This window comes from Varanus komodoensis, unplaced genomic scaffold (assembly GCF_004798865.1).
Source record: "Varanus komodoensis strain SLA01 unplaced genomic scaffold, ASM479886v1 scaffold37, whole genome shotgun sequence".
Taxonomy (NCBI): domain Eukaryota; kingdom Metazoa; phylum Chordata; class Lepidosauria; order Squamata; family Varanidae; genus Varanus; species Varanus komodoensis.
This window is the reverse complement of record NW_025335889.1, coordinates 3,610,479-3,682,567: the sequence shown is the minus strand read 5'-3', so window position 1 is coordinate 3,682,567 and position 72,089 is coordinate 3,610,479. Positions and strand designations below refer to the sequence as shown.

The 72,089-nt window shown below is 44.1% G+C and overlaps 2 protein-coding genes across 2 annotated transcripts; one reads left to right on the top strand and one right to left on the bottom strand.

Moving 5' to 3' along the window:
- The first annotated feature begins 6,640 nt into the window (after positions 1-6,640).
- On the top strand, positions 6,641-13,177 carry FITM2 (fat storage inducing transmembrane protein 2). The gene is made up of 2 exons (XM_044440304.1): positions 6,641-6,895; positions 9,677-13,177. The coding sequence occupies exons 1-2, from the start codon at positions 6,723-6,725 to the stop codon at positions 10,284-10,286; spliced, it is 783 nt and encodes a 260-aa protein (XP_044296239.1). The 5' UTR covers positions 6,641-6,722; the 3' UTR covers positions 10,287-13,177.
- An 18,780-nt stretch (positions 13,178-31,957) lies between these two features.
- Positions 31,958-71,290, bottom strand: GDAP1L1 (ganglioside induced differentiation associated protein 1 like 1). The gene is made up of 6 exons (XM_044440267.1): positions 71,111-71,290; positions 57,056-57,248; positions 50,686-50,859; positions 41,234-41,331; positions 39,695-39,809; positions 31,958-32,330 (listed from the first exon to the last, which is right to left on the bottom strand). Exons 1-6 carry the CDS (start codon positions 71,288-71,290, stop codon positions 31,987-31,989), a joined length of 1,104 nt encoding a protein of 367 aa, XP_044296202.1. The 3' UTR covers positions 31,958-31,986.
- Between the last annotated feature and the right edge of the window lie 799 nt (positions 71,291-72,089).

The following is a 72,089-nucleotide window of genomic DNA, read 5'->3' as shown; positions in this document are numbered from 1 at the left end:
AAGGATACATTTAACAATGCTCTCCTTTGCTTTCAGAGAACCTTAGCCAGGTAGTTGGGAGCTTTTAAGCTATGTCATTACCTTCACTTCCCTGGAAACATAATGCAATTTCAAGATGCATAAGCTTTCAGGAAAAGAATAAGTTGATTATGTACACAAAGCCAGTTTACCTGCTTCTGTTGTTTTGTGTTCCTGAAACTTTTCCTTGTACTAATGCAATCCTAAAGATTAAAAAATCTAGAAGGCTGATTTCTAGAATCTAAGGAGCTAGCATAAAATTAGGAAATAAGTTGTTGCTAGGTAGATATGCTTATCCTGATTTAATTTTATCTCTACTTACACCACTGGAAGAATAGCTTGCTGTTATTGTTTTAAAGTATCAACCCGTATTTTGGCAATGTAGTAACAACTCTCCTTTTGTCTGCAAAACCCACTGCTGCAGGTTACAGAGAAAATCTGTTTTTACCCAACATGTGCTACCACTCTGTGGAAACTAGCATATATATGCACCTTATAGCATTCTATGATACGTACCAGAGAATGCACTCTGCTTTACTCCTTTTCTAGGTTAACTCTGATCATTTTGAAACATGGAGGAAAGAATGGATTCCTAACTTATTCATAATACCTGATGGTGTATTTGCCTTTTGGGTCCCTTGTTGAGTGAATGTTTTGAGGAAACCATATGCCAAGGCCCAGGATCAGTGTCCAATACTCTCATGTTTTCTAGTTGTTCAGTCATCAAAAAGCTCTATAACTGCTTTCTCATTGAAAGTCCAATCACATGCACATTTCCTGGGGTACTAGAATGAAACTTATTTCCATGTAGGTGTGCACAGCCTATGTTTGAGAAATGGTCATTCAGTTATATTTCTCCCCACCTTTTGGGCCAATGGCTTTTGAAAGCAGCTTATAAAACAAGTCTATGATTGTGCCCTCAGTGTGCACAGGTCCCTAAATATGGAGACTTCTGAGCATCCTATGCAGGGCAAGAAGAGTGGCAGAGGTGATCTTTGTGTCTTCACATCCTGCATTTTCACTAGAAGTGCTTTTTTGACTGCCCGGTGAAAACATTTCAGAGGTAGGGAGAAGGAAACTGGACAGACCTCAGAACAGCTCTCCAGTCTCCTTCCTTCCCTGGCCACCGAAATACCGTTTACCTCTCCCCAAAATACAGTTCCCAGTCTGAGAGACACGAGTGGTCTGGTTCTTTCTATGCTGGCTAAAAGAGGGAGGAGGGTCAGAACTCTGATTCCCAGGTGTTTGTTTGGAGCACTGCTTAAGCATCTGAGGGGGGCATAGGATATTTTGGATTTGTTGTTGTTGTTAGTCGCGAAGTCGTGTCTAACCCATCGCAACCCCATGAACATTCCTCCAGGCCTTCCTGTCCTCCACCATCCCCCAGAGTCCACTTAAGCTCACACCAACTGCTTCAGTGACTCCATCTAGCCACCTCATTCTCTGTCATCCCCTTCTTCTTTTGCCTTCAATTGTTCCCAGCATTAGGCTCTTCTCCAGGGAGTCCTTCCTTCTCATTAGGTGGCCAAAGTATTTGAGTTTCATCTTCAGTTTCTGGCCTTCTAAAGAGCAGTCAGGGTTGATCTCCTTTAGGACTGGTTTGATGGCCTTGCAGTTCAAGGGACTCACAGGAGTCTCCTCCAGCACCACAATTCAAAGGCCTCAATTCTTTGGTGCTCAGCCTTCCTTATGGTCCAGCTTTCACTGTCATATATTGCAACTGGGAAAACCATAGCCTCAACTATACGCACTTTTGTCGGCAGGGTGATGTCTCTGCTTTTTAGTATGCTGTCTAGATTTGCCATAGCTTTCCTCCCCAGGAGCAAGCATCTTTTAATTTCTTGGCTGCAGTCCTCATCTGTGGTGATTTTGGAGCCCAGGAAAATAAAATCTGTCACTACCTCCATTTCTTCCCCATCTATTTGCCAGGAAATGAGAGGACGAGATGCCATGATCTTAGTTTTCTTAATGTTGAGGATTCCTCCCAAATTTTAAACAAAAACAAAAACAAATTAAAACTACCATAAAATACAACAGTACAGATGGGTAATAACAGTCCAACCCAAAGTAAACAGTTCCCTGAAAAGAAACAAAGGTCTAAAGGCCCTCTGAAAGAAGAGTCCTTTCTTTCTTCTTTCAGAGAAGAAAGGGAGAACAGGCCCCTCTGGGAGGAAGTTCCCCAACCTTGGTGCCATTGCCCAAAAGACCCTGCCCTGGTCTATCAAATACCATCAGATGGTAGAAGAACCTCTAAGAAGGATCTTAAAGTACGAACAAGTACATATGGGAGGTATATGGAATGTGCTCCCCAGAGAGGTCCGCCTGGCGCCGTCATTATTTGTTTTTCAGCGCCAGGTGAAGACCTTTTTATTTAAACGTCATTTTAATTGTTAACAATATTCACTTATTCATCTGGCCAAGACGACTTCTTTTCTTTCTTTTCTTCTTTTCTTCTTTTCTTTTATAACTTTTCTTTTATATCGTTTATATTTTTCTTTTATATTTATTTATTTTATATTATTAATTTTAATTTTATATTGTTATTTTTGTATTGTATTGTATTTTATTGTGTTGTAAGCTGCCCCGAGGCTTCGGCAAGGGGCGGCATGGAAATGTTCTAATAATAATAATAATAATATTCCATAAAATGAGGATGTGACCCTGAAGGATACCTTGCCCCTTCCTATACTATCATCTATTCTTTGGCACCAAAATATAGGAATATACAGTTTTGAAATTCTCAATGTAATACTATTGGGAACATTTCTATATTTTACAAAAGTATGGCAGCAAAATAGCTTTATATTTTACAACTGCAATCTTATGTGCATTTCTTAGGCATAAATGCTATTAAATCACTGTGGAGCATTTCAAAATAAACACAAATTGGACTAAACAGAAGGTCGCCAAAGTGCTTGGTAAAGCTTATTTGCCTTAGAACTGATGCAAGTCATTGTGCAGTGCATACTATTAACATGCATACTTTTTTTTTTTTTTGCTTATTAACTATTAAACTCTGCATCCTTGGCTTCATGCAGGATTTAAAACCTTCTGAATGTCAGGAATGCATATAACTATTAACAATAAAAAATAACAATAGAAATGTAATGTTTGGTGACCTTCTTATCATCAGTAAGTAACAGTCTTCACATATCTGAGATTAAGAATACTTCCAGCTAGGAAGCTCCTAAAACTACTATTTGCAGGGCCTTGCAGTACTTCCATCTTTTCTTCCTTACCATATTTTCTGTGATAAGATAAAAGATGGGAAGCACAAATGCAGTGCAGCAACATCTGGATCTCCTGCAAAATTCCATAAATGAGTCAGAGTGGCTGCATCAGAAAAGTTTCATCTGGTGGAAGCATCCTAAGGGGCAGGGTTTAGACACTGGAAAATATAACTTCATATATAAGACTGAGGTCTTTCTTTAGAAATTACATGTACTATTCCTTATACTTGATGGCTGCATGTGTTTGGGTTATTATTTTCTATTTATTCCACCAAGCTGCTGTGGATTCAATAGTGAAACAACTAGTGCTGCTGGCCAAGCAGCCTGCAATAATATCCATTATTACCAACCAGCTGCAGGGAAAATTCTATAATTCAGGCTCAGGTTGTGTGGCTCAAATCAACAGACCTGAATAGTATCTAATATCTGCTACAGCAAACATTCATTGAGATAGGGAGAGTTTTTTTAGGAAACAAATTGACCTGATACAATGTTTATAAGATTTATTAACTGTGTTTCCACTTTCAAGATCATGAGTACACATTTAAAATACAGTGGTACCTTGGCTCACAAACTTAATCTGTTCCACGACTCTGGTTGTAACCCATATTGGTTGTTACCCAAGTCAAATTTTCCCATAAGATTCAATGTAAATAAAGTTAATTCATCCTGGCCCCTCTGAATGTGGTTGTGAGCCTATTTTTGGTCAGGAGCCAAGTCAAATTTCCCCATAAGGTTCAATGTAAATAAGGTTAATCTGTTCTGTAACTATTTTTTTAAAATCAGAAAAATTTGAAACAAAGTGACAAAGAACAACAAAGTAACAAAGTACAGTACAGTACAGTGGAGAACACTAACCTGGGGTGTGGGGGGGGAGGTTATTGTTTTGAGGGAGAGTCCCCCTCCATAAGGACACTGGGGAGATCTCCTTCAGGGGTTTCCTCTCTTCTTTGTCTCTTAGCTACAGGGTCAATTTTGGTGAAAACTCGTCTACAGTCACTTGTTTTTTCCTGTGCTGCATAACCCTTTGGAAATGAGAGACCACATTATCGTTCATCAGATTCAACACTCGGTTCGTTACAGTTATGTTGGGGTGGTGCTTCTCAAAGAAATCCTGGCGCTCATTCCATTTTCACATAATGGATTGTATCACATCACTGCTAACCTCCTCCCCGTCTTCCTCTTCCTCAGTGGAATCCTCCTCAGCAAGTGCCTTCCGCTGCTCACTCTGGAGTTCAGCAAGTTCTTCTGTCGTCAGCTCCTCTCTGTCTTCTGCACGAACGCAACTGCGATCGTGGCCATCTCCTTGCTTGAGGGTGGTGGGTTGGGGAAATGGCCAAGATTGTGCCCGTCTTTCCTGAAAGAGTAAACCTGTGATCACACACGCCTTCCCTGCACAAACGCAACTGTGATCGTGGCCATCTACCCACTCAGGGTGGGGGGTGGGGAGATGATTGCGATCATGCTGGTTGCGGGTGGGAGATGGCCAAGATTGCGCCCGTCTTTCCTGCACGAGTGCGCCCGTGATCACGCATGTCTTCCTTGCACGAATGCAACTGCGATCGTGGCCATCTTTCAACTCGGGGGGGGGGGGGGGGAGATGGCCGTAATCTTGGTTGCCACCCAATGTGGAGTTCATGACCCAAGTCAAAATTTTCATGAAATTTTTGTTTGTGACTCGATTTGGTTGTGAACCAAGGCGTTCGTGAGCTAAGGCACCACTGTGTATTTCATGCTTTAGAGAACAGGAGAGCAGGAAGGGTTTAACAACTGAACAGCAATAACAACAAAAATTGCACAGATGCACCTTCTCACCACAGCAGCAGTGCACATTGTCTCTCCAAACCCTCTCTCTTGAATCTGGACATCCCTGTGTGCTCTAAGCAAAGGTCTTGCTGAGATCATCTTTGGGAATCCAGCACAACTCTGCATGGGCTAGTTGAAGCTTCCTGAATATTATACTCGTTGAGTCAAATGCCTAGAAATTCCACTGAACATGAATAAACAAGGAACCATAAGTCTCTTCTCCTTAAGCCTTTTCTGAACAACTTTGAACAAATAGGTATGTGGTTTGTTAGTTATATATTGTTCATTATTTCGATTTGATTTGTATTGATTACGTAGTAATTAAGTTCTATGCAACAGCTAGAAAATACATTTGAAGCATAAAATAAAAATAAAATAAAACTTAGTGCCAAGTAATTGTTATATCTCAATTCAGTGTAGTAAATAGGTCACTATTTGATGCAAAGGACTGCTGCAGTGTTCAAACAGGGAATCTCAGAAGGTGCAGATTTCAGAAACTTGTATTCTAGGCAGGACTGAAACATAGCATGAGAAAACTGCATTCATCAAAACTCCCTTATGAATGTGACTGATCACTATGTGCATGATTTCCCTCCCTCTGGACCAAGAGTTCTTAGAAATATATCTTTTTTGTATAGGTTGGGTACTATATACAGTGAGACAATGCTTATTAAGCAAAGGTAGGCAATCCTGTAGCTTCAGACTAAAATTCTCATCAGTCTTAGCCAGCATGGGCAATGGGAGGGAAGTATGAAAGCCAAAGTTCAAAACTTCTAGAGGAAATAGGGTTGCCTCCCTGCCTTAAATAAGGGGTAGAAGGCAGATCTTTAGGCTATAAAAGCAATATAAAATCAGAGAAAATATTTAAAAGTTTAAAACAACTAAAAAAAGCTAATAAAAAGAGACAGTAACAAGGAATAACGAAGAATGAAAGAATGCAAAACACTTCACCCTCTGAGTAAATGTTGTGCGCTCTCTGAACCCAAAGAGTGCAGAGGCTTGCTGAAATTCTCCATGTTAAGGAATGCATGCCTGCAGGGGCCCTCATCCTGCAAATGTAGTAAGACTATACAGATGAACCAATGCACGCAGGCAGCACTGCGCCATACAAAGCGTTGGATCCCGACTGGCGTCCCTTTATGCAGCAGAGCTTTCATGCAGGACTCCTAAGCACAGTGGGCAAACATGCCGGCCGTAGGAGTGAGGTGCACTGGGCCATTCCACCCTTTCCACGGGTGACGGATGTTTGATTCTAGAGGCAAACTGCGCAACAAGGCTCGCATGGCATCTCCCATCCAGCGACAACAGTCTGAACTGCCCCCTTGAAGAAGCCGGCCCCTCTAATGCTCAACGGGGCCTCGGCCAGAGCACTGACACGGAAGCGCGTGTCACAGCATTCGCCAGGCCGCGAGGTGCGCAAGCGCAGCCGGGCGCCTCCAGGGACCGTTGCTGACTCACCAAACGGCCGGGCACGAGCGCGCTCCACCGCCCCCACCGCCGCGAGGTGGCGCCTGCGCCTTGCGAGCCGAGCCGAGCCGAACGCGCGCGATGCGGCCGAGCGACGTCAGCGCGCTGACGCACTACGGCGGCCGGGAATTCGCTGGCCGGCTGTCCCCGCTTCTGGACGCTCGGCCGGCGCGCGCTTGGTGCGCTGTCAACGTCCCCGGGATGGCAAGCATCGATCGGAGCGTGCGCTTCTTGCTGCCCTACCTGGTGCGCAGCTCGGTGCGGCAGACGATGCCTTGGGGGCTGCTGGGCCTCACGCTGGGTGGATCCCTCGTCAAGGAGTTCGCGCCGCTTCCTGACTCTTACTTGAATAACAAGCGCAACCTGCTGAACATGTGAGCGGCTGGGGCAGGGGCTCGCGTTGGCTCGGAGGGGCAGGCGGCGCTGACGGACACGTCTCGGGTGTGGACGAGGAGGGCTCTGGTTGGAAGGGGCTGGCTTGTGGGGGGGTTATTCTTGCCTCTCTCTCTGGAGAGAGTAGGAGACTTGCCGAAAGGACGGAGGCAGTATATGAGGAGAGAGCCAGTACTTTGGGGACGCGCCAATTAACCGGGAAGGACTTGCCCTTGGGATGCGAGGAACAGAAGTGGTGTTGCAGGCAGCCCTGCTCGGAAGCCATCTGCCCCACCGCTCTGCTTCCCATGGGCACTTGCCAGACTAAAGATTCAGAGGCTCTGATGATCTATCTTGTGCCTGATCCCCCGCTGGATCTCAACTCCTGCTGACTCACTCAGTTGAATCATTCTGCCTGAGGTTTTCATGTCCTTCTCTTCTCACAAAGTCGAATACTTCTCTCTCTTGGCCATACATCTCTTTTTACAAGTTGAGGTGCCCCTTGGAGACGCATCCTTTAAACACACGCACACAGAGATGTTGACCGAATGGACCGTGTCCTGGAGTGTGCTTGCCCAAAATACACAACGGGAAGGTTTTCTTCTAAAGGATTTATTCTCAAGAATAACCGGCAACGAACGGACGAACCGTTCCAGACGGCGCACCTGAGCGGTCCTCAGTTGGCCTTTTTGTACATTGATCATGAAAGAGTTACATGTAACACAGTTAACACTTTCTAATAGGTTAAAGAACTTAAAAGCTACATGATCTTTTGGCCTGCATTCCAAAGAGAAAGAAGATTCTTCCAAGGAGGGGAAGAGGGTGGGGTGTTATTCTAAAGAAGAGGATGAGGAGGAGATAGAGTGGTGTCAGTTCCCTTTGTTTGGGCTGTTATTTGTTAAGTGTCAGCTAGCTGTCGCTGGAATAGGTCCTGGTTAGTATCAGCTACATTTCAAGGATGCACACATGCTGATGTCTAAAGAAAAAGGATTCTTTTTCTGGTCGAACCTTATTTTGATATTCCCATGATTATATCTGTGTAGGTTATACCTGTTGATTTGCACATCACATACACAGAGACTTCAGAGTATATGTAAATAAGTGTATGCCTTTTGGGGGGTGGGGTCCTGTGGGCCTGAACCCTGGATCTTTTTGGTATCCTCTGGTGAGGAAGATTGGATATATTTCTTTATTGGAACACTTTATATTCTATGCCATCAACAGCAAAACAATTTGAATAATAAAATACCTCCTTTCAACCTAATGCCCTTCAGATGTGTTGAACTACAGTTCTCAGCATCTCAGACTAGCTCAGAAACGCCAGGAGATATAGTTCTGCAGATCTGAAGGTCACCAGGTTGGGGAAAATGTAGTGAATTAACTGACCCTAACCATTTGGTCAAGGTGCTAGAAACAGTCAAAAGAAATGAGTTATCTTGCAGGTGTGACAGAAGTACTAGTTTCAGTAATTTTTCAGTAGTGGTAGTGGCTTCTGCCCTGGGCACATGCTCGTGACATTAGGAGACTGCCTTATATTGAGTCCAACAGCCTTCCTCTACAGTAATGGCAGTATTTGTCTTGATATTCTACGGTCACAGTGGTCTCTTGCATTAACTATTTCAAAAGTACTTCTGTCCATCTGTTCTCTGTTGTGTGATCCCAATCCAGATAAGATTGCATGCATCTACAAAACAGATAGAGAAAGGTACAACAGAATAGTTCAAGAATGGACTCGGGAGTATGCAATGTAATTAAAGAAATTATTGGATAACCACTACAAATAAAGATAGGGGAACTCTGAAAGAGAAAGTGCTTTTGATTTCCATTTGACTGCTTTCTATGAGCCCACATCTCATCTTCCCCTGTGCAGATGTTTACCTGATACAATTTCTACCACCATACCTGGGGTGATGGTAGTTGTGGTCCAGTGTTGGGGAAGGGTGATCCATACTAGTTTGCAGCACCTTTCCAGGTTTCAGTAAGATTTTTCCCCTTTCCTGCATGCAGATACCAGAGTTGAACTTTAAACCTCTTCCACAGCTCCCCTGCCCCAACTGAGGAGTATTAGCTAGATATTTGGAGCCTATGACATTCTAGTATGTGCTATCATCAGTTCGACCCTCCTAGTTACTGTTCAGCCTTCTTTATAATTACATCTCATTTTTGAGAAATAGATCCTTTTGAACTTAGAAATATAATTGGATTAATAGGTTTTCTGGACAGTTTTCAACATATTTAATGTAATATATTTAATGTATAATGTAAATGTATAATATATGTGTACATTTCTATATTATATAAATGTATAATATATTTAATGTATAATTATTACATATATTTAATGTAATAATTTTGTGGCCACCCAAGCTTAAAAAAAATCAGTCTAGACACTGATTTAGAGTAAGTCATGTCCTGTCCTTCCCATGATAGGATCCATGAGTAGCTGATACAGCACTTGCCCAAAAATTTGGGAAGCTGTAGAATATTAACTAGGGTGAATTTATACATGCACATGAGAGCCAGTGTAGTGGTAGAGTGTTGGATTAGGATCCAGGAGATCTGGGTTCTAGTCCACACTCAGCCACAAAGCTTTGGGCCTGTCACTGAGTCTCAATCTAAGCTACTACACAGGGTTGTTATGAGAATAAGATTGAGAGGAGGAATATAAAAGCCTCCTTGAGTTCCATGAAAAAAGAAAGGCAAAATATGATGCTGTAATTCTTTTGGACAACATCTAACTCTAACTAGAATTTTGTATATTTCTCTTCCATTCTTTTTGGCAGTTGTTTTGTGAAATTTGCTTGGGCCTGGACGTTTATTCTACTACTGCCTTTCATCAGCATCACCAACTACCTTGTCACCCGGAATATTCTAGTGGTGTTTCAACGCCTCACTACTCTGATGGTTGGAACTGCTGTTTGGTATGCATGTACATGTGTGTTTCTGTACATTGAGGACCTCACAGGCACCTGCTACAAATCACCAGCCTTGGATATACAGCTGCTGGAACATCTCAACAAGCTACAGTGCCAAAAAGCTGGACACTTCTGGCATGGCTTTGACATCTCAGGGCATTCCTTCCTCCTTTCGTACTGTGCTCTAATGATTGTGGAGGAGATGGCTGTGATGCACAGTGTAACAACCTCTCAGGGATCCAGACTGCACAGAGCAGTCAGCATTTTATTTCTCGCACTGAGTTGCTTGACCCTGATCTGGCTGTTGATGTTTCTTACCACTGCCATATATTTCCATGACTTCTTCCAAAAATTCTTTGGCACTTTGGTGGGCCTGTTTGCTTGGTATGGAACATACAGGTTCTGGTACCTGAAGCCTGTTTCTCCTGGACTTCCTCCCCAAAGAACTAGTTTCCAAAAGTCTAATCATAGCTTATAAAAAGAATATATGGATCAGAATATTCCTTATTCGATAAATTAGGAATATTATTTATTGGGTAATTAATTTTAAGAACACTAAATATTTACAAGCATATTTAAAGTGAAGGGCAAAGGAACTTTTTCTTGGAGAGTGGCATTCTGACCAGAGTTTATCAAGCTCCATATCAGAGGGTGCTGCTGCTAGAATCATACTAATTCCAAGGTGAGGGGTTTCCATTTTGGCTAACTGAATGAAAATTCTGATGACTGCATGAGCAGTCAAATCTAAATTCTAGTAACTTGAGTGGAAAATCCTTAATGTCAGCTCCAGTCTCATTCTCTATAAAATAAGCTAATTTCATACAAACACCCCCCCCCCAAATGGGGAAAAGGGTACTTGGTACAAAAATGTAGTGTCCTAAAAGAGGGAGAACCATTGTTGGTTTAGGTAGATGCACTCATCAAGAGAATTCTCTAGCAAACCATTCAGGTAATGCATCAACATTTTATATCATGTTATCTCTCTGCTTCACTAAAATGTCAGGGATGGAGCTTGGTGTACATTGAAGTTTCCTGTTAGGTAATTACCTGAGCTAATATGTTTGGGTAAAGGAGGGCTACCTGGTAAATTGATAGTAGTGCCAGGTGTGGATTAACAGCAGAGAAATGTGGACATGAAACACTCTTCATTTGTGGATAAACTGCATTTTAGCTTATTAGATATTTTCAGTCTCCATAGTTCTTACCAATTGACGCATCATAGTCTTGCAAAATGTTTTTCCAAAGCATTTTCATCCAACTCTGTGCTAGAATTTTATTTCTGCATATGATTAGAATCATTGATATATTTTGCCATTTCTTATCTGTGTGAATAACACCCCCTGATAATTGTGACATACTTGATACTGACAAGCAGAGACTTGTGTTGGTTACATAACTGCAGTGTTTGTTGCCTTCATCTTTTAATTAAATACCATAGCTGGCTTCAGCAGAAAGACCCTTGCTTCTTTATAAATTGATCCCTGAACACAGCATTCAGCTCTGGAAACAATCCAATTAAATTTGACTGAGTGAAGAGTAGGGTGCTTGTCTTTCCCTCCACCATGACACTAACTTGAACACATGTAATTTTAATGTAATTTTATTATGCAGTCTGCTCTGCACTGTGACTTGGCTGGCTGCAGCAAACAAGAAAGATTTTTTTAAAAAAAAATCTAATATGTTTTCAAGATTTTTACTTGAATGATGGTGCTGCTTTGTCCGTTGTATACAGAGGCCTAGCCTACCACACATGCTAAAATGTGCTGCGGTTAAACCACAAAGCTTGCAGGCACTAAGCTCTCTGTTCCAGAGTAGTCATGAAATTGTTAACCCAGCTTCAGAGATATGGGGATGTGGGATTGGTCAAAGACTGCCACATTTGACCCCAGACTGATGGGAATATTTCAACACATAGTTGGAATATTTCAAGTTAAGTCTGTAACCCACAAACCACTTGAGATAGGTTATGTATTTAATTCTACAAGCAGTTGAGTCCTAAATGTATTTGCTTATACAAAAGTGCCTTCAGATTTCATAGCACTCCAACCTAGTTTACATGGAAGTTACTTACAAAGTGTTTCACTGATATGTGTGTGGCACATTCATTTATCTAATGGATTTTTTGTGGCCCAAATCCCTTCAGCAGTTCCCCTAGTCGAACCTCCCAAGTTGCTTTCTAAATTTCCTGCAACTTAAAATGTGACTTCCAGGAAAGAATATATAAATTGTAGTTCTACATTACAGGTACATAAAGCACTGGCAGAGTCCAGCCTCAGTATTTAGGATTATGCTTCTTTGTCTGTCTGACTTCTGTGGGATTAAGATATCTTGTGTAAATATGCCAAATATTAATCATTTCTATATCATAGACAAGGAGTGGTTCACACAGTGCTATATTCCCTCTATGAACCATTCTTAGCCCTGCATTTAAACTAGGAACAAAGAGCAGCTAGACCACTGACTGTCCATCTGCCAGCAGCTGGAGGAAAGAGATGACATGAAAAAGGGTGGGGAGAACTACAAGGCCAAATGAGAATTTCAGATTTGCAGGATTGGCCATCCCATTCCAATAATACATGTCAGTAGAGATGGAAGTAGCCTCACCTTGACTTCCCTAAGTTTATTTAGGGATCCTTCTAGAATAAAAATCAGGGTAGGAATCAAATATGAATAAACTGAGCTATATTTGTACGTGGGGACAATTTATGTGACTAGCAGTACAGAGATCTCTGAGGCTGTAACCCTTGGGCAGCCTAGGTCACTGAATCTGTGCGAATTAGTCCCTGAAGTTGCCTCTGCAGCTTGCAGGTAGTAAAAAGAGAATGATACCTGTGTCCAAGTATTGTATCTTTCATTTGGCTGGCATCTTGCACAATGGTACTTGGTATAAGTTCTCATTTATTTTTGCTTTATATTAATTTTTAATATTGTGCCTTGGATTTTTTTCAAAAAAACCATGTAGTGACATCCCTTATTATTTATGTGCATGTATTTTATGATTGCATATATCGTGTTGTCTACATATTCAGTATTGTAAAACCTGTGGTTAGGATTACTTCTATATGATGTATCAGAGCTGATTGTGAACAAAACACTTTCATGGTACATAAAAAGATTTTTTTTTCTTGTCCTTCATGTGATACCATTATTTGGTATTGACTTCATGTCAGTTGCTTTGTCTTGTTATCCATGATCGAATAAATCAACTTCCTCTTCAATAGGTATGAATTCAAGCATCTAATAGTCTTGTGCATTTTTACAATATTTGCTGAACTGCTTGTTTCCTGATCTTAAACATACATTTTTAAAAATTGTATCCATTTATCACAGTAGAATTTCCTACCAATTAAAGGATCAGATGCATTTACAGGCATTTTGTTTTTGGTTTTTTTTTTTTTCCAAACAATTGTTCTGTTCTGGATCAGTAAGAACCGCAATGCTTTCTCCAGTTGTTTTATGCTTTTAGTGGAGAGCTAAATTAGTCCTACTGCTAGCAGACAGCTAACTGGTCCTGTTGTTAATTTCAGTAGGACTAGTAATCTCCATAATGTTCTCAAGATCTCATAATTGAATTCTTCCAGAGCAGGTTCATGAAAGTAAATCTAAAGAAATAAGTATTCTTGTGTCAAAAACTTTTTAAAGGTCCTTTTAATGAATAGGATCTCAACTGTGTTAATGAAGCTTGTTTGCTTTTTCAAAGCATATTAAGAACTTTTATTATGCTGTGTATTTAATTTCCCAGGATGTGGGAACAATTCATTTTGGTATATATTGTGTACTTAAAATGTAGGGTATGCTGCATTACTAGTTTTCAGAAGCGTGGAGGTGACTGCTTAAAATGCTAATCTATACAGGAAAGAATTTCAAAATACTATCGTAATCTTAGTTAATAAGCTCAATGAGACTTGTTGGGAATGCATTGAGCTGACTTCCACTGCAAAACCTGTAAAGAATAATTTGGGTCTTCAGTTTGCCACATTTGCTTCAATAGGAATTGCAGCTGATCCTAACAATTGGAAGCAAGTCCAATTAACTTTCCTGAGATTTACTGGCATGTGTGCAGTTTTCATCTTACCATTAACTGAATTATTCCATTGGGTAAGGTGGATCACATAGTTAGTATTTAGGGTGAGTGTACTGATCCAAATTGAAGGGCTATATGTGCAATTTTGTTTCTTCAGTGGAGAACGAAATACTTTATATATTCTATTTTTGTTATGTTAATATCCTGACTTTTTCCTTCAAGGAGCCCAAGGCAGCTTATATAACCCTTGCTTTTCCCCATGTAGGTAAGTTAAGCTGAGCAACAGAGACTGTCCCAAAATCAGCCTGTGAACTTAATGGCTGAATGGAGACCAGAAATCAGATCAGAAATGTTCATTACACTACACTGAGTCTCAGACTAGGAAATTGATTATCTATTTGCCAGTGTAATGCAAATAAATTCACTGAAAGAATGGAAGGGTTTGAGCTAGAGCACAAAGCAAAAATGCTGGATTTTAAAGGCCTTTGTTTAAACTTAAAGCAGCTAGATGATTTTTGTCCTTGGAAAAAAAAGGATTTTAAAAGGCAGAATGCACTTGTAGGAATGGTTGCTAGTAGGAAGCACAATCATGATGATATTGGACAGATTTTCATAGCTTTTTCCCATTAAAATTATTTCAATACAACTCTGCCTCATTTGCATTTGTACAGAATTACAGGTATGGGGCAACCTGTGTGGAATTGAAAAGATTTAAATTTGCAGTTGTAGTGCCTGGAGTGTTGGACTCATACTTGGGATATCTGGGTTCTAGTCCCAATTTGCCATGAAGTGCACTGGGTGAGTTTGGACCTCCAAACTCACCCAGTGCACTTCATGGCAAATTGGGACTAGACTTTCAGCCTAACTCATCCACAGGGTTGATGTGAGGATAAAATGGGAGGGCAGGGGAAGAGAAGGGTTTTGTGAACTGCCTGGAGTTTCTTGCTGGAGAAAAGGTGAAATTTAAAAAAAAGCTTGTATACTAATACAGATTCTCCATGTACTGATCCTATCTATCTAAAATGGCACCACCCACAGGGAGTTGTTTGTAGAAAAGGAGGAAAATCAAGGTCTGAAGATGTGCAGGAAAAAAATAGAGCGGGGAAAGCAACCCAAGTGAGGACTGAACATGCTCAGTGGATATGGCTGACTACTGGAAGTGGGAAGAGCAAAAGGATGGTGGTGGAATATTTCGGAGGCATGACTGGCTGGAACCCTGAGCAGAATCGGTGCACATTGCAACTAGTAATGTAGCTTTTCTGGAAAAAATTTGATTGGAAAAAATGTCTTATTTAAATTAGGCTGACTTGCATAGAGTAATTGGCTTCAGAAAATGTTCTAATGCCCATAACATGTTATGCAGATAATGTGTTTATTTTATTTCTAATTGGCAAACAACGAAATAGTAATCCCCCTTTTGTCTCATATCCGAACAGGAGGCAGGATTAAAGCACACTGTGATTCAAATGATACGTAGAAATCTTTACTGGAATACTGAATCATCTGAAATACTTTAATTAGAAGTTAGGCAAGCTTGCTGAATATTTTATTTGCATTTGACATCCATTCATTGTTATTAGTGAACTTACAAAATGGAAACTTTTCTACAGAAAAATAAAGCACGGGGAAAAAAAATCTGTTCCACAAAACAGATTGCAATAATTTGGTGTTGTAGGCCCTGTTTTTTCCCCCTAATGCTGTTTTGTTAACTTGATCTTGTGGAATATGCTGAAGATGTCTCTATGCTGCAATAGTAAAATCACCTACCATCAGAACAGTCCTGTGGCTCTCCAGACATTGTCTAGAAGCCATGGGATATTTTGGATTCAGTCAAAAAACAGCTTCAGTCTAGGGATCTGCACTCATATTCTCCCCTCACAGCCTGTGTGGAAAGAACTGTGCTGGGTACTTCTGTGTAGTGGTAACAGCAACCTTAGAGAAGGCTTTGAGGGAGGGTTCTGCAGGGAGGAGAGACCAGCATTGCCAAGATAAGATGTATCCTGGTGGCACCTCAGCCGCTTTTCTCCAGCTCCAATGTGCTGGAGTAAGATAACTGAAATTGACTGTCCAGCTGCTTTGCACAGTGGGAGGAGTGTGGTGGGAACCTTAGCTTCTGTTCCCCTCCTGCTTTTTGCATGATGCCCATCATATAGTTGGCTGGAGAATCCCACTCATCCAGACTACCAATTCCATCTTACCTAGATCCAAGAGATGAAAACCTTCCTCTGCAATCAGTTGCAAGTCTCTGCTTAAGTGAAAGGCCAAGTCACTTGACATTGGTATTACCATGCAGATAACCCAGGGGAGGTTATCGGCAGGCCATGCGTCACCAGTTAGCCAATCCATTCAGTAGTAAGCTAGTCGGGTGCCTGAACAACTGGACTCTTCTAGAATTCATTTCAGAGCTGGGGATGAGACGCAAACACACAGGAGAGTCCTCTGAAATCCCCACTCAGCAAGTGGGAAGGGAGCAGGGGAAGTTTACTCCACCAAGCATGGAAGAGGGGAGAGCTTTATCAGCACAGGAGTCAGGAGCAAATCTTTCTGGGAGTATGGGAGTTGGAGGGAAACCCAAGAAAGATTGTCCAAAGTTTCTGGTACAAGCAATCAGGTGTGTTTTTTTCCTCAACCAAAGCGGATGAAGACCTGATGCAAGCAGCAGGAGAATTTGGCCACAGACATGGTGAGTCATCAAACCAGGTAGGCACCTTAATGCAAGTAGACAGTATTTTCTTTTTTGTTCTTTGGCATTGATTTTCTGCTTTGTTGCTTGTACGCTGAAACTGATTTGCCTTTTTAAATGGAATATTGTGTACTCAGACCCTCACCCCCCCCCCGCATTTTGTACTTTTTCTGAATCCTTAGTAATCTATTACCCTGTTTTCATCAAAATGCAGTTTATGTGCTTTGGGGCGAAGTGGGGGAAGTACCCAAGAGGTGCACCATGTGTCTGGGTCTCGGCACAGGTGGGCTGCAAAGAAGCCCAATACAAAGGACCCCAGTGGGAGCCTTGGTCATCCCCAAGGAAGCAAGAGCACTTGGGCCTGAAGAGAGTGGGCTTGTCTTATTCTTGGTGGCAGCAGCTGGTCCTAGTTGGGTCCTACTTGCGCCCTCAGATGGGGCAGCCTACAGGAATCTGGTCACCACTGCCCACAATCCTATTGGATTTGGAGGGTTAAGGGCATCCCCAATGGATTGCAACCTGAGAGGTAAATCCTGTTGAAAACTGGAACTTACTTTTGAGTAAACATGATTTTTGTGTCTACATTTTGGGTGGCTTGCTTAATTAGGTAAAATCAAAAGATCCTTCCAGTCAGAGTAAGTATTTAATTCTTATTTGAATCATTACAAAATGGACTACTTTCCCTATTTCGTCCAAGAAGTGTGGAAATGGCCTTGAAAATGTAGACAAGTGAAGACACTATTATCAAGAAGCAGAGCACTTACTTGCTGCCCAGAAGGCCCCAATTATGATTCTAGTAATTTCAATTAAAAGATATCAGCATATACTTTGGAGAGCCACTGCCAGCTGCAGTACACAATAGTGGGCTATTTAAGGCGCATCTCCCCCATGAGGAAAAGATAGAACATTTGGAGCCATTTAAAGTTGGGTTAAGGGGGCACACAATAACAGTGCCTAAAATGATGCGTGTAATAGGCAAACGTAAAAGATGTTTCTCTCTAGTGCTCAAACCCAGAGGTTATTGCATGAAACTAAATGATGGAAAATTCAGCACTGTGAAAGTACTGTGCACCATGCACAAACCAGAGAATTTGCTACCACAAGAAAGAATGAACGCTACCCACATGAATGCCCTTAAAAGGACATTAGATAAGTTCGTTGAAAATAGGGCTATCTGTAATGGCCACTAGATCTGAGGCTGTAATCTCCAGTGTCAGAAGCAATGTGCCTCTTTGTCAGTCGCTGCAAAACATGATTGCAAGGAGCTGTTGTCCTCATGCCCTGTTTGTGGGCTTCCAGCAAACATCCTCGACTGCTACCTCCAGCAGTCATTCCATCAGGTGCTACTGAAGGAAGGAGGAAATTGGGGCCATTCTAACCAGCCCTCCTAAACTAACTTTCCCCGTGTCCCCTCCCTGTTTTTTCCCACTTGCCTATTGTTCCTTTTTGACAGCAAGTCTGCAGGCAGGAACTGTCTTGTCGATGCTCTGTAAGTCACTGCTAGCCTGCTCGGCTGGGGAATAGCATAAGATTACTTCAGACAAGCAAACAAGTGGGTTGGCCATTGTGTGAACAGGGTGACGGACTAGGGTAGGCCTTTCTTCTGATCTGGCACAACTCTTGTTCCTGTGGACTGATCGGTAGGGTAATCTCAAATGTCCTGACGGGAGACTGTCATGGGAAAGGGAATGGGGAGGGAAGAGGAAAGAATTGTAATCTTCCAGCAGATCTGGTGGAATGACCCTGTTTTGCTCCTGTGTGCTCTTTCAGTCCATGCTGCTTGGGTGTGCAGTGGTGGTAAAGGCTGAGGGCGGAGGGGCCTTCCTCAGGGTGGTCTTCAGGGCTGGTGGAATGGCCCTGCTCCCCCCATTCACCTCTGTTCTGCCTGCTGGAAAGCCTGCTTCCTTGCCCTGCTTATTGGACATGCCAATTCCTTGTGAAATGCTCCAGTACCATAGCTGCACAGCCGAACTTCCTGAGAATAGGAATCTGTTCCTGTGTTCTTTTGAAGGAAGCTGCTGGCTGAGTATTTTGGATTGTGTGTATTGTACCATCTGCTTTTCTATTGTATTCTGGCAGAATAAAGAGTTAGCATTGTTCTTATTGATCCTCTGAATAGGAGAAGGCTGCCAGAAAACTGGAATAGGGTGCATCTAGAATGCATAATGGACTGGAATGGCTCGAGAATGCTCATGAGAGCGCACCAATTGAATCCTTCCTCCAAGGCAATGTGCAGTTAATGTTAAGGCATGGGGCCACAATGAGAAAAGTCATGTCTCCAAAGAATTCTGTAACAATCAAAGGCTGGTATGACCAAGAATCCAAAAAATTATACATGGATGAACATACACTTCAGCTAATCCCTCATGATAGAAACAAGGCAGAATACCTAAAATGCTGCCAAGATTCAAATTCTGAGTTAATGGAAGAACTGACAAAAGCAGCCAAATGCATAAGAATGATTGCTTGGAGCCCAAGATATATTAACATAGAAGTTCTTTGGCCTCTGTGCATCACACATATGGGTTCTGCACCTGCGCAGTGCCTAGGCCGGAAAGATTGAAAGCTAACGGTTTTGGCAGGAAAACTCCGCTCCCCTCCCCGCTCGGTAGTATATATAGAGCGGAGTGTCCGCCATTTTCTCCAGTCTTTTGCAACCGCCGTTCGCTGTGCCTCGTGCCTGTTCGTCTCTCGCTCGACTCAGTATTTGCTCGTTATTTCTATTGTTCTAATATTCTTGTTGTTCTTGCTGTTATTCCAAGTTATTATCCCCTTGTTATAGCTTTATCTCTCTTTTCTTCGTTCCTATTTAAAAAAAAATATTACCTTTTCCCTCTTTCCTATATTCTAATTCTTCTTTTTCTGCGATGGCGCAGTGGGCAGCCTTCCACAAATGTGCGGAATGTGGGTCCTCACGACTTGTGCCTCCTTTGCCTTGGCGAGGGGCACAGGACGGATAAATGCCGTCATTGCCTTGCTTTTACTAAGCAAGCATGAAAAAATAGGGAGAATCGCTTGCGAAAACTCCTATGGGACCAAGCGCTGATGCAATTGGATCAGCCTGCAGTAAAGCCCGGGCCAGCGCATGCTCCATCTGCTAAGCGCAAGGCCGTAGCCTCGACTGCATCGGCTCAATGCCCAGCCTCTGCCTCGGGCATGCCTGGACAACGCCCTTCGCCCACACCGCCCATGCCTCAGCCGCGTCCATCGGATGATGGAAATTCCCCCTCCAGGGCTCAGCAATCTCTTTCTCTCCCGCATAAACAAAGGGAAAAGAGGAAGCACGGAGGGTCATATCACTCTTCAGCCCATAAGAAGGCGAAGAAAGACAAGGCGGCAAAACCGCCCCATAAGAAGAGGCATAGGGATTCGGGTTCGACAGCACCATCGATCCCGGCGGCTGCTTCGGTACCAACACCATTGGTACCAATGCTTCAAGTGGCGATGCAGGTTACCCCACCAGGGTCTCCAGTACAACCTGCTCCACAACAGGGCCTACCTGCTCAGTTGCCTGAGGAGTTGCATCGCGAGTCAATCTCCAATGGGGAGATTAAAGACTCCCCCACCAGGGCTCGTTCTCTGACTCCTATGCCCATGGCGAGAGCTTGAGACCAATCTTCAACCTCACCACCACCTCGGTCCCGGATGGATGAAAGGCAGGAAGAAGGATAGTTCCAGCCCTACTATAGTTACCCGTCAGGCTGGGAGGACTACCGCTCCTTTGGATTTCGTCCTCACCCACGGGACCGTTCCTCGCCGTCCGCCCATGAGGACATGCCATCTACCTTGAGGCGGGTCGAACCCAAATGTCCCACTTCACCAGGGACTTCCTCGTCGGAGCCATATCACCTCGGGCCTGACTCTGACTCGGATGCAGACTCCACCTCCCCGGATGTCCTTATTATATCTCAAGGACCATCATCACGTGAAGAGCCCCACATCTCATTCGGGGAGCTCATGTCTAGACCTGTTCGGTTGCTCGAGATCGAGGCACAACACCAGCCAGATCCAAGCACCGACAAGTTCTATGACATTGTCAGGGGAGAGCAATCACCTGCAATTGTCTTGCCGCTTATTACAACCTTGTGGCAAGCGATGACTCAGCCTTGGGACTTGCCTTTGAAGACTCACCCACAGTGAGAAGATACGAATCCATGTATCAGGTCTGGGAGAGCAACATACCCTTTCTACTCCATCACGCTAAGCTGAATTCCGTGGTGGTTGAATCATCTCAGGGCAGGGAAACCAGGGGACATACCACACCCCGAGACAAGGAGGGCCACAAGATTGATACCCTCTTGCGCAGGGTCTATGTGGCTGCAGGACTTGGGCTTCGCATGTCTAACTATGAAGCCACCCTGGCCAGGTATCAATTCTTTATTATGCAGAGGCTGAATAACATCGTCGCTTCCCTGCCTGAGCAACAACGGGATTTGGCTAGGACTTTTATCAAAGAGGGTATGCAAGTCGTTATACAACAATTATCCACAGCATGTAACCATGTGGATACAGATTCAAGGGCTCTCATTGGAGCCGTCTCACTGCAAAGGCATGCCTGGTTGTGGAATTGCAATTTTCCTAATGAGATGAAGCGGCGAATAGAAGAAATGTCCTTTGACGGCTCTGGGCTCTTTCATTCGCGCACCGACCATAAGCTCAAGTCCATCCATGTGTCACACATGATGGCAAGATGGATGGAATTGCCCGGACAACAAAAACATGGTCATGGTCGTGCCCAACTTACCACTACCAGCTGCCGCAGAGACAGTACCAACAACGGCCACAATGCAGAAGGCAACAACCCCATCAGCGTTTCCCACAGAACCGCCGGCGTTTCGATACGGAGAAGCATCAACGCTGATGGGACGGGTGAACCTCTCCTCCACCTCCACACCCCCTTTCCCCCTCCCTTTTGGGGAACGGCTGCAAGGCCAACTCCCCATTTGGGGGTCCAACACATCTGATCGGAGGGTCTTGTCTATTATTCAGCTTGGATACAGAATAGAATTCAATACCGTTCCTTCGTCAAGCCCGATTCGATTTACACTGCACTCTCCAGTACTAGTGGACAAAGTATACCAACTGCTTCGTAAGGGCACGATTCGACAGATTTCTAGCTCCGAAGAGCTTCACAGATTCTATTCCAGGTATTTTACGGTCCTGAAATGGGATGGTGGTCTTCGTCCAATCTTGGACCTCCAAAATATCAACAGATTTATCAAACCAAAGAAATTTTGGATGACTACCCTTCAAAATATTCTTCCGCTGCTGAGGAGAGAGGATTGGTTCACCTCACTTGATCTAAAAGATGCCTACTTCCATATTTCGATCCATCCAAGTCATAGGCATCTTCTGCGTTTCACCATCGGGATCGACATATACGAATTCAATGTCCTCCCGTTCGGTTTGGCCACGGCTCCGAGGGTCTTCACGAAATGTATGGCACCATTGTGTGCTCATCTATGGCTTCAAGGCATCCAAGTGTACCCTTACCTGGATGACTGGCTTATAGTTTCCCAGACCCATGAAAGCCTACTGTCAGCCATCGAGGTTACTTGTGCACTGTTGGACAATCTTAGACTTTGTATTAACTGTGCAAAATCATCCCTTGTCCCTACACAGGTGATAGACTTCATTGGAGCTCGTCTCGATTCCACGGTAGCGAGGGCATTCCTCCCTCCAGTTCGTCAGGACAGCCTCCACTCCTGTATTTCTCGGATCCGACAGAACAACGTAGTTACAGCGCTCTCAATCCAAAGACTTCTGGGTCATATGGCTGCCACAGTCGCCATTGTCCCACATGCCAGGTTGAAGTTCCGCCCTCTTCAACTCTGGTTCAACAAGAACTTTCATCCACAACGAGATTTGCCCGACAAACCACTTCGTATGCCCCACGCTGTTATACAGACATTGACTTGGTGGACGACCCCAACCTATTTAGACGTGGGGACTCCGTTCGTCACCCCTCACCCGATGCTGACTATATATACCGATGCTTCGCTGGTCGGGTGGGGTCCAGTATGTGCAGGGCTTCAATCCCAAGGCATGTGGAACCAGCAAGAGTCATTGAGTCACATAAATTACCTCGAACTTCTAGTGATCTTCAAGGCGCTACGATCCTTTGAGGAAGTTGTCCGCCGCCAAGTGATACAGCTCACGTCCAACAGCATAGTGGCGGTATTCTATATCAACAAACAGGGCGGAACAAGGTCCACTGCCCTGGCCCGCCTGTCCATGGACATTTGGGAATGGTGCATCCCGAGAGGTATAACCCTTTTGGCGGTCCATCTTGCCGGGACTGACAACGAGGAAGCAGACACCCTGAGCAGACACATGTCGTTCATCCACAGATGGGAACTGAATCAGCAAGTCTGCCTACAGTTATTCCAACTTTGGGGACATTCGGACATAGACCTATTTGCTACCCACAAGAACAGGGTGTGCAAAAGATTTTGCTCCAGGGCGGGAATAGGACCGGGATCAATGGGAGGCGCCCTTATGATCCCCTAGACAAATCTCAGGTTTTACGCGTTCCCGCCTATTCCTCTACTGACAAAAGTTGTATCGAAGATTGTGCACGACGATGCCACAGGAATACTCATAACACCTTAGTGGCCTCGTCAAGCATGGTTTTCCACCCTCCTTCAGATCTCGAACAGCAATTTCCTTCGTCTTCCGTCCAGACAAGATCTACTAACTCAACAAAAAGGCGTTGTCCATCACCCGGACCTGTCCTCATTGAACCTCACTGCATGGAGAATTCATTAACTCATGTTAATGAATTCATGTTTCCCATCTTCTCCTATCCTCTGCAGCTAGCTGAGGTCCCCTCCCCAGAAGCCACTCTGGAGGGCCGGAGCTGTTTTGAACAATATTCAATAGGAGGGAAATTGGTCTGACTCCTCCCTTCCAGCACATGCCCCCGCCCCCCAAACATCCAATCCCAAAATGATGGTGAGGGTTCCTAAATCTCCACAGGAGCTTTTCAGGGAAAGCAGCATGTGGAAAAATTCCCTTTCATGAGCTTTGGTTTATATATCTCATGAACTGGATCCAAGACAAGTTGAGCATGGTAGAGAAGGATAACTTTCATTCAGATAATGGGAGCATTTCAATAACGGGAAATACAAATATATAATTGAGATGGAAGATAGTTTCCTTTGTTGGAGGAAATGAGTTTTCCAGCACAATTTATAGCTTATATTTATAGCTATACAGTTTATAGCACAATTTGTAGCACTGAGTTCTTGCAGTACAGAGTCTGGTGCTGCAGCAGAAAAAGACAAATCTTGGTATGTTCACTGATAACTATATTGTAAAATTATCATGCACATGTTTTTACATTCCTCTGCTTAGTCTCAGCCACCTTAAAAACAGAGGTGTCACTCATTGAAGGTCTGCATGTGCAAAATTGTTTCCTATTACATGGTGCAATGCATTTAGAAGGGGGATAAATGCCCCCAGGATTTTTTGGCAATGAGTCTCAAGATACCAACATGAAATCTCCTTTGCAGGGCACTCAGATGAAAGCTGATGACAACATTAGAAAAGCCATGCTGGGTCAGACCAAAGGTCCTTCTAGTCAGCTGCTCACAGGATCCCTCAGGCAGGAGGGGTGCAAGACCTCCTCCTGCCCAACTTCCTCAGCAACAGCTGTATGCAAGCATGCCCCCTCTGATGAAGGAGGTAGCACCTAGCCAGTAAGGCTAGGAGCCACCGATAGCCTCTTTGTCCTTGAAACTGTCCAATTTCCTTTTGAAGCCATCCAAATTGGTGTCCATCACCATTTCCTGCAGCATTGAATTCCATAGTTCAACTTCACATTGTGTGAAAAAGTATTTCCTCTTGTCTGTCCTAAACCGATCAGTTTCATGGAACAACTTTGGGTTCAAGTGTTATGAGAGAGGAAGAAAAATATGCCCCTCCCCATTTTCTCTACTCCTTGCATAATTTTGAACACCTCTATCATGTCTTCCCTTCCTCACATTTTTCTAAGCCAAACAGTCCCTTTGCTTGTAGATGCTCCAATCCCCTGGTCATTTTTGATGCACTTTTCTGGACTTCTTCCAATTCAATCATATCCTTATTCAGGTGAGGTGACCAGAACTGGACACCATATTGCAAGTGCAGTTGTATCAAGGATTAGTACAAGGGAAGTAAGAGCTTGACAGTTTTATTTTCTGCTCTGTTCGTCATCATGCCCAGCATGGAGTTTGCCTATTGCACAGCCTCTGTGCCTTGGGCTGCCATTTCCATCGGGCTGTCCAGCTCTACCCCAAGATCCCTCTCCTGCGCAGATGCTCACAGCTCCAGTGCTGTCTGCATATACTTGAAGTTGGTTCTTTTGCCCCAACATGCTGCACTCTGTGCTTGCTTATGTTGAACTGTAGTTGCCATTTCAATGCCCATTCTCCCCACATGGAGAGACCCCTTTGAAGCTCCTCGCAATCCTTTATGGTTTTGACCATGCTAGATAATTTGGTTTCATCAGCAAACCTGGCCACTTCACTCAATTCTACACATGTAAATCTGTGACACATTTTTGTCATTTCCCCAACCTTACTGCAAACCTACATTCCAAGCCTCGTCTTGGACATCTATGCTGTTTCCCCTCCATCTACCTTTAGTTCTATTTATATACAGTGTGATGTACACTAAATTCTGTGTGACTCCTATGCATTCATATTTTGTTTGCAGTTTCTATTTCTGGATCTCTGCAGTGAAACACCTGTTGTTCCTCCATGTTTTGAATCTGTTCAAAGGTTATTTGCAGTTTGGGTTTTTAGATAATTGTGCTCAATTGTCTCCTCCACTGCTTTAGTGCATGATTGTTGCTTTCTGGTTAGGGTAAGTTCAACTGCATTTATTTGTGGAAGGACTTCCTCGGACCCCAAATACCAAGACATCTCAGGAGAGACAATGTTGTTGGATGCAACCCATCAGACCTTTATTAGAAATCTACAACACTGAAGGGAAAGTGCCTCTCTGAGCAAATGCAGAAAGGTTGTCACCCTTTCCAAATAGGACAGAAGCTTTTATATGAACATGAACATCACTTGGAAAAATAAAATAGCAGAAAAATAAGAAATATAAATATGGAACAAGAAGTTCAAAAGAATCATGGATCTAATACTTATGTATCCCTAAGGGAGAAAAGCATCCTACAATTGCCAGCATTATCCAACCAGTCATGAAGGCTGGGGAATGCTAAGAGTTGTAGGACTTTTCTTTTTCTTTGGTCTAAACACTCGCAGGATTGACTCTTTAATTGGTCTTAAATAAACTGAATTAGTAGTATCAGAAAATGGCTGTCTGTAACAGATTCTTGAATCAGAAGAATGGGATTGCTCCTTACATGCAACAACAGAGAAATTTGGCTGCAGTTCTCAGCTCTCCCTTATGACTCTCATATTCTTTTGGATATGTTACTTAATAGCTTCTTATTGTCTGGGCAAGTTCTATAATTCTTTTGTTTGCTAAAAGTGGTATGGCCGAGCCAAAGCATCTTTGGTTAGACCCACTGAATGCAATGAAACCTTATCCCAGTGAAGGGTGCATATGCTCAATTCCTGTGAATAGGCTCATTGAACTCAATTGTTCTTTTAATGGCCCTTAATATCATGTGTTAAAATACCATTTGTCTTAGCAGAGATGTTGTTGCCCATGTAGTGTTCCTGTAATGCAGGAGAGGGCAATTGGTGGCTCTCTAGATGTTTTGGCCTACAATTCCCATCATCCCTCAGTATGGACAATGCTGACCAAGGAGGCTAAAACATCTGGAGGGTGATAAGTTGCCCATCTCCGGACTGCCACATCTAGCCTTATGTAACGGATGGCTTGGCAGGTTGCTCTTATATTTATCCAAACACATAAAAGCCACAGGGGCTACATGTGACTAAGAACATATGTATCTTAATATTTATATTCTGCCCCATGCCTAGCACAAGGCGTTTATTGTGTGCTTTGATTCTTTAGTCATGGCTGTTTAGGGGCTCCTTAACTAATGACATGAACCTCCAGCTTCCCTTCTGTTTTGTTCAGAGCACTTTCTTGGTTTGTTTTAAAATGAGGAAAAATGATCTGGTATTAGAATGGCAAAGGTTCCTGTGATGCATTTGCTCTATTCAGCTGTAGAATAGCTCCACCTAGAGGTTATGTCTTGGAATAGTAGGAAAGAAGGAGCTCTTTGTGTAGAGCTCAGATGAAGGAAAGAAGATAGAGCAATTAATTGTTTCATGTAGAAAAAGCCTAAGACTCTCTGGATGCAACTTCCCAGTTGCTTCCAGGCTCGAACTAGGAACTAACTGGCACTGAAGGAGTTCATAGTAAATCAAGCAATCCTTCAGAGAGAACAGGAAATTCATTGTTGCTGTTATACATTTCTGTATCGCCATAGCCAAAGCTTTCTGGGTGGTTCACAACATTTAAGTCACCCCTCCAGATTTCAACCAGGCCAACCCTGTTTAGCTTCCAAGATTAGGCAGGATCAGTGGTTGCTCCCAGTGAGATTGTCTAAGGGCAATAAAGTTACAAATGGAAACTGAAAAGGGCTGGATGAACAGACCTGGCTGAAGGTTGGAAATTAAGCTGAGATATGTTTGTATGATGCTGAAATACTGAGGATCAAGTAGAGTCTGCTGCAGGTATTGCACAAAAGCTGAAGGGCAGAATGAAAAGGCATTCAAAGTACTGGAAAAGGTGAAAGCAGTTGGCATCGCAGCTGTCTTACACCATATGGGACGTTGTTCCCTGCCACTTCACTGAGGCTTTTGGATTCTTTGTGGGATGCAGACTGGTTCCTTTACACATTTTTATTTGTGGGAGGGAGTCATCTTTCCTCTCCTTTCTGTATGTTGCATTACACAGCCACTGAATGGCACTAGGTGGTATATCAGAATTACGCTACAAGACTAGGGGTTTATACTACCAGGGGTATACCAGAGCTTTACTGTACGAGGCATTTATCGGGCACTCATGGTTCCTTGCAGTTGTTTACTGGCTCTTTAGGCAACATCATGATCCTTCTGTTTCACTTCAGTTTTTCAGGGCACTTCCCCACAATACAATACAGACCTGCCACAACCTAAACAACTGCCGTTTATGTTGAACAAGCCAATCAACGTGCCCGCAAACTTTGTAGTTGATGATGTTTCACTTTGGGAAGATAGGAACAAACTTGCTTAGGTTTTTAGAAATGCAGTTAATATCAGTTGTCACTGGAGAGAAAAATCACAGGGAGGGCAACCATGAGCAAAATTATTCAAAGTGCATAATTCAAAGTGAATAATTTTGCTATGGCTTTAATTCTTGTATAATAGGTTCCCATAAACATATCTGGAAGAAAATGAGGTTTATGAAAGACCTGGCCCTGGTGGAAATGCAAACCACAAGAGCAAGTTTATTGATAAAGTTTCTTGTAGTTTTTAAGTCATCCCTAGATTCATACTTAGGAACACTACCAGCCTGTCTTTCTACTTTGACCACTGCCAAGGTAAAAGTGGTGCCCCCTCCCAGTCCACATACCAAAGCTGCCTGGATTAGCTGTTGAAATTTACTTCAACACAGGCAAGGGGGGGATATCCTCCCACCCCTGATAGAAATGAGTATGGAGGGTACAAGGCGTGTCACATGGCACATACTCTCTTTTCCACCAGCATCGGCTGCCTGCAGAAACTGCCTCACTCTGCAGGCTGACTCTGCCTATGGGAATGACTTGCAGCAGGACCCAGGAGGTACCCGGAGGCCTTATGAGGCAGCTCCCTGCTCTCAGAAGGTGCCTTGCACAGAGGAATGAAGCTTTGCAGCTGTTATCCGCTGCTATTTTAGGATGGCAGTCGAAGGAGAAGGGAGTTTGACAAACCAGTGCCAACTCAGGAGAAGAGGAATTATGCATTAGCAAATGGTATGCTTTAAGGAGGATAATTCAGGATATGTGCATCTACATGAATACCCTAGACTTCTCCCTGCAGTGTGTTTTGATTCTGCTTGGGCTTCCTAACATTCTCTACAGTTGTCATTTCTCTCCATAGAAACATAGAAACAAAGTGAGTCAGAAGGGGTCTCCTGGGCCATCTAGTCTGACCCCGGCTCCAGCCGGCTCTGCTCACGACATGCCCACCATGTGCATGTACAGCCTATCCTTGAACACCCGCACCAATGGGGCCTCAACGACCTCTCGTGGAAGCCCATTCCACACCCTCGGGGTCCTGACTGTCAGGAAGTGCCTCCTGGCATCCAAACGAAACCTTGGCTCCCTGAGCTTTGCTCCGTTGGGAGCGCATCCTGCCTTCCTCTGCAGGGGAGAACAGGTCTCTACCCATCTCCATGTGACATCCTCTCACATACTTGTATGTCGCCAACATATCCCCTCTGAGTCTCCTCTTCTCCAGGCTGAAGAGACCCAGTTGCCTCAGTCTCGCCTCATACCCCAGCCCCTGCAAACCGGCCACCAACCTTGTGGGCCTACGCTGCACTGACTCTAACCTGGCTATATCCTTTCTGTAATGAGGGGCCCACAACTGAGCACAATACTCCAGTTGCTGGCACACCAGAGTCGTATAAAGTGGTAGTAATACCTCTCTCAATCTAGAAGCCACACTTCTGGCTATGCAACCAAGGGTGGCGTTCGCCCTCTTGACCACCACATCACACTGCTGACTCATGTTTAGCCTGCAGTCAACCAGTACCCCGAGGTCCCATTCACAAGTGCTGCTCTCCAGCTCCTTGTCACCTAACCTGTACTTATGACAGCTATTCCTATGCCCCAAGTGCAAGACCTTGCCCTTATCCACATCGAACGCCATCCTGTTGTCTCCTGCCCACTCTCCATGGGATATAGCACAGCTTCTCCTGTGCCCAGGTACCCGGGAAGGTCTAAAATATATGGAGAGCATCAGGTTCAAGAAGTCTGGGATACTGCTTCCAGGTGATTAAGCTTAGTGAAGCATGCATTGTGAAATTTGACAGAACTCAGGAAAACCAAAAGATTGGATACCTCTTGACTGACTTCTGAAATACTTTTTGACACCATGCATGAAAATAATGGACTGGTGAATTTGCTGCTTAATACTTCCACACGTGTGCAAAATTCCTTCCCTATTTTTGTAGGGGAGGGATCTGAGCAAATTTCAGCTTATTTGACTCGGCAGCACTTTGATGTAAGAAATTGCATCCATCACAAATGGCAGCCTTTACCTGTTCTGTGCAGGCACTGCTTCGGGTTGCCTGATTTTGGCAAATACTACTGCAGCCAGCAGAGATAATCCTTTCAGAATACATCCCACACAAGCCTGATGGGCTTCAATTTGCCCTACTACTGAAATTTAAAAATATGGGAACCCTGCGGCATCGGACCAAAGTCCTGCCTTGGCCCTTACCTGTTTCCCAAGAGGGCCAAAGAGATGCATGTGGGAAGCTCACCAGCAGGAGACGCAGGCCATTGCCCTCTCCCCGTGTTTCCCAGCAACAGTTCTAATGCTGCACATAGCATAGAGCCATCCTGACTCACGGCCAGTAGCCCACAGTAGGCCTCACCTCTGCTGAAACAACTCAGGAGGTGCTTGGACAATATTACCATCTTCTGTTAGACATTTACTGTATTAGACTTACAGAAACTGTCCTGGCAGAGTACATTGGTGAAGTTTGTCTTTTGTGGTGACTATGTTTTGCCTCAAAAGACAACCATGATGATAGAGTAAGGTGTTGGATTCAGAATTGCTTCCCCACAAGCTCTACTGAGAAACCTGGAAGGTCTGCTGAGCAATGGTATTCATAGAGCTCAGTGGCCTTACCGGGTATCTAGGTTTTCAGATTTTCACTACCCCCTTAAAGTGTCTCTCTCCATATATAGGCTGTTGGACCACTACCGTCTCGAGAGGAGGTCTTGTCGCATTCTGCAGAGACCTCTGGGGTGGTGGCACCCTCCCTCTAGTGCGCCCTCACCTCTGTGACACATCAGGCACTGACTGAGTGCTTGCAAACATTATTAAAATCATCATTTTGGACCATGGCGTTTTCTATCCATCAATTTGTCTAAAGGTTGTTTTCTTGTATACTAATACATTGTTTCATAATTTGTTGTAAACAGCTTTTGGATTTTTTAAAATCCAGGTATATACTCCTTTTAAATTTTAAAAATCCTTCAGAGTGATTACTTTCCAGTATGAGAGGCACCTGGACACCAGTGTGCCTTACAATCAAATGCTCGACAGTGTTCCTCACTCAAGTATTTAAGATAGTGTAGCTTCTTATAATAGAGGAGCACTCTGCATGTACTCAGAGGCATTCTTGTCTTTGTTATCAGTTACTGTGTTGGTGCTCACCTGGAAAAATGCACATGTGTCTATGAATACATAATTCACTTTTGGAATGAGTCAGCTGGTGCTACCCACATGTAGAAAGGTAAAGCCAAAACTCCTCTCACATATGGTTTATTTAGGTTCTCAGAGGTTCTTAAAGCATGAGTTGCAGTGATGCTCATTACTCTTTCCAACATGCAAAAGGCACAAGAAAGTGAGAAATGTGATTTTCTGTGCAAAGTGTTTCTAAGAAAAATACACAGCGAGAAAGTGACCGGAAAAAGAAAAGACTCCTCAAAGAAGGGTGAGGGGGAAACCCAGAATGAAATCCTTTAGAAATGGCTTGTAACTTCTGAAAACAATCATATCGTTAAGAGTCCAGAAAGGCTCCATTGGTGAATGATGCTTGGCAAATTCATGAAAGCAGCTTGAGGCAACTACCCCAGTAAGACAGAAATCCAGCTGTGAAATTAAGGTTACAGTCAGAAAAAACCATCTGCTGCTGGCTGTAAAATACAATAAAAAAAATTAAAAAATTGGAGTAGAAAGTGGATACATTCTACACAAAGATCAATAAAAATACTTGATCCAATGGAAATAATGATACAAAGAGAGACACAGGTGCACAAATGAATTATTTCCACCGTAAGCTAGAACTCCACAAACTACTGTAGTTTAACTGACTATACCCACCCTATTTCTGTTTTGCTTTTGCCTCTGCCTTCTCACAACACCATGACAACTCTTCGGAAAGAAGTCTCTCTTATTTGCACTCATGAAAAAATGTGCTATGTGGCCAACAAACATTGGAAGAAATGAAAAGGTACAGAAGAGAACCCCACCTTTCAGTTTTGTGTTCTCGGGGTTGCCATCTCTCTTCTGGTGGTGCTGTCCTGTGCTAGAGGGCAGTTTTGCTCTACGGAGGTTGTGTAAAGCATGAAACACACCCGCTGCTTACAGTATTAGCATACATTAACCTAAAAAAGGCATTGTACAAGTTGACTATTTTCATTGATTTGCTTCCTTGCAGTATAAGTTTCTACTTCTAAACTATGGAATGTTACATTAACAGTATATTCATATTGGCTTCAATTTTCATTATAGTTACTGAAGATTCGTCATGTTTTTCACACAGCACACAGAAACACCAAACTAAACACCAGAACAGCCAGCATTAGATGTATTTTTTCTTCAGATACCAATAGGCAAAGTACCCCATCCCTCCTAGAGATCCCATGAGGAAGGAGGCTCCAAAGAAGGATGGAGGTTTCCGTTTGACCAGCCTGAAGGCATTAGGTACCACTGCCGAGAGGAGGGTGGTATGTATGTCTCCCAAAACTTTCCTGAAGGCAAAGCGTTTCTGTATCCTTTCAAAGAAGTTCTGTACGTTGGGCCTGCTGCCATCTTCCCAGTATTTCTTAGAAAGTCCTAGAAACTTGAGGCGGTGCAGCGTGGCTCCGAGCAAGATGTCAGCCAGGGTGAAAACACACCCACAAAGCCAGAGTTCACACTTCTGCCCTGGAAAACAAAGCCACAATAGAAGCCATGCATTAAATATGCCTTGCAGAAGCTCGGGAGCGGATACCAACAGGAGCCAAAAGTTGATCCTCCGTTGGCTTTCATTCATTTATTTCATTTATTTATTCAAAACGTTTTTACGCCGCCCCCATCGCAACGAGGCCTTGGGGTGGCTCACAACAGAAACAAAATACCTAAATAAATAACAATATAACAATAAAAAAATTATTTAAAAACCTCCGGTGCATCTCTGCTAAAAAATTAAAATCCTATAAATACAAATAATTTAACAATTAAAATAAGTTAATTTAAGCAGCATTTTAAATGTTAATTTTATTGAATTTTATTTGGCCAGGGCGGCTTATTTTATTCTACTGTATGTATTTTAATTGTTACTGTTTTAATTTATTGTGTATTTTATTCAATGTTGTGAGCCGCCCCGAGGCTTCGGCAAGGGGCGGCATAGAAATGTTTTAATAAAAATAAATAAATAAATAAATAAATAAATAAATAAAGTTTTAAATAAAAAGGTCTTAGCCTGGCGCCGAAAAACAAATAACAAATAACGACGGCGCCAGGCAGACCTCTCTGGGGAGCGCATTCCATAGGTGGGGCGCCACTGCAGAGAAGGCCCTCCTCCGAGTACTCACCCTCCTAATATCATTCACAGAGGGTTCCCGGAGAAGGGCATCTGTTGCTGATCTCAAGGGGCGGGAGGGTATATATGGATGCAAGCGTTCCTTTAGATATTTGTGGTTGAGTAGGTGGTCTACCTGAGAATTCACTGCATTCCCTTTTGGGTTGATTACATGATTCTCTAGGAATAGGGTGTCAGTGGTAACTTGGTCACCGTTGCCCAGTTTGACAACTGTAAACCACCAAAGACTTGTGGGAAAAGGAAGAAGGAAGTCAGTGCTTCAGTCTCAGGCTGACAAAGGATGGAGGATTGGAACCTTAACCTGCAATTAAAGTTATCTTCCAATATGTTTCAGGTGAGACCAATATGGTGTCCTTGTGTGAGAATCGCATTAGCTAATGTTAGAACAAGAATACAAAGTCTTGATAAGAATACCTTTCCCTATTGCTCAGCCTCTTCCCCTGCTGATCTCAGCAGAATCTGACAAATCTACTGTGAATGATCAGCCCATGGCTGCAATTTCCAGGGGAGACTTTAAATACTGTGAAGTCACCCACAGTTAAAATTTTGGTGGCATTTTGGTGCAGTTCCAACAGGATGGGATAACCTTATGATTAGCCTTCCCTAATCAAATGTGCTGGTGGTAGTGAGAGACAGTCAAAAATGACTGCACCCATTTGCTTAGCTTTGGCAGGCTAATCTTCAGATCAGAATCACACTTGTGATTACGTAACAGGGCAAGGAGCTCACAGACCAAGTAGAATTGCTCCATCTTTCTTCACAATCAAGCAAAACCAGCCTTCTGAACTGGTGCCTTCCAGATGTTTTGCAGGACAACTCCCATCATTCCTAACTGTTGGCCATTCTACCTGGGGCTGATGAAGGCTGAAGGCTGAAACATCAGGTGGGCACAAGATTGGCTAAGGCTGAGCTAAAGAGACACAAAGACGTGGGCCCTGCTCTGCTGATGGGTTTTGTTGGGTTCTCCCCTCTGAGCTGAAGATCTGAAACTAGGATTCTGGCTTTCTACTGGTTGCTAGTCAGATTTTCCTCTTCTCCGTCACCATGCAAAGGCAAGCACTTCTGGACTGGGAGAAAACATCTTAATTTGGTCAGGCATCTCCTATGCAGTTGTTCAGGTGTGATCCTAGTGAGACAGCTTATCAGTGTTATTTTATTGTGTTGCAATGTTAATGTTTTGTGATTCTAAGGATATTTATTTTTACTTTATCATTGCTTTGGTGTTTTGTGGTAGTTGCCCTCTGTTCCACAACTGGAAGACAGGCAGGACACAAAATGGTTGAAAAATATAGATCGAAAGATACATATGGAGAGGCACCCATTGCCATTTCTGCTTTAGTTGTACAGAGGAAGTGAAAAGCTCCCTTTTTCACACCACGTAGCCACTGAAGCTGCAATTTGAAGTGGAAGACCAGCAATGAGGGGGAGAGGCTTTTCAATCCATGCACCTTGCACATTATTTCCCTGCTAACTTTCGCCACCTCTATCCAGCCCTAGCTGCTTTGGAAAAGCATACAGGTAATCTGTCCTTAGAGAATCTGCAAATGTAGGTGAGCCAAATACGCCTCTGCTCACTGAGGAGAGACATTTTCCAGAAGAGGCCGTGGCGATTCAAGATTACAAGCATGACATTTCAAATAATCATGCCTGTCAGTGCTTTCAAGATTTGGCCTGCACAAGGGCTTTCTCTGCGGCTCTGAAAGTCATCTCGGTTGGTATAGCTTGAGCCGCTTCTGTTCAGATCAGCAATGCAGAGCTGAAGTTTGGCTGTGACTTGTCTGGCTCCACTCCAAAGCAAAGAGCAGCAGCCGGTGTTGTCTTATCATGCAGACTCCCCACTTCTTGAGCCTTAACGTCGTATCAGGGCTAACCTCTCGGCCTAACTGATTTTTTTGGATCCTGCTGCCCTGCTTTGTGTTGCATAGCTGTTTTTCCAGAGCCTTACTTCCAGTTAAATTATGCAAAATATTGAACTCTTTTTCCCAATTTAATTTATAAATCTTTTGTTATTTAAATGGATGTCTTTGGGATGGATCATAGCAGCATGCATAGAGTATTTTGCTTTTCTGTGTGTGCGCCTTTCTGCTGCCAGTATTTTTTTTTTAAGAAAAATGGATGAGTATGGGGTAGGTATGGCTCTCTCACACACAGCTATGCAGAAGAGATTATACACATTTGCATGGCATTTTACACTGCATGATTTATCCTGCAATTACTGCTGTTCTGAATAATGGCTTTTGCTAGTTATAGGAAGAAGCTTGACAGAGCATGGAGTCCTTTGGGAGACTGCAGCCACTCAAAAAGGCTGAAAACGTGGTTTGGCTTCTGAGATTTCATTAGGCAATGATCACATAATTTCAAGCATGTTCTTTATCAGTTCTTTTATTATTTTTCTTTAAAGCTCAACCATTTCTTCGGATTAACAAACTCTGCAGCTTTGCTGTGCTTCTCTATATAACCCTGCCTGCAATTGTAGGGAGAGCTTCCAAAAAGAGTAATACAACCTAAGATCTTCACAACACGGATCTCTGAGGAACTTATCCATTCTTGTGAGTATCTTTTGTACACAATATATTGTAACCCAAAATGCATTTGAGATCACGATAGATATTCTCTCTCTTGCCACCCCACCCCTTTGCTTACTACATTGCAACATATCACACCCATAATTAATTACTGGTTGCTTCTTCCCATGATGTCTGCCACCTTGGCACTCTTGTAACTCTCCTCCAAGGATTTTTACATCACCGGGTGAGAAGAGAAGCAGTTCAAGCTGTACAAGCTCAGCTGACTTTCAAACCACAGAGAAAGACCTTGTGCAGGCCAAACCTTGAAAGCATTGAGAGGTGTTGTTATTAGCAATGTCATGTTTGTAATCTTGAATAGCCAATGGCTTTTTCTGGAAAATGTCTGTCGCATCTGAAGAATTCCCTACAGTGGGAACAGAGGCCTATTTGGCTCATCTTCATTTGGAGTTTCTTTAAGGGCAGAACTACCCATATCTTTACTCAAACCAGCTGGAGGGGCCGGGGCCGGGGCCAGGGGAGTGGGAAATCTTCAGCAGAAAAGAAAGTATGCAAGGAGCAAGGATCAAATAGTTTCTCCCCAACTAAAGTGGGAAGGGTAACTGGTGGCCTTCCAAATGCATCTATGTTTCTTTATTCAGTAGTTGTATCCTGTCTTTCTTCCAGTTCTGGAACACAGATCACCAAAGCAGTTATAGCAAACATAGAAGCAACCTTCACAACAGAACACATTAACATCACAATATAATAAAGCAACACTAATGCACTCTCACTAGGATCACACCTGGGCAACTATACATGTGAGTCCAAATGCCCGACCAAAATTAAATGCCTTTGATCTTTGTTTTAACAACTGGATTGTGGGGCAAACCTAATTTCACCATATATTGAATGCAGCTACCAAGAATACCTCGCTCCATTTTCCAACTTTTCTAGCTTTTGTTGACAGAACAATGAGCAAACTATTCCCTGCTGATCATGAGGCATGGGTTGGTTGATAATAGGAGAGGCACTCCCTAAAGTCTCTGTCCAAGCAGCTTAAATCTTTATATGTCAAATGTAAGACCATGAATTGGACTCTCCAGTTCAAGGGCAACCAGCCCAATTTCAGAATCAGGTTGATATGATCCCTTCTAGCTGTCCCTGCCAATAGTTGCAGCAATCGGAACCAGCTGCAGCTTCCAGACTGTCTTCAAGGGTAGCCCCACATAAAGCACATTGCAGTAATCTATCCAGTATGTTAGTGCAGCATGAGTTAGGGAGGCTAGGCTATCCTAGTCCAGGAATGGTCCCTTGCCACTTGGGCTTCTACTAGTGACCATGTATTGTATGTACTGTATGTATGTATGTATTTTTCCTTGAAATCAAGGAGCAGCCTGAGGATGTGAACAGCAGACTTGCATGATTTAGACTGGGATGGAAACTCTCAGAGCCACGTTCCAGTGGTGGGTAGGGCCAGAGGAAAAATGGGATGGGCTGGAAATCCAAAGCTCTGATTCCAATTTATAGTGGGAAGCATGCCTATTCACAAGTAAGCATGAGCTGTGTGGATACTTGCAACGAAGCAAGGCAAGCTTCTGCGTATCTCCTGAAACTACTGCTGAAGGCCTTAAAGGCCTCTTATCTGCTAACCTGGACTTTCCCTGCCAAGTAATCACCCTGATCTGGTTTTATTGTTTTTTCTTGAAACAGTGTTGATGTCCTTATAACATGCTTGCACTGGCTTTGCATTCAATTAAATGTATTTTAGGGAAATGGTTTAGACACCTTAGGATATCATGCATTATACCAGTAGTTTTAATAAATAAAAATAACAATAAATAGAAGCAGGACAAGCCTCTGAAAGACATGGTTCTGAAAGAAGCAGGACTGAATCAGTCAGCAGCACTTCCAAATAACATTCCTCAGAAGTTGGCATGATCATCATGTCCACATACCAGTAGGCTGGGCAAGTAGCTGTACGTAAGACAACTCAAAAGTAAGCAGGACAGAGCTAAACACTTGTTCTCTTTACCCTTCCAGATTAGGGACCACATGAAGTTTCGCTCACTAGTCCTTAAAGCAGGCAGTACACAGGGATCCGGATCAGAAGCACTGGCAGGGGAGAGCTACGTTGAGTTCTCCTTCTATCAGCCTGGATCCTTGTTAAGATTGCTGCCTGGAGTGTGGAAACAGTGATTTGGATCACGACTGCTGCAGGGCAACAGGACACTTTAACTTGCCCCACAGCCATCCAGTTCCTGAATGGATGTGTCCTGTCCCCTCTCTCATGTAGCTCCCCAAAAGTTCCACGGGATCAGTGCGGCCCTCCCCTCCCCTCCAGAAGTCTGCCCATGCTGAATAAGATCAGTGTATGATGGGGCATAACAGAGTGTGGGTCACCTATAATCACTCACTGGGGAGCAGCCTCTGGTCAAATGGCTGCTAGTCCACATGCATTAGTAGGACAAGCAGGTGGAGCAAAACCATCACTGCCCCAAAGCAGCGATGATCTCTCTAAATCCTATCAAGTGGAAATACCTGTTTCTCAAGGCACCTCTGTCTTCCTGCTGCTATCGCTGCGATGAATGGAGTGTGCAGGCCTCCTCACACAATATTGCATTAGATCCAGTACATGTGAGTATAAATCCTGACTAAACAACCACTGACAAACCTTTATATTAGGAGGAGTTCTATGAACGTCCCTGGGTTGGATGCAAGCCAAAGTCGCAGTCATGACTAGCTTTTCACATTGATACCGATGATACTCAAGTGCGATGAACTTGGTCTGGATTCGCTGTCCAGAAGGACTCGCAAGTAGTAGCAGAGCCCATTAGCTGCAGTTCGTATGTATGAGTAGCTCTCTCAATCTGCTTTCTCTCTGTCCCTGAACCTTCAGTTGGTCCACTGAATATGTTGGAATGAAGCATGACATGAACAGTTGCAAGTATATCTAGGAATAGCTGGAGGACCCTTAACAAGAGTGCTAAGACCCATGTGAGCCATACACAATGCGAGAGGCTTAAACAGCAAACTCATGTCAATCTCTGGCCAGGGCGACTTCTTTTCTTTACTTCTCTTCTTTTATAACATTTCTTTCATAACTTCTTTTATATCTTTTATATTTTTTATTTATTTTATATTATTAATTTTAATTTTATATTGTTATTTTTGTATTGTATTGCATTTTGTTGTGTTGTAAGCCGCCCCGAGGCTTCGGCAAGGGGTGGCACAGAAATGTTATCATCATCATCATCATCATCATCATCATCTCTCTCCCCGCCTCCCCGTTGTCTAGTGTATATCTTGGCACACATGAACAATCCAACGGGACATTCAAAGATGTGGAAATGCAATCATTGCCTGATGGATAAATCAAAGGACAAACTGAGAAGATACTTCAAAGACTTTTGTTGGGGGAAGAAGTGCTCACTTAATGCAGATTGACTATCCTTGTGCCTCTGTTTGCTAGATACCAGGACTTAGGGTGACTCAGGGCACTCTGAAGGCACATGGGGAGCTGTAGCCGATCTGCTAGCTAGGGAAGGAACCGATAGCTCTGCACATACAAAATCACCATGATCATGTTTGGGCGTACAAATATCAAAATCCATGAAAGATCATAGTTTTGGCAAATTGTCTCTATTGCAACAATTTAGAATTGATTTGTGAGAATAAGTTTTTAGGAAAGGGAAAAGTACTTACATGACCAGAGGGTCAACAGTGTACATCTGATATTTTTAAAGAAATAGAGGACTGCTATCAAGTATGTTAGGAAAAATGTGTATTTGCAAAGTTCTCAGATTATATTGCTACTGGATATTTAGGAATGAAGTCAGCAAATAGATGTGTTTGTACTGTAACAACTATCAAAGATGCAATCTTACAATGCTGCAGAAAGCACAGAGTATAAATAGTGCAGCAAATCCTCAATACCGTCTGTGTCTGTCTTGTGATTTTAACCCGGAGCAGGCAGGGGAGAGGAGAAGGCGAAAAGGCCAGCGGAACTTGCCAAGGCTACATCCCCTCCTGGTGCTTGGGAACATTTGAAGGTACAGCTATTGTCTGTTGACAATGGATCTAAAATGATATTTATACTTAAACCCAGGCCTATATTTGAAGGCTATGAACACTTCTATATAAGGGTTGCTTCTTGGCAACCCTGCTTAGCAGACCTAGAAAATCATTTCCATGATGCTTACCTTGATATTCAATTTTTCTTTTCTCCAATTCAGCCTCAATCTGATCTAGCACCATTCCCAGGTCACCCAGGATTTTCTTCAGGTAGTTTACATTGTCATGCTCCAGGATCTTGGCCTAAATGAAAGCAACAAAGCTTCATTATGAAATCAGAAGAATACATTTTGCAAAGAACTTCCTCGCAAACCCATGGTTAGACTACCGTGAGGCTGGTGTGTGTGTGTTTTAACACAAGTGTTTCATCGTTATTTTGACTAGTTTGTAATGAGTAGAGGTGCCCAGCAGACCAAGATATTCAGGGTGGTTTGGATAAAAGCAATTTTAAAACATCATTTGCAAGCTTCCCCCCCATGTATGGGATTGCTAGAGGGGGACATGACTCTTGTGCCTTGTAACAGCTCTGTTTCAGTGGGGATTTCAGAAAGTACACTTTCTCCACTCTTGCATGACAAACTGCACCTACCAAACCACTTGCTTTTGTCACAAATTGCACATGTTCATATTAAAAGTGGCCCTTTACACCTTTGCATCTGGTCAATCCACCCAGTTCAGATACTACTAGACCAGCCAAGATGGACTTTTTCTAGGACAGGGTGAGGAACATTTTTTCTATCAAGGAACATTGACCCGTTGGAAAATAAACCAATCTACAGCCATACACACTGAATTAATGGTGTTAATCCTATTGTAGGTTCTGGATTGTATTGTACATTCCATAAATCAATAAAAATGGAACCACCTGCTTAATTTCATCCTACCCTCAGGTTTTTCCAGGGGCCACATTCCCTTTCCAGACCCCAGATAATTCATTTCTGTCCACGCTTCCCACCAGCTGCTTCCTTCACTGGCCCTTCCCTCAGGAGTAGGGGGCGCAGCCTTGGAAATGCCTAGGAGCCAGGTGGACATGTCTCAAAAAAACAATATTGACTATTAATTTTGTTTTTTAAAAACCCATCAGCATTGATGGCATAGCACCTCATAGAAAGTTACATTGGGCTGACAGAAATATAGCAACTTCAGGACACAGGTTTTGAACCAAGGCATTCACTGCTTGTAACACAGACACGCTCATCTGATCGTGTGTTGCATTTGCTACTATTTGTATGTACTTTTAAATTAAACAGAAACATTAATTAAAAGGAATTAAAATGAAAATAAGCTTTAACACACTCATCGCCCCTGATGAAAGAACCTCATCAGGGTTCTTTCGCTCAGGCAATTTGGATGACCTCCTTGGGAATTCAGGTAGGAAGGACACAGCGCTGTGTGGCTGCCGAATGACAGGCCCTGTGTAGTAGGTCAAGGTAGTCACAGGGGGACCGGACCCTAGTGACTAATAGTTTCCTGTTTTGGGAAACCTTGGTCTGTTTCAACACTCAGGTCCTGCACAGCCGTTCCCACTGAAGGCCTATCACCATCTCTGGTTTCCATATCCCTCCAAAGCCCATGCGGCATGGGTGGTCCTGATAAAGCCACATCCTGTGGGGTCAATCCTCACTTCCTCCCCATCATCACACGGCCATGTGCTAAGAGTCTCTCACCATGAGCTTCTTCTGTTTGGAAAGGTATGGCTCTGTTAGTTGTGGCTCTTCTTCGTGGTCTAATTTCATCAGGTCTGTGCTGGCATTAACTAAGTGTCCTGTGAAATGAAGAAAGAAAATAGAGGGTGGTAAGCTCTCAGGCACACCTTTTCCTCCGCAAACAGATCACTGCCCTTGCCAGAGATGATACTTTAATCTAAAAGTGTGTCTCCCTTCTAAGTATCAGACATACTTATTGATAAACAAACCAAGAAATCAAGAAATCAACAATGTAGGACAAGTTAAACAGAAAGAGCAGCATTCTCTTGGGGAGTCAAATGCCCAGAGCCATAGCAGGTGTCTTCCGGAAGAGACTTCCGACTGTGATCTTGGCCAAGTCCACCTGAGTTAACAGTGCTGCAGAGGGCACAATTAGCAGCTGAAGATGATACCTGAGGCCTTACCCCTGTGGCATATGGTTCCCCAAGAAGACAGCCTCAGTCCCAGTCTGCAGCCCTTCAGAAAACAAAATAAAGCATTTATTTTCAGGAAGGTGTTGCAAGAGTGTCTGGGACACAATTTTTCTGAGGACAAATTTCTCTAGGAAGAGTTTTCCAGAAGGGTATGTACAACTAAAGATGTTCTAAGCATGCCATCACCCCTGCTGGCTGAACTTAAGTGGGTCTTAGTAGCCAGAGCTTTCCTTAGAAGCAAAAATGGCAAAACTGGGCTGTCATACTTTGGACACATCACGAGAAGACAAGAGTCACTGGAGAAGACAATCATGTTAGAGAATATCAAAGGCAGAACATGAAAGGGAAGACCAAATATGAAATGGACTGAATCCATAAAGGAAGCTACATCCTTGAACTTGGAAGAGCTGAACAGATGTCATGGACAGGGCATTTTGGAAGGCTTTCATTTATAGGGTCTCCATAAGTTGGAGACAACTTGACAGTACATAACAACAGCTGAACTTAGTGGAGAGCTGGGACATAATGCCTGACCTCCTGTGTAGATTCATTTTGGACAACAGGGATCATGCTGGAGCCATTCAACAGGAAGACAGCCTGCTTCAGAAGGAGGTGGAATTGCTTTGCTTGTCTATTAAGCAGAAGCTGGATGGCTAGTAATGAGTGGTCCTGCAATAACAGATTTCCTGCACTGGCATGTGTGTTAAATAACCTTGGAGGCTTCTTCCACATCTATGTCACTATGCGGGATTGGTGGAGAACCTCTTTTGGTCCAAGCTTAATTGGGTCCAAACAAGCACATCAGAGGCCACATGTCAGCGCAGGGGGCATATAACCCAAAGTGGGTGGAGTTAGCCCATCTTTGCTGGTACTTAATTGGGAAGTGTGTGGGAGGACTGAAACAGACTCAGCTAGCTCAGCAAGGAGCCATCGCTCAAGATACCAGCTGAATTCTGAAGGAGCTTCATTTTTCTGGCCTCTTCCTGATTGGGGAAGGTGAAGGAACCTGCACTTCAGTTGTGCACAACCTTTTCCCTTCCTTAAGGGGAACGGCAGCAAGCCCCTCCAACCGAGGTCTCTGTAGGTAATTTGGGGTTTCTGAATTTAGCCTGCTGGAAAGAAGACCCTCATCCCTGCTGTGTCCCAGTCCGCATCAGGTTATGTCCGAAACTGGATTGCCAACTAGTGTCTCTTGGTGCAACAGAAGAAAGGGCAGCCATGGCTCCTCTTGTATTATCTTCCAGGTCGGACCACCCACACCGCCCTCCATTACTGCGGTGAGCTTGTCTCCAGGAAGGAAGGCCATTTCTACCACTGAGATTTTCCGGAGCAACATCTGGCTTCTGGGGCACAAAGATCCTGGAAAGCTGTTGGGCTCAGTTCATTAAAGGCTTTAAGTGATAACCAGGAGCTTGAAGCGTGCCCAGAAAGTCACAGAGGGCTAGTGCAGGTGACTAAGAGCTGGCATGACAAGGTCTTGGCAGCTAGTTCCAATTAGGAAACATGTATTTTACCCACACCTGTGCGGGAATGCCCTGTTTGAGACAAAGGACAAGCCCCAGTGTTGAACAAACACATTTGCAGGAATCTTTGCTTCTAGCCAAACTGAATAATAAAGCCAATAATGGCTGGTTTTCATCATTTCCCTGTCCTGGGATTCCAACTCCAGTAAGTAATCACTTTTAATTATCACCGCATCATTGGCTCAGCAAAACAGGAAGCCTCCTAGTGCCCCTTTATTTCTCAATGTAACCTGAGTGATTAAGGCCGCTATAGCACCTCAGCTTCTCCCAATCTGAAACCCTCCAGATGTGTTGGATGACAGTCCCTCAGCCACGCTTGCTGGGGGTCATGGACCCCATTCAGCTGGAGGCCACCAGGATGGAGAACCCTGTTCTGAATCACCCTTTCCCAACCACAGAGATGCAGATGCTGTAGGACTGTATCACATACTGTATAATGGCCATCCTGGCTGGAGAAGATGGAAACTGCAGTCCAACAATGACTAGGGATGCACAATTAGGGAACGCTGCCCTAGAGAAATGTAGAATAATCCACTTCTGACATGAAACTTTAATTCCAACTCCCATCTAATAGTCCATAATATCATTGATCTCTTGAGCTCATCTTAAAAGAGGGGTGTGAAGAAACAACACTGATTTGCAAGGATGCCCCAGTCTAAGGCAGCTTTCTGTTTGTTCATCTTTAATAACTGCAAATTTGCAGCTATTATGCTCTTGTGCCACAATGCTCAGCCAGTCTCATTTGCTGAACTTACCCTTACTCTTTTTAAAGGCACAAGCATCCTTTGATCCAGCCCAAGCCCTTTTGGATACTTCTGGTCACATGAGAGAGTTCCTCGTACGATCACCATACTTTGGTATCCTTTTGTTTCTTTGCTTTTTCCCCATGGAGACAGTTTGAATGCCTCACCATTAACAGTTTTCTGTGCCAGCACAGATTTGTGGTAACATGCCAAATTGCACATTCTTACGGTGACAAATGAGTCATGTAATCTATTTGTCACCAAGTGAGAATATTTACTAAAAAAAGCTTCTTTCCACAAGCAGTTGCCCATGAAGTGTACAGAATGCAAATCCTTATAAAGGTTTAACTGCTTTCTCATGTTGCAATCCAGATATGTATTTTTTATTTTAAAATATTCAGATAACATTTCCCAGTTTAAAAAAACTCCTGAAGAAATTTACAACCATTTATAAAACAATGCATCATTATAAAAGCACAACATGTGGGCAACTTAATGCTTGGGAAAAGCCAAGGTAAACAAGTACATTTTTAATAATGGTCAAAAGCACACAACCCTAGAGCGGAGGTCATTTCAGAGAGAGGGAGCCAACACAGAGAAGGTCTGTTGCAGTGGTACTGCAAGATGCAACCTGGTAGGATTTGACAAACCTCCCTTGAAGACTGCAGTGGTTCAATGGCTCTTTATAGGGAAAGATGGTCTTTTAGGTAACCTGGTCCTAAGAATTGTCAATAACTTTGAACCCAGCTCTATAGAAAACTAGTCACTAGTGCAGCTCCTCCAGCACAGGTATTCCATGCACCTGGCATGAAACTCCATTCAGAAGCCTTGGTGTACCATTCTTTACTATCCTAATCAGCTTCAAGGGCAACCTCAAAGAGAAAGAAATACAGTATCCAGTCTGCAGGTTACCAATGATTGGAACAGGTGGCTAAGTTATCTCTGTCCCAGAATGGGCACAAGTTGACACACAAGCCACAGTTGGTAAAAGGTGTTCTGTGCCACGGAAGTCACTTGGGCTTCTAATGACAATGATGAATCTAGGTGCACCTCCTAAATTGTGTACATACATTCTTCCAAGGGTCGAGCAAGCCCATTCAAGTAAATGCCATAATTTCTGGGCCTGGGTATCATTCACCCACAGTGGGCATGTTCACAAGTCACACCAAGCTAATCTGGCAATAAGCCACGATTGAGCTTATTGTGGCTTGTTCAGCCCCATCCTCCCCTTGACAACCACAGCAGACCCTCCAAGGTGCTGCTAGGGCAGTTTGAAAGGACTATAATAGCTGTCAAAATAGGGACTGCAAACATTGGTTTGAAAGTCAGTTTACATGATCATAAAAACAATAAGGCTAAAGGAGAAAGCTGGGTAAGCCCAGAACAGCTCAGGATTACTTTGGGAGTAGGAAAGCTTTGCTTGCCACTCCCAAATATTATTTGGGCATTTTTGGGGTGCCTGGCACTGACAGACACCCAGGAGTCACTTAGCAAGAACAGCAAGAGGGTTTGCTGCTTTTGTCAAGTGTTCTGGTAGCCAGTTCCCTGCACGCACAATGGGGTTGGTCACTCAGGTTGGGACAACATGCCAAGCATCACAGGTACAACAATCTATGAATCGTTGCCTTCAAGTAAGTCACCAGATGGGTTGTTGTATGATGCAAACACAGCCAGTATCCCTGTCTTGCGGAAATTCAACTAACGGGCCCTTATCCAACTCATTGCTGCCTCTAAGCACTGGCCTAGGTCATGCACAGGATTCAGGTCATCCTACAAGAACACCTGCCTCTGGTCCACTACTCCCCTTTCGAGTGCCTTGCCCAGGCAGGGGGTGTTTGTGACTGGGCAGGAGTCGCTATAATTCTCTGGATCCAGTGAAGGCTTTGTCAAGAGCGGTCGCACCGCTGCCTTTTTACGGGCACCATGCATAGCTGTCCCATGCAGAGGGACATTTAGCACTCACAGGTAAATTCAGTCACCCCTTCTCAGCTGGCTTGATTCAGCCATGATGGGCAAGGGTGAAAAGGCAAGCAGTCAGTGGAACCAATGCCATTCCCTTGCCCAAATCCTCAGGCTCCAACAGCTGGGACTGACCCCAGAAAACTAGACAGGGTGGAGCACTGGACACCTTACCAGTTATCATGCCAGCTGATAGTGAAGGGCTGAGATCAGATTCATACAAGCTGTTTGCTTTGCCAGACACATTTTCAACTCGAGGATGAGGGGTGGGATAGAGATGGGAAGCCCCCCAAAACTGTTACTTGAATTGGCTTTTAAGGTAGGGCCCAAATGTCATCTTCTGTGGGAGACCCATGACTAGCCCTTCTAGCATAATTTTCTTCTTCTAAAGGTAATTTAGAATGGGAATGGAGCCCCCAATTTGGAATGGGATATTGATGCAAAGGGGAAGGATTAAATATTCCTCTCCATGTTATAATCTGGATGCAACTCAGAGAATGGGTTCACAGAACATGATAATCCACACTATAGGGCTGAGTGGAAGCTGTTGAATCATAGGTTGTTGTTGAAACATGAGTTATCATGTTGTCTGAACCCAGCTGTGCTAAGAAACTGTGTACTGTTAACCACAAACAATGCAGAGAACCCATGGTTTGTTGGTTGTTCACTAGAATTTGCCATCTCCGTGAGGTTTAGGCAACATAATTGTTGAATTCCTCTTTTCCCTTTTCAACAGACCAAGGGGAAAAGATTCTAAAGCAACATTCATCACTTAGCTAAGCTGGCTTTGCAATGTACAGTGAGCAATAATAGAGCTGTTAGCAAGTAGCATCTATCAAAGTAGTGATCTTGCTGATGGGTGGAGTTGATAGCTCTTGCCCATGTGAGGATTCCAAAGTGAATCCTCTCTTTTTCCCCAAAAGGGGGTTGCCACCCTCAGGGAGATTCATGATGCTTCTGGGCCAGATGAAGGAAAAACTGGACATGACTTAACTGATCTGCTCATTCGACTCGACAACGAACCATTTGGTTGATGAGTTCATTCCCCCGACCCCTCTTGTTCTACAGTCTCCTCCCCATCTGGTACTGACCAGTTGCTTGGCTTAACTTGCTTGTTAATCTTGACATTTCAGTAACACACTCCAATGCTTCCTCATTTTGGTCTAGCTCACCTTCAGAGTCCCCGAATGTGGGTTATCATCTGAATCCAGCTGGAAAAGCCCCATCCCTGGTTTTAGAAGATGAAATTACATTAACAACATAGGAAGCTGCTTTGCAACAAGCTAGGTCATTTGTCTCTCTAGCTTGGTATCATCAATGCTAACTGGCCACAGTTCTCAAGGATTTCAGAGAGAAGACCTCATCAGCCCCATTTGGAGATGCTAGGGATTCAGTCTGGGACCTCTGCATGCAAAACATGCACTCCACCACTGGGCTCACTCTCCACAGTTACTTCTGGGGGATACAGCTACAGATCTCTTGAGTAACATCCAGTTAGTCCCTGCGATGCATCACAGGATTCCACACCTCATATGACCAAATATATAGGAAAATGAGGTCCATATATTCAAGTTGCCAGTCAAGGTGGAATAGGTGTTTAATTGAGACACTCAGTAGCTGGGCTAGAGAAGAAAGATAAATATATAACACAAGGAAAGAGAAAGTCAGAGCAATGTGTTGGGAAATGAACATAAATTCCTTTAATCTTAGCTGAACTGGTCTTGCATGAACCATCTGTCTCTTCCCTTCCTGTTCTACCCCACTGGCTTTGGCAGCCTTTAAACTTCAGTGATCTTTGTGCAAGTGATGCCAGCCCTGACCCGGAATGGCATCCTGCCATGAGTATCATTTGCCAGAGAGCTTCAATATGCCTCGTTGCTGCAACTGATCATTCTGAAAAGGTGCCCTATGTTGGTGCAATGTCATTATCTAACCCTCCACCCACAGATGTTCACCTGAATGTGATGAAGGGTTGTAAGCTACAATGAGGGCTTCTCCAAGAAGTTGATGGTAATTAACGTATTCATACATAGTGGAAAAGAAAATTTAGGCAAAGGATAGAAAGAGCATCTGGGTGCCAGGGTTTTCTTTCTCTCTGTTTTCCGGCGCACACAAAGGACTCTTCTAGTGTCATCCTTTGTCACTGAATGCATGCTCCAATCACACTTTACTCAAAGCACGATAGTCCTGAATATTACTTCTGGGCCAGGAGCCATTAGTCTTCGTGGGAGGGAGAAAAGACTGCCTCATTGCATGGGGAGTGCTGGACCACTGCCCTTAAGAAAAATCACCAGGACGCATCTACCTTTCTGCACTTCATCAGAAGTCAGATTGCCAGATCACAGCCAGGAGATTCTACTTTTACCTCTAAATTCTTGGCTGAAAGGGAAAAAGCAGCTGTAGTCCCCCCCGCCCCCACCAACTGCCTCCATGCTCCCCTTGACACCTGCCCCACAGCCTTCTGTAGCGGACAAAACCAACAGCAGGATTTTGGGGAAGAGAAGTTGTGGCATCTTGTTTCCCAGATCAACTGACAATGTAAAAGCACTCAGAGTCTCCAGAATACCACTTGACAAGTCCTAGTGGGGGAGAGACTTCAGAGAAATCTGTATACTGTATGGTTCTTGAAACGATGAAGCAGTGTTGCAGGGGTGAGAATCAAAACCATTTCCATTTTGGAGAAGCTCTTGGGGGCATGGGCCCAAAGACAAGAGGGATGGGACTAAACATATACAAAATGCCAGCATATTTTAGCTTAACATCCCAACTGCCATGGATTAGGTCAGGGTAGGCAAAATGGTGCTTACAGTTACAATGTGTCCCTGGTCGCCTTCTTTGGATCCTGCTGAAGCACCCTATCACTCCCCATTCTTATTGGCAAATATTTTCATATTGTCTTACTGGTACCTGAGATTGCTTCATGATGAAGGGGAGCTTCCGCCATCTTAATTTCCCATTAATGCCTCTGACAGGCTATTTGTTCCTTGTGCCTAGTTATGCTCACTCACTGTGGCCATTTTACTGTTTTCTGCACCTGAACCAAGCCCTAGGAGTTGCATTTCAGCCTTTGGGAATGGGGGGAAACTGCACAACCTGGGACCTCAGGGCGGGCAGATTTGCCTCCCCAGCCTGAGGTTCTGCACTCATGCATTCTTGGACAACAATTTTGCCACAACTAATAAAATTAATTTAGCTTCTTCCTCACAAACAGGCCTTTAAAGATATTTTTGGCTCCATCTCTAGTGAAATAAATAGCACACTTGCTTTTAGCCAAAGAAATGTAGCAACTCTTGGGACCATTTGTAAATCTCCAGCAAACCAAATCTTGCACATCAATTTTAGTCCCAGCTGTACTGTGGATATTAGTACCATCTGCCAAAGTGGTTTGAAAGATGAAATGTTCTGCTAAACAGAGGACTAAACTGATTCTCTGACCGCAACAGGCCATGACAATGAGATGGGGCACCCTGATGAGCATAGCCTAGTGCCATGAAAATTCCTCATTTGCAGAAGTGGTTTCCGAATGATAACCGCCCAAGAAGAAAAGGAGAAGACTGCCAAATTAAATGTCCATCTGGTCCAAAGTCTTGTTTCCCACACTGGCCAATCAGGCACCTTCAGCACATCAGTGCAATAGCTTTTCTCCACTGCTGTGGGTAATCATCAGTATACTGATTCTGAACACTGAGGTTCTATCTAGGCTTCATGGTTTATTATTGTCTGCATTCCTGGAGGCTTCAGGATGTGTGGTCTGTTCTCATAGGGTTACATAAGCAGAAACTACAATCAGCAGCAAACTGGGGTGACAATTGGTGGAAAAGACACTCCTGTGTGAATCCTCTTGTTTCAGCATTAAGCATACATTGCCTGATTTTCAGATACTAAACCAAGTGTAGGGACATTTTTACAGTTATGAATTGAGCAGCTAAATCCAGAGTTATCCAGAGACAGCGACGTACAAGACCCAGCAGTACAATTGTGGCAAAGTCACTGTTCAGAGCAAAACGGCATTTTAAGAGATGCCCTTGTGGCAGAGTTATATTTGGCATTTCAGTGTTTCATGAATGCTTGTAGGTCAAGTAAAGAGCTGGGTGCCAACTTGCCCTGCCTCTGTAACCTCAGCTGCATGAATCAAGGCAGGCTGGTCTAACCCTCTGCTGGGATCCAGCCAGCTTCCACCCTCTGGACAAGATTGCTTAAAGAAGCAGACAAGCCACGGCAATCCTGAAGCTGTTTGTTTGGAGAGGAGGAGGGGAAAAGCCTTTGCCAGCTGCTGCCAGGTAGACGTGGCTGCTGCTGTCATCGGGTTCCCAAACTAATAACAATCCCCCCCCCCTTTTTAAGAGGGACAGCTATGGAAAGCCCCTCCAAGTTACCACTGCAGCCCCTTGGATGGACTGCATTTGGCTGGAAAAATGGAACCAGCTGCCTTTCTTCAGCTCAGGGCGAAGATCTTGAAGGGAAGTCCAAGCCATGATGACCCCAAAATGGGTTGCAGTGACAGGCCTGGTGGGAAGAGCCTGTGGTGTCCCTGGGATACTTGTGGAAGAACTGATGGCGGGAAGGGACCCTGCTACCCACAACGTACTGGATCATCTCTGAGGCACATCAGTGGTAGTGGGTCATGCAAACACAACTATTATGCTGATCATTTCCTAGGCATTTTATGATATTGGGTATGGGAATCCTGCAAAATCTTGTAACAGTTAAAACTTTTTTTAACCAATCAACATCCACACAGTTAACTAGGCAGCCCTGCTGAAATGGCCACTTACTGCGGATCTCAGCTGTAGCATACTTTGGAATCATGGAGTCCATGGTGAGTTCTGGGTGGAGAATGCATCCGTGGGTGTAGGCATCCATGGGCAAGGAATCCAGGAGCTCTCTGTACTGCATCACTCGGGAGTGAAGGAGGCTCCCTGCCTCAGGAATTAGCTGGGCAACATGTTCTGAAATGCAACAAGAAAAACTGAAGCTCAAGCAGATGCCAGCACACGAGCAGTGTGTTAATGGTTTTTCATTTTTAATCCAAATTTTGTATTCAGAATATGACACAAATTGGGTATATTTGCTGTTCTGGTTCAGTTTGAGTGAGATATTTTTATCCAAGATTCAACATGTCAAGAAATTGGATATTTGAGCATTGGTAAAGAAAATAAAAGCAGAATAAATGGGCAACATAAAGATTGCTACTGGATGGCCAATATCAAGACTTTGGAGTTAGGGCAGACAGAGAGAGTCTCTGTGTGATTGGGCTAGCACACTGCTTCGTATTAATATGAAGTAGCCCATGGCTTTCTGGGGATTTCTATATACTCCTTCTAAATAAATATCTGATTAGGGCTTGGCCTCAGCAATCTGGCACTCTGAGATTTTCTTTGCCCCCAACAAAGGGGAGTATCAAATATTGCCATTGTGCTTGTGAGAACATTCCAACACAGAGGAGCATCCAGTGTTTCCACTACCCCAAAGGAAGATAGTGCCCTGGCTAGCACAACCAGGAACTATTCAACATTGCTTCTTCAGGAATGGGACAAGGGATCTCCACTGAGTTGTCCTGTTCCTGGAGTGGTACTTTGGTTGGTTTCCTGGATCTCAGTTGGGATAGAACATGACTAACTTCATCTAAATCTAACCCACTGTAAATAAGGCCACAAATACTAATGGCAAGGTATATTATGCCTTTTGCAATGGGTGTCTTGCCTAAATACAGCTACTACAACTTGCCATGTGATTTCTGTCATGCTTTTTTTGAAGTCACAGAAGTAGAACCAGTCAACAGAATTGGCAGTCCTACCTATGTAGAAAAGACTTGAATCATTCCCCTACTCCACCCTGAGATGGCATTTTCAGGATCTTTCCTTCTTAATTATTGATGAAATATGCTGGTGAGCTCAGGTTTCATGGCCTTCTAAACTAATTCATATGGCTGATTGGATATACAACCTTCTAGTTTTTACAGTTATTCTTGCATCTGCTAAAAAAATGCCAATTCAGCCTCTGTGGTTTAACTGACTCTTTAAAAAGGACTAAAGGTATATGTATGAGGTCAATAAACAGACCAATCACTTGGTATGTTTTGCCAATCACTTCATAGAAGATTTCAACTGTTCTTCTCCATTCAATATTAGCATTCCTACAGTGGAACCAGAAGAAAACGGTGGTAGGAATGTGCCTCTTCTGTTACTAATGACCTTGTTGTCAAACACATCCTCGCCACTCAGCCTGTTCCAACTCAGTCATGCACAAACATCCCCCTCTTTTTGCCCCAAAATATCCTCAGCAACAAAGGGCGCTACTTGGCTGTTTGCTCAGTTGGCCACTTAAGCAGGACCCAAAAGGAGGAAAGTGGAGAAGATTTTGACAGGAGATTTGTGCTCCTGTGTCATCTCCTTAGTCAGGTGCTTACTGTTGACAGGTGATTTCAAGGCCCCCGTTTTTCTTCTCAAACTTGCTTATCTTTAAACTGGAATTCAACTGCACAGTCCTTCCCATAAAAGAGGGGTGCAGAGCCCTCAGCAAATAGATTTAATCCAACCCACCAGACTCCTCAATCTGGCATACAACCAACTGGGGTTCTGTCAGCTCCAGTACATAGGCAGCAGGCATCCTCAGCTGGAACATGAGGACCAAGGTGGATGGAGAACTTGGCTAGATGTAGTAGGGCCAGAAGCAAAGGCAAAATCAGGAACAGGCAAGGGACAGATATCAATGGAATATGGAAGGATCAGAGACAAAGGAAGAGTAAAAAGAGAAATTCAGAGAAATTCAGCTGCCAACAAGGTAAGGTAGAAGCAAAGGCAAAAGCATCTTCAGGAACCGGCAGGAGTCACTACACGAGTAAAGTCATTGCAGGACTGCAGGCACAAGCCAGAGCAGCCACTCTGAAGACTTCTTGCTTCCTGCTGCTCTCAGCTGGTCTGCATGATTGCACCGGTCCTCATTCTACAAGTACCTACAGATCTGAGACCAAACATGCAGCCACTTGCAAGATGGGCCAAGCTGCCTTCTTGATCAGGCCACCAGGGGGAGCTGCATCACTCTGCAGATCCTGAAAGTTTCCTCCAGAAGGTTGACTTGTCTCCAAGCCCTGTCACCTAGAGAGGAACACCTGTCAGAAGGAATCACCATTGTCTCTGATCTGAAATCAGGGATAATAGTGGGGGGCTTTCCCTGTGGACTGTTTTCCCCTCTCCCTCTGGATGATGCATCTCGCAGGGAACTCAGCTGCTTCTAGGAAAAGTGAGAACAACTGAAGATCCCTCCAGTCCCAGCTGAAGTTCCTTATTTCATGCCTCTCTCGGCCTGGAGAACACCAAAATGGGCAGTCAGCAGGGTGGTGATGACAGCATGACCACCCTCGCCAACCTCATCCAGCCCACTGAGAACTTGGTAGAAAGCGGTCTGGTTCCCCATCACGAAAACATTCTGCACTCCTGACGTTGAAGATGCCTTCAAACATGGGACTGTCCTCTCCAAAGCAGAAAAAATGCTGCCCCCGCCCAACCAGCCCTGAGCCTGTAGCACTGCATAGGAGTAAGACCATGTTGCCAAGTAAGAACTTACCACTGCCTAATCATATGCCACAGTGGTTGCTTTTTCAAAGCACACATCTCCATTGGGAGGTTTCTCAGCTTTTGTGCCTTTCTCCCCGTTCGAAAAGGTGGACACACCTCTCCTAGAGCTTACTTCTTGCTTAAATGTGGTGTGGTGGGTAGAGTGTTGGACTGGGGCTTGGGAAATCCAAGTTCTAGTCCCTGCCTCCCATGAATTTCCCTGGCTGGGGAACTTCATGAACCAGTCATGGACTCTCAGCCTAACTTCCCTCACAGGGAAGGATAAAATGAAGCGGGGAAGGATCATGTAAGCCACTCTGGACTCCTTGCAAGAGGCAAAAAGGCAGGGCAGAAGTGTGATGCAAATATAACAACAAGTATTTCTGTCTTTTGGCACCGTCCTTTTTGTCTCCAGCCCTGCAGGCCACCCGCTAGGTTGTGTCCCTCAAGAACCCCTCTGAGAGAGGTTCTGCACTCCTGCTTTAGCCAATCCCTCTCGCTCGCCCCGGCTATTAGCCTGTCCCTTCAGCTCTGACCCTACCCCAACATGGTGACCCACAATGGCACCCGATACCAGAGGAGTTTAAGTCCCTGCCCACAGCATCAAATACCAAGCCATATGAAGGACAAAAATACCATGTCTGGCCACTTAGATAGCCTGGTAACTGGCACAGTGTCTCAGCAGCTGCCTCGGGCATTGAAGAGCCCGGTTTCCTTCTGGCTTTGCAGCTAAAATGACACCAGTAACATACCAACAGCACATAGCCATCACCTCTGTCCCTCTGCCCTCCTCCACCCCTGTGTTTCAGACGAAGGTCGCCTTTCTTATTTTTTAAAGTTACTGCATGTGTTTATCACTTCATTTGTAGCCAAAATAATTATATATACATTTCCCCAAAGTGCAAAGGCTTGGGCATGGGAGATCACAGATTGAGGAGCATGGCATACAGGCAGTCTGTGCTAAATATTGGCAGAATCATTTTCTTCCTGAGTTCATTTCTGGAGGAACTTAACCCTGTGATTGCCCATGCTTAAAAAACACAGTCTCTTGCTTCACCTTCACTTCTAGGCAAATACGCTTAGAAGTGAAATCTCAAATGTGTGTTTTTTTTTAATCAACCAGCACCCTCTTCTTCTCCAAGGTTTTATATTTCGCTAGCCACATTTCCTTTCCTTGCTGATATTTGCTGAATGCAGTCAGAGGCAGGCAGTGGCTGGGTGGGGGGGGGGGTGTTCACTTGAATACCAGGTATTGGAGCATGCCGTAGCGCTGCCAAGGTCCCTATTTTTATAGATCTATTTTAAGACCATTCTTAAAGCTTCTGCTTGCATGGATGATAGGTTCAGTGACATCAGCTGCTACAAAGAGCCCATTGAAATGTCCCTCCTATGCCTCTGAAGTCTTTCAGCCTGACAGTCTGAATGCTTTGGAAGCAGAAAGGAAACAATGGGAAAGAAGGCCACAATGAAAATACTAACACGTCAAAGTAGATAAAAATCCCGTGTAAACATCGGGCCACATGTCAAAACGAAGAACCTGAGAATGTGATTATCACATTTCCCAGGATAAAGTTCTTCCAGCTGGTGTCCTGTTCGTCAAAAAATAACAAGACTATAATGACTAAAAGGCATGTGCAAAATGTTCCTGCCTATGGCAGCTGTGAGTGGAGCTACACTTCTGGTTCAAATAAAACTATCTCTGACATGGTGCTTTCCAGATCTTTGGATGACCACTCGCAGCATTCCCATGCTGGCCGGGTGGAGTGAAATCGAAGCTGAAAACATCCAGAGGGTCTCTGGCTAAGGAAGGCTGGCTGACACCAAGTTCATCAGTTTCCCAATGGGCTTATATTCCAAGATCCATGTTTGAGTGGCAGCTTTCCACACCCTGGTGCCTTCCAGATGGGATGGGTAGCAATTCTGGCCATTCCATGCCAGCATAGCTATTGGCCATAATGGCTGTGGCTGATGGGAGTTAAAGTTCAAAACATCAGAGGATACCAAATCAGAGAAAGTTGGTCTAGATCTACTTCACGTGGCCTCAACCGAGAGCAGAATACTTGTGAAGCAGCCCAGCAAATTGGTTTGCGGGATTCTGTGGGATGATGGATCACCGGAAGTAAAATGGCTCTGCAGATGTTCCTGACACAGTTTTTAAAATGAGCAGGCGTCATAATCAAGGCTGCAGATTTTCTAAAAGAGGCTCAGTTGACAGCAAGAAGGAAGAGGGCCTTCTCAGTTGTGGCCCCTTGATTATGGAACAAGCTCCCCACTGAGGCCTGCCAGGTGCCAACTTTGTTATCCTTCCAGCATCAGGTTAACTTTCCTCCATGCTGAGGCATTTAATGGCACATGTCAGCTTGTGTCTACAGTGGTCTAGCTTATTGAATGCATTGAATGTGTTCAATTGTTCAAATGACATTTAATTTGCTTTTATGGTATCTTATGCTATTTAATTGTATTTGCATTGCATTTATTTTATTTTTACTTAATAAACTGATTTCTGTTTTATGAACTGAGTTCTATTCCACCCACAGAGCTTCAGCTATTGGCCTTTGGAAGTCTCTCCTCCCCTGTGTCCTCTCTGAGAGGATTCATCACTCACTCACCAGGCAGACAACTTCTGATAGGCTCATATAATCCTTAGATTAGATGGATTTTTCCTGAGGATCAAGAGGATAATGTGCTTTTCTCAATGTGGGAAAATCTCACAGCCCAGGTCTGCTTGTTCTCTTCCTCGCCACTGGATTCAGTTTACATTCCAGCATCCATGCCCTGCAGCACTACAGCTAGCCAGTCGTGTGGCTCTTCAGCTCTTGGGCTCCTTCTCCACTGCAACTCACTGGCTACTAGTTTCTGCATTTGCTTGTTTGTTTTCTACACTGCCCAAAAGCCAATGGGCCCTCACTCATGCACAACCATGCGACTACTAGATAGCTGACAAGCAGCAGGTCCCTTGGTGTCCACCCCTGAAGCTTCCTGCCCCAGCTCAGATCGCAGCAAGGAAAGTCTAGAGAGGTCCTGTGGCACGTAATCACCTGCCGCTTAAAGGAGTGAATGGCTGAGCTCAGACAACATGGACAGGCTGAATATAGGTTGAGTGTGGATTGTTGCTGAACCATGGGTTGTTGTTGAAATGTGGGTTATCATGTTGTCTGAACACAGCCACATTAACAACCCACAGCTCACAGCCCGACAACAAACTATGAGTTCTGTTAATGAGTTGGCCATGATTAATAAACCACGGTTTCTTAGCAAGGCCGGGTCAGGCAATATTTTAACTCATGGCTCAACAACAACTCATGGTTCAAGGACAATCCACACTCAGCCCTTAAGCACAGGCTATCATGTTGTCTGAACCCAGAATGAGGTGGCTAGATGGAGTCACTGAAATGGTCGGCGTGAGCTTAAGTGGACTCCAGGGGATGGTGGAGGACAGGAAGGCCTGGAGGAATGTTGTCCATGGGGACACGATAGGTCAGACACAACTTCACGACTAACAACAAGAACAACAACATAGCCCAAGAGTCAGGGTGATCAGATGCTGCCCTTGGGCCTTGAGGTGAAGAACACTGCCCTAGACTTTTACCTCCTGTGAAGTTCTTCTCCATGTAATCAATGATCTGATTGTAGTCGCTGATAATGTTGTCCCCATGGATGATCACAGGTACCTCTTCCCCAAGGTTAAGTCGCATGAACCAGGGCTCCTTGTGTTCAGTCAGGGGCATGCTAACATCCCGCTCTTCGCATGGTAAGCCCTTTTCTGCGATAACCAGGCGGACCTGGAACAAGAAATGAGAGATGACGCAGCTGCCCACCAGGCTATGGAAGAATCCAGTGCAAATGGGCGGCCTTCACCACTTATCCAAGGAACTGCTTTGTACATTACTACTATCGCTCCTCTCCAGGCATCCAAAACTCAATCACAGGTGGCGACTTTGGTGGTTTAGCCATGCCAGACAACCATCCCATGCGGTCATTGTCCCACCACTGCCCACTAACTTTTCCCTGAGTTCAAAAGAAACAAACACCAAAGCAGAGGCACCTGCAAGGGCCATTTCCCTGCACACGCACCCTCTCCGACTGCTCTGACTTCTCCAGCAATTGCATTTGTGCCGGACACAAACTCAGCTATGCTGCATTCATTTGCATGTACCCCAACTGTGATAAATGTGTTTTCCAAAAATGCCACGGCTGTGCTTCCTCAGAAACAAAAGGAGATTTAGTGTAAATCTCCCAAGCTTTGCAAACTGTAATGCTCAACCAACAATAAACTCCTTGTAAGAAAATGCATCTTTACTATGTAATGTGAAGCAGTGTAGCAATATTCCATATAATACTGTTATTAGATATGGAACACAGTATATGCAAGCCCAAATCTGTGATTAGTGCCCTTCAGCCTTTTCTTCTTTAGCTTTGGATTTATGTTCCCAAGTAGACAAGTCAGATACCCATCCAAGTAAATGTTATTGACTGATTGAAGCAGAATCCAGTACTTTCAAATAAATTCAAAGTAGGACTTCCAAAACAATTTGGAGGGAACACAAATGGAGCAATTGCTATTTATAATTTATAAAATTACAAATAAGCAGAATTCAAAAGGGAACATTTCAGAAAAATGTAGCACAAATAGAAATTAGGATAGTTTTCTACAGAGAGAGAGAAAAAATGCAGCTCAGGCAGATAGTTTAGAGAAAATGAAGATCCTTATGAATGTAGCATTATGGAGCTTTGTCCATAGAAAGGATAGAGACAAATGTTTTGAAAAAGTTTAATTGGTTTTGAGAAGCTTCTTGTTTCCCAAGGTGCATGTCAGCAATCAGTAAAAGGCAGCTGCTGCTGGTGGACTACTGGCTGGTTTATTCTTGGCAGGGTGTCCCCAAACTTTGAGGGGACACTAGGGAATTTGAGCAATGTTGTGGACATGGACACCACCACAAAAAGTTCCCGTGGGGGACGTGGTCAGTCACACAGTGGCTGTTGGGAAGGCCTGGCTAGTCAAAAGAGGTGTGTGCGGTGGGGAGAGAAGGACCGAGACTAGAAGCTTGGAAGGGAGAGAAATGGGGCAGTGAAAAGGGGTTGGGGGGGGGTGTTGGGGGAGAATTCACTAGACCAGAGGCTGAGCGTAAAGAAGCAGCCAGGTAAAGGGGCAAATAGGAGAGAAAGAGCAAGTTTTGGGGCTAGGAAGGGAGAGAAAGAAAATGGTCAGAGATAGGGAAAGAGGGAAAGAGCAAGGAAAAAGACTGGCTGGAAAGAAATACCAAAGTGAGGGGCTTAGGAGCAGGGGAACAGCAAAGCTGAAAGGTCTGCAGGTACGGAAGAAGAAGATTGTGTGCGTGTGTAGTGGGGACACAACTTTTTCCTTTTCCTTTGGTCCACCAAGCACCTGCTCAGAAGGAAGAAGATCCTGCTGGTTGGATGCTTTCAAAGTTTTGAAAATTAAAACTAGAAGGGGCATGGGGTGGAAGGTTTTGGACTCCAGCGACTGTTGGAGGTGCCTCTGGTGCTTCCTTGGGGAGCCACAGCTGAAGCAAGTGCTGATCACTGGAATCCTTGTCCCAGATAGACATAATTGCGACTGAACAAGGCATCCTATCATCTAATAGTGAACTCATTCTCTAAGAATGGACCCTCGCGTAGCCAAGGTGGCACCATTCACACTCAAGAAGGAGGCGTCCACAGACCTGTGGAGCTCTGAGGTTTGCAGAATAACAAAACGTATTTAGGGGAAAAAACTTAATGGGGGAAGCCCCAAAACAACCCTGTGATTAGCGGTGGCCAGGCTCAATGTGCAGTCACAGAATGCTGGCTGATGCATAGGGGAGCATGAGAAAATGGAACAAGGAATATTTTCTTTTGTTTTGCAAATATGAAATGCTTTGGTGGGCCATCAGACTTTGAATAATAATGTGAAAAGTAGACTTTGTCAAATCAGTCCATCCTTGGTATATGTACATGTGCATATACACCTCCACCCATCTTGTTCCATACAACAATATCTAAGATACATGAACTGGTATTTTATTTTGTGATAATAGCTTGGTTAATAATATGCACAACAGTAGAGAATGAATGTAGGCCAGAGGAGGTGGGCAATAACATAAAATTTGGGATGTAATAGCCTTGGTGACCATGGCAGCTTTTTAAAAAATCTGTTCTTAATTATAAGAAAATGAATGTCTGGACTCGGATAATTATCTGTCTAGCTAGTCTATGTGTAGTAAATACAAATGTCCTTGCATTTTTCAGTTTAGTTTGTGTGACATGCTTTATATTATCTCGAGTTAAGAACCATTATTCATTTTGTATTCCTGAGCAGCTGATCAATTTAAGCAATTAGAAAACAATTCTAAAAAGTGCTTTGTCTCATTGTCACCTCTGATTAACTAGGTTTTTTCAAATAAACGATATAAAATCTGTTTCTTAGATGTGACATTTGGCTGAACGAACACCCTAAGCAGTAATCCTGCTTTCAAATTCCCTTTATTTCCTTTCTCTGGTCTAATTCTCCATCTCTGCTAGATGTGGACTTAAAAAAAAAAAAAACCAATTCACAAGCATTGGGCTCTGCAGCCACCATTTAAGAGCTGCAAGTTCTCAAGGTGAACAAGTGTTTGCCCTTTCTTTGACCTACGTACCATCTCCGAGTTCACTTTGCTTTCAGCCTGTGTTCTGCTATGTTGTCTCCCACTGATTGTGCACTTTCTGCAGTCCACTTTGAATTCGGCTTTGGCCAGCTTAATTAATCAGCCTGTTTCAAGAGCAAGGCACAGAATTACATAGTTCAATGCAGACCTAAAACAGGAAAATAGCTGGCCACCAACAATGAACCCCCTGAGCTAAGCTAGACTGAGTGATGCAGCAGCTGCCCCGTCTATGGTAAGCCAGTGCATGGTAATCAACTAATTTGTGCATGCAGATTAGCCACTTGGACAGTCTTGAGAATACATTTTGAGAAGCTGCCTGCCCTCCTGCAAAAGTCATCCTTAAAACTCAATTCTTAACCTGAGTTCTGCTACCCTAGATTCACTATATCTGCTCCTACACTGCCACCTATCCGTTGCTGCCTATTGCTGTAGATTCCCAAGTTCTTGCACCTTCTGTATTATGCCCTTTAGTGAAGTCATCTGAACATAATCTTTTGGGAAAAGGACTTCACAACAGAAGTAAGGCCATGATTACCATAAGTCTGAGCTGACTTGATGGCACGTAACAACAACTTATATATTATAGATATTTTATGCTACCCTCCAGCCATGTTTCCAGGGCAGTCTACATAAAATGCAATAAAAGATAAATAGCAAAATAAGTCATAATCAACATATGGTCTGGATGCTATTCTGCATTTGGGAATGTATCAATGTGTTTGGAGTCTGGGTATAGGCATCAGTGCAGAAACATAGTACAGCCCTTTAAAATGCAAGTGGAAAATTCTACATCTGAATCCTCTCCCAATTCCAAACTGCTTTTGTGTAGAAAATTAGTACATCAAGGTGAAAGCTAGGCTAGAGTCCTTCTCCTTAACAGGGTATTTTTTCTGGGCACTAGACATGTTTGTTTTTGTGTCATGGAAACATTTAAGCACGCAGGAGTTCATACCCTGGATCTTGTTTGGTCCAGTCCTAGAAGAATTGCACCCCTTGATTAAATGTATAAATGAATGGCTATAAAAACTGTTTGCTTCTTTCAGATAAGACATACAGGGAATTACATTATACCAAGCAAGAACCCTGTTGAGGTCCTGGCACCTTCTGCTTAAACCTGTCTGTCGCACCAAAGGACTGGTCCTGGCAGTTCTCTGCGCTGGGATCCTAGCTGCCCCCCCCCCCCCCCGGCACCAGCTTTAAAATTCCAGTCATGTCCTGGTTTGCTACCTTTAGCTGGCCCAAGCAATGAATGTAGATAAATCCTGTCAGCTTTTGTCTGATTGGATTGATGGTTTCACTACCAGATTATTTAGCCATTCGGCTGCAAGAAGGGCATTTGGTTTGGCTCAGCTCGGCTGTGATCGTCTCCAGCATGTGCTGGGATCTGCTGAGACAGGAAAGATGTGTGTGCATCCCTTTGCCGCCCACGCTGTTCGGTAGGTTTGCACGTTGAGAGCAGGGTGTGGGGAGCATAATTCAAGCTGCCTTGATAAGCATCTTGCTCTTGTTACAGCGGATCGGGTTCAGAAAATCCCCTCCTGAAAAAATTGAGCAAGAACAAAGGCGGCTCAGCTTTGCTGACTGGTAGGCACTGTCCAGTCTCACCTAGCATTCAGCCAGAGCTGCGGGATTTGGGGGGGTTTACATCAGAAGCCACTATTGTGTAGGCATTAGCATAATGGGTACATCCAGATCAAAACATGTGATAGTCCCACCATGCATGCCAACTGCCAAACACACACATGCGCCAGAAAGCCACCATCAACCTTTCTCCCCACATACCTGCAAAGCACAGATTCATTCTGCTCCCTCACATACAGCGCTGCAGCAAAAGCTGTATTTCAGTGCCATTAGTTTATCAAAAGTCTCCAGGCACACAGAACACGCGACAATTAGGAGAAGTTGGGCTAAGGGTAACGAGCCAAAAGAAATAAGGCTGCAAACAAAGTTTGGGTAGAGCAGTTTCCACACAAGCCCTAATATCCCTGGTTGCACCTGTGCATTGCATAGGTGACAAAGGGCGTGGAAAGGGACCACATGAGATGAGGTTCTCCACTTATTCTTAATTTGTCAAAAGCTTCTTGACACAGGTTGGGATGTTATACAATTTGTTCTGTGTACACACCCAGCTAACTCAGCATGCCAAGCAGGGAAGAAGAATCTTGCCCATCTCCCTGAGTTAACAGAAAGCACATGCCAGAATGCAGGTTTTGCACTGGAGTGCTTTCAAGGGCCGTCAGAAAGTACATAGTTATAGTGCTGTGGAAGCACACTCACTGCAGTCTGACTACACACACTGTGTTCTCCTCCACGTCAAGCTCAACAAACCCTGTTCCAGTTTCCAGCAGAAATGGGATTTGCCTGCCTTTGACTGTGAATCACAAAGCCACCTCTTCTCAGCTCCAAGCTGGGCTGTGCACAGTACTGATTGCCTGGCTTTTATGTCTGTCATGAAACTACTTCCCCTCTTCTCAGAACAGGTTTTCATCAGTAAAAGCTGATGGAGGGAGCAACCCTTTGGCCCCTAGACAGCCTCTGAGGGTCCATCAGATATCGCAGATTGCCCTCTCCAACCCCTCAAATAGCTCTGACCATCCCCTTCCCCAAACCAACAGTACAGAAAGAACCACATCAGCTACCCCTCTGGTGTGGGGGACACAACTTCAGGGAGTGTAGAGGGAGGTTTTCAGTGAGCAGGGAGGTGAGGAGGCTGGAGAGGCCCAGATATGAGTTAACCAAAAGTTTTCCAGCCGCCGCTGCTGCCTCCTCCTCCTCCTCCTCCTCCTGAAAAGGTCATCTAGGGAAAATGCAGAATGAGATGGGTGTAAGCCTCTAAACTGTGCCCTAAAAGTACTAAACATCAATTTTTACAATGCCTGGGAGAATAAAAAGGTCTTTGCCTGTTACTGAAAATACTGTAGCATAATCACCAAGCAAGCTCCTCTGGGTGGTTCCTCTACTGAGAAGTCCCTGACTCTGGGACCTTGCATCATGTGGTGGAAGCACCTGGAAGAGGGCCTCAAATGCATATCTTTGTATTGAGGTAGTTAAATAGGGGAAGAGATCAGCAGATCCCAGAACATTATATGCATCCTTAGCCTCACTCCTTAGTGTCCCAGACCTTGAATCTATCAAGCCAACATTGATGAGGCCCTTGATCAACATTGTAGAGACGGAGTCCATCTCTTGTACATTACAGTCTTCTCAGAGAGATCTGCCCAATTCTGATGATGGGGAGGGGGAGGGGAGAAAACTTGGACATTTTAAGGTTATCAAGTGAAGTTTCTCAGGCAGGGTGTGAGAGCCAGCCTGCCTGGGCAAGGGCTGCGGGGGGGGGGGGGGGACACATTTCAGAACTGCAGGGAGAGGCAGGAGAAGTTAAACCCCTTGACCCAGTCAGGAGATGACAGGTGAAATAAGCAGACCAAATACAAGGTGTCCAGTCTTCCCACCACCTAGCCCATAAGCAGCAAGAGCCACTCTGCCGGTGGAGCCAGATACTTTGCTGGAGAAGAAGTTTCAGTTTGGATTTGGCTGTTTTCATGGGCAGAGACTTCTTCCACAACTCAGAGAGAATGCTGCTCTGATTTCTACTGTGCCATAACCAGTCGTGCTTTAGTAAATGAACTGCATTTCTAAGGTTTCATGTTGAATCTTCTGAAAGGGAGGGAAGGAGGGAGGTGACCTGCTCATAACAAACATGGTGTCCTTCAGCTGTTTTGGTCATCAACTCCCATCCACTCCAGCTAACATGGCAAATGGTAAGAATTCCTGGGAGCTGTAGTCCAGAACTTCTGGAACACTTGGAGAAAGCTGTGAGATAGATGACACAGGAACAGCTTGTGGCACACCAGAATTGCTGGGAACTGTAGTTGTCCAGGTCTTCTGCTCTATATCAGGGATTCAGGAGCTCTAAGAAGCTGCAGCACTTCTGCACATTGCAATAAAATCAATGCAGAAAAGGCACAGCCAGCAGGCATTTAGGTGTATGCACAAACATGCATTGTTCTGGGCTTTTAATTCACAGTAATGAATAATAACCACAAACTCATGAGAGTAGTATACAAAGAGATCCAAAGAATCAAACTAAAGGTTAAATTGCAGACACGTGCAACAGTCTCCTGATGTTTTATGCCCATGAAAAGCAATGAAGTTCCACTGAATGCAAATCACTGAGAAAAACGGTATAATCTTCTGAACATGAATTTCAAGAACTACCTAAATCTATACAATGAAAAATAGGGAGGGATATATAGCAGGTGGCTAACAAGCAAGTCTTGAGATAATCAAATAACGTTCTTTAAAAAAAAAATCACAACCTGCTAAAAGTGTAATAACAAATGTGTTTACTATGGGGCCTCTAAAACAAAATTAGCCATATGAGATTAGCAGTTAATTTATATATGGGGCTGACAATTAAGAGTACAATTAAACATAAGGCAAAGAAACTAACTGAACGAAGATTTTGCCTCAAGAAATCATCCTGAGAGAACTAATAGGCTACTCTACACAAGCCATTTATTGTCTGCTTGTAATCTTTCACTCACATAAGTTAGTGAGGCCTTTTCACAATGTTGTCTTCCTCCCTGGCTTCTCCCATGTTTTCCAGCCATTTTCACTTTTTATTTTTCTTTTAGAGTGAGGAAAGTCAGGCATTAAAAATAAAATTTGAACAAAAGGCTCATGCAGAGTCGCAATTTCCCTGTTCCGCAGCTCTCTCACAGAGATACATAGAAAAGCAGAGAAATGCTTTGGTTCAGCATCAGGGCAGATGTGAGGGCTGGTGGGGGTGGTTGCCATAGCCTGTACGAACTCCCTCCCTCCAGGCTCCCTGTCTGCCTGACAACAGTCTGGAGAGTTTTCACCTTGTGCTGGGACACTGGGACCGACTGGAGATTCTGTTGGCGTACTCCCCAGCCTTCAACTCGTCAGTTTCCCTACCTGAGCTGATGGAGGTGGTCTCAGATGTGATGCCAGGTTCCGCCAGGCTGCTGGCCTTTGGAGACATTCACACTGAGGGCATCTTATCTGGGTCAGCTCCAGATTTCATGGCCACCACGACAACCATGGGACTGTCCCAGGATGTCATTGGCCCAATATATACAGCAGGCCATATGCTAGGCCTGGTCTTTTTGTCCAGATATGAGAATAGTGCTCTGAGTGTGGGGGACTTTGAATCTGCCCCTTTGCATGGTCAGATCACTGCCTGCTGAGAGTTGGATTGATGGAGGTTTTTCCTCTCTGCAAGAGATGGGGGACCAATTATGATGGTCCATCCCTGGAGGCTATTGATCTGGAAAGTTTCCAGAGGGGGATTTCCTGGGCGATATGGCTGGCACTCCTGTCAAAGTTCTGGTTGTGCTGTGGAACACTGAAATGCTCAGGTGGTTGACAAGATTGCTCCTGGGTGTTCTCTTTGTTGTAAAGCTCACACAGCTCCATGCTATGCTTTGGAGCCAAGAATGATGAAATAACTAGGAGATGACTGGAGTGTAGATGGAAAATGACTCCCAGTGAATGCAACGGAACCCTGGTGTGCACTTATAATTGCATGTACTTGGAGGCAGTGAGGATGGCAATCTCTCTCTCTCTCTCTCTCTCTCTCTCTCTCTCTCTCTCTCTCTCTCTCTCTCTCACTGCCTCTATTCATTCCTCCCTTTGTCACCCAGCAGAGCTTTTCAGGGTTCTCCAAGGCTTATTACATGCCAGCCCCAAGGACATCCTAGAACTATCTGAAGCCCACTGTAACATATTCACTGTGTACTTACAGGGAAAAAAATCTTGCATCCACCAAGAGTTTGACTCCAGAATTAATGTTGCTGAATATATGGTGATATTCAGAGCTCAGTCTGGTGTGGCTTTATTGGATTAGTTTCAGTTGGTAAAGCTTGAAGATGTTGACAAGGTGCTTGGCCAGGTTTATGGAGTGATCTCTGTACTGGATCCTAGTCCCTCTTGGCTTAGACAAGCCAACAAGGAAGCCAGTTGGGCCAAGGAGGTGATTAATGTCTCCTTAGGAGTGAGAATGATTCCATGCCTCCTGAAAGAGAAGGCAGTGAAACCACTTCTGAAAAGGTCCTCCCTTGACCCAGAAGATCTTAATAAATTTGGGCTGGCTGCAAACAACTGTTTCCTGGGTAAGGTTATTGAGAGGATGGTTGCCAATCAACTCTAGGAACTCTTGAATGAGAGTGATTACCTGAATCCATTTTTGTTGGGGTTCAGGCCAGGTTTTAGTAGCCCTGTATCATGAGCTATGCTGAGAAAGAGACAGGAGGAGTGTGACCATTTAATTCTCTTGGACCTCTCAAAGTCTTTTGATGCCATTGCCCATGGTATCCTTCCAAGGTGACTGTCTTAACTGGAATTTGGGGGCACTGAGTTGCTGCAGTTCAGCCCCTACTTAAAGGACCATCTCCAGGATGCTTGAGGAACCCTGCTCAGACCCATGAATTCTCCGGCGTGGAGTCCCTCAGGGGTCTGTTCTGTCCCCCATGCTCATTAACATCTACATGAAACCCCTGCGTAGGGCCACCCGGAGTTTTGGAGTGCACTGCCATCAGTATGCTGATGACACACAGCTCTATTTCTCCTTTACGTCTTCAACAGATGAGCCTGTGGATGTGCTAAACCAGTGCCTGGCTGCAGCAATGAACTGGATGAGGGCCAACAAACTGAAGCTCAGTCCAGACAAGACCGAGATGCTGCTCCTGGGTGGGACCCTTGTTCAGATGGTGGGTGTTCAACCTGTTCTAGATGGGGTCGCACTCCCCCTGAAGGAGCAGGTTCAGAGCTTTGGGGTGCTCCTTGATCCAACTTTGTCACTTGAGGTTCGGGTGGCCTCAGTGGCTCAGAGTACCTCCTGTCAGCTTTGGCTGGTGGCCCAGCTATGCCACTATCTAGGCAGTGATAGCCTAGTTTCAGTAATATACTCTCTGGTAATCTCTAAATTAGATTACTGCTTTGCACTCTGTATGGGGCTGCCCTTGAAGATGGTTCAGAAGCTGCAGCTCATGCAACCAGATTAACAACTAGGGCCTGGAGGTCCAAACATATAAGACCAGTTCTGGCCCACCTGCACTGGCTGCCTGTGTGCTTCTGGGCTTGCTAGTTTTAACCTATAAAACTGTACACAGGTTTAGACTGCATAATTACTATAATCTGAAAATAAATATAGTGTATCTCAACATAGTATAGAGGACTGTAACCAGGTGACCTGTGGTTCTGCTCATTCAGTCTGCTGTCTAGGTGTGAACTCTTGAGGGATGACATTTAATGGTTCTTTATCTTTAAACCGGAATTGGACAGGTAAGCCCTTTTTATACAAGACAGTCCCCTGTAAAGAGGACACAAAGCCATCTTAATATGGAGTAGCATAGTAAGTTGCATCTCAGCCCAATATTTTTTTTAAAAAATCCTGGTTCCTAAGACTAGAGCCTGACAAGAAGAGTGTTCTTAACCATGTGTAAAATGCCCATCATTCACCATTGATTAGCCCTGATACCCATTCATTGGTGGTTAGAGGGATAAAGAATTATATTCAGGTAGACCTGAGCCCCAACCAAAGCACCAGTTATAGGGAAAATATTTGTCTGAGCAAGTCCATAGCTGTGACTCCAGTGGAGTTTTGAGTACGTTGCTACAATCAAGGAACAAGACAATTGTCAATATCACAATATCACAAAATAATATTTTGTTTTTATTGACCCCTTTGGCGTCACAATACTTTATAACTCTCTCTATGCTTCTGTTATTCAGAATAAGGAGAAGCAGCAGCCAATGCCAAGGCCACCAACTGAGTTATCTGGGCAGGATGTTGTGAGGATGGAATAACGTCTAAATCCAAGAGAATGCAGCAAGTGTTAGTTTGCTTCTTGGCTAAGCTAGTTAGCAAGCAGACTTTGGGTCAGCCACATAGTGAAATCATGCATGAGAACTCTCGATCGGAGCTGCGCAGTACAATGACCCACCAAGGCCTGAGCTGCACCCACTTGAGATTCTCAGCAATCCTGTTACAGACTGCTTTTTCTGACTGGGCCTTCTTCCATGAGAAAGACATTCCCGTATTTCTAAAGAACACATTACTGATTATCTCCACCTTCATCTGCAGCCATAACTGAGGTTACTCTTCACTTGTCCCTGTTCTATTGGATCCTAGCCAGGAGAAACTTGCCCAATTTCAAACAAATAGTTCACAGAGTACAACCTTGCTCCTTTGTAACTTGCAGCACCAGTCAGATGGCTGGGATGTCTGTCTCTATATCCTAACTCCAGGTCAGGGTCACATGTCAGTCTTGAGGCCAAAGGGAAGCTGCACTTCTTGTCTAGATGAAAATGCAGACAAACAACACTGCCAAAACTGCCTTGTGGATATTGTCCTCATATTTATTTATTTTTTTCAGCCCTAGCAGGAATTTCTGACAACAAAAAAGGGAACAGAAACCAAGCATGGCCGTGACTTCATCAGCGATAAAAAAATCTGTGGAACTGTCAGTGCATCATGGAACACGGCATGTGACATTTAGTATGAAATCTGAAACCCTAAAATCTCAAAGTACCTGTTTTAACATAAAGTTTCTAGTTCTCTTGGGAATCCCTAAAACTGTATCGCTAGCTTCCGCAACTGTAGAAAACAGATGGTGGGCCTAGGGCTCCTTAGCTGACAGAGCTTGCAGTTCTTTCCAGTGAGCAAGTGCACAGACCTATGCACACTCAGATGGAAAAAGTTGTACAACTCCCAGTGTTCCCCAGCTAGCCACATAGGACCTTTTTCTGTCTACTCATGCATAGGATGGTGCTCTTAGACTTTAAACTTATGCATAATTATTTGGAAGAAATTCACAATGAATGAAGCAGGACTAAATTAAGATGTATTAGATTGACTCTTATGGTCCTTGTATTTACAGACCAAGTTCATAAATTATAGCCATCTTTCTTTCCCAGACCCCAAATGCAAAAGGTACAAACTAATAATCTATAAATTAGATCTTTAACTACAGAATCTGTAAAATTAATTTTATAGAAATACTATTATTGGAACATTTCATTCCTATCACAGGAGTTTGGTTTTGTGATTGCAGAAGTTCGTCATATGTAGGACAGGATTCCAGGAATATTCTCTGGGAGAATAATTTATGAAGAAGAAAGTACAGTAAAGGACACCTTTACTGCTTTGTCTTAGAACTCATAAGACCATTTATCTCTGGTGTTATGAGATTATAGAAATAGTGGATTTGACTTGCAGGGACTATTGTCTTCTCTGCTTGCTAGAAAAAATTGCTTTCAATATTTGCACATTAGCTGCATGTTTTGGCCATAATACTGAGGGGGGAAAACAAAGAAGTAGCAAGAGTCACCACTGTTAGTCTCATCGTGGCTCAGTATGTGGTGTCTCAATAGCATTTACCAGCATCCCCAGATTTAATCACAGAACATGCTCTGTTTCCATGTGTACCAAAGTGAAGCAGGAGCTAAAGCCTAAAATGTTTTGAACATGCCAAGGTTTGACATTTGATCCCTGGCCCAAGACACAGCAAGAAAAGGATGGAATCATTACACACAGGGAGAATTAGCATGTATTGCTGCTAGAAGAATAACATGATTGGGATAAGCAGGTTCTCATCTGAAATGCACTTTGAATTATTTTTGTCTTACATTTTCCCACTTGCTGTTTTTATGCACTTTAACCCAAGACTCCAACAGGAAGGCCATGTGTATAGTTCAGAGTGGTAAGAAACTTTTCTTCTTTGCAAGTAATTAAAAAAACAAAAAGAAAAAACTAAAAAGGGCATTCCCAACAACTAATGCAAGTGGACACTCAGATAGTAATGTACATTGGTGTGCTGTCACTTTAACTGTTTGATCGGCTGCCTTTGGAGTCCCATCAATTCTGGCAGAGGTGGGACTAGCTCTGGATTAGTTGTAGAAAAGCATGTATGAGTGGCTGATTAACTGTTTGCTTTCCAGCAAGAGAAAAAAGAAATATAAAGAAAGCATCTGAAAGTGAATGTCTCATCAGGCAAAAGAGAGGACAAAGGTGCATGCAAGAGATGGGGAGGCAGTGAGTTAGTATAAGTACATCAAATGCAGAACAGACCCCTGATGGGCCCCTGGTCCATAAGGAAGAAGTGACCATTTGCAATTCTGCTCCATGGATTAGTATGCAATTTCTTTTGTGGATGCATGTAAATCTGGTCCTTGCCCCACTTAGCTTTTCTCAAGAAGAGGTGAATTTACTCTAGAAGAAATGCAATGGACCTGACTCCTCAAGGAAGCATCCTCTTCTTCCTAATGTAAAATTCAACTCCCATATATAATGAATGCACAGAGAAATGGCTGATTCTGTTTGGGAGAGGCTATGGAGCATAAAGGTCAGGTGTACTTCATCCAGTGTAAACTCCTACACTGAACTATACATGAAGGAAACAGAAATCAGGATGGGAATCCCAAGATGCACAAAGCACCGACAGACTTACTTAAAAGTCCAGGAAGCCAAATGTCATCCCTGAACCTGCAGTATTGGAAGTAAATGGATGGTTTGCTACAGTTCAAAAATCTTAGTCCTGCCCTACAGTGCATATACAGGAACTTGGCTTCATTATATATTGTCGTGACTTGCTCAAGATTTTAGGATTCATTTTTCTGTATTGCTACTGCTGCTTTCTCTCTCTCTCCCCATTCATTCCATCTCATACTCAAAGAAACAAAGCGTCAGCCAAAAGCCTCTCCAAATACACCCTGGAAATCTGACCCCCAAACCAGACAGAGGCAGACATCACTCCCCCTCCCCTTGCTTTAAGCAAATTCTGTTGAAATGGAACAATGCAGGCATGAAAACACACCTCTGTTGAAACACCAGCCTGCTCCCTTGGGCATCCTCAGAGAAAAGCAACCTGCTCCCCCCTTCCTGCCTGCCTCACATTCTTTATATTCAGGAATTTGCATGAAATCAGATTGCCGGGCCATCTATCCCCATCCAAACTGAGTGAAGCCTTTACCTTTTGTGAGCTGAAGGACTGAGTCCAGTGATATAATACCAGCCTGTCCTTGGATCTGAAAGCTGGGTGTGCTGGATCCTGGTTCTCCTCAGCCTCTGAGGATTTGCCCGCATCGTTCTCCATGGCTGAAATGGGCCACCAGCTGCAGTTGGTGGGAGTAACATTGTTGGGAGTCGCCATGACAGCCGGAGATTATGGAAGAACAGGAGGAAAGGGAGAGCCGCAGCTGCTGTACTGTTGGAGCATCACATGAGGCTCATGGAAACAGCATCATTACCGGAGCCAAGGGGGTTGAATTTCATTACTCACGCTGGATTGGCAAGGGGAGCCCACGGCAGGAGGATCAAAAGCAGCATCTGGTCTGAGAAGCAAAGGAAGGGTGTTGCTGTGCGTGTGTGTGTGCGTGCGTGTGTGTGTGAATCACAGCCCCTTTACAACCAGGGCAAGGTTGCCACTGTGAGGCACGCTGCTGCACTGCTCATGCGTTGCTCCAATCAGACACAACAGACAGTCGCTGCCACCTGACGACAAATCTGGGAGTCCACATGCAACCGGAGAGCCTGTATCTTAACAGCAATACTGTGCAGGGGCCTCTGCCCAGCCGGGTGCCCACCAGAAGTCTTAGGTGACAGTTCCCAACATTTCTGACCTGCAGCTGTGCTGGCCGGAGTCCAACACATCTAAAGGGTGCCAGGTTGTGGAAGGTTGCAGTGCAGCCTCCCCGGACAACTAGTACGAAGGGCGACATGCATGAAAATGTCCAGATAATCAGGTATCCAAACAACCAGGGCCCGTGAAGACCCTTCTGTGCAGTCAGATCTAGAATTTTGATGCTGTGCTGTTTCTCACCCCAGAAGACTGGTTATGTGCAGACTGTGGATACCTCCTTCTTGAGTTGGTATGTCTCGCTGTCTTGCTAAGTTCGGGCTTTCTGAATGTGGCATTTTTCAATTTCAGATTTTAAAATTTGATAAAGGGA

Excerpts from the sequence above, each read along its gene's own strand:
- FITM2 (XM_044440304.1), top strand. The coding sequence starts at position 6,723 with ATGGCAAGCATCGATCGGAGCGTGCGCTTCTTGCTGCCCTACCTGGTG. Across the intron at positions 6,896-9,676 it reads AAGCGCAACCTGCTGAACAT|TTGTTTTGTGAAATTTGCTT; the intron begins GTGAGCGGCTGG and ends TCTTTTTGGCAG.
- GDAP1L1 (XM_044440267.1), bottom strand. The coding sequence starts at position 71,290 with ATGGCGACTCCCAACAATGTTACTCCCACCAACTGCAGCTGGTGGCCC. Across the intron at positions 39,810-41,233 it reads CCAAACAGAAGAAGCTCATG|GCCAAGATCCTGGAGCATGA; the intron begins GTGAGAGACTCT and ends GCTTTCATTTAG. Across the intron at positions 32,331-39,694 it reads AAGAAAAATTGAATATCAAG|GGCAGAAGTGTGAACTCTGG; the intron begins GTAAGCATCATG and ends TTTGTTTTCCAG.